Raw genomic sequence first — 72089 nt, 5'->3', positions numbered from 1 at the left:
CTTTACTCTCTTGGTATCGCTGACCTAACCCTTTCATGCATCTCCTCATACCTCTCCAGCTGGGCGTTCAGCCCTCTCTGTTGGCATCCCTCAAGGCTCTGTCCTGGGACCCCTACTCTTCTCCATATACACTTCTGGCTTAGGACAGCTCATTAAGTCCCACAGCTTTTAATACCACTCCTATTCAGATAACACACAGATCTATATTTCTGACCCAGATATTGCATCTCTTCTAGCCAGGATTACAGAGTGTCTATCAGCTATATCCTCCTTATTCTCTCCCTGTTATTAAACTCAACATGCTAAAAACAGAACAAATATTCTTTCCTATACCTAATGCATCCTGAGCAGTCACATTTCATGGCTCCACACTCTCAACAGTCCACAAAGTCCGCTGCCTTGGAGTTATCTTTGATCTGGCTCACATCCAGTTCCCTACTACAACCTGATGCCTCCATCTCAAGAACATCTCTCAAATTCTGATACTTCCTCTACCCGGTGTCAGAATCTGAGGTAGTGGATCCTCTGTACCACCATGAGCGATTGTGTAAGCCGACACCTGGGAGCAGAGTCTAAGTGGCACCTGGTTTTCACAAGAGCTCGCTGCAAAGCATGGTGGCCAAGGCATGGTACAAAGTCGTCAGGCAGAATTGTGGTCAGGGACAGGCAAAAGGTCGAGACAGGCAGCCCAGGATCAACGTCAGGAACAAAGCAGGAGGTCAAGGTATAAAATTCCTTGAAATGGCAAGCACCAATGAGCAGTGTGCTGGCCCTTTAAATCTTCGAGTGTCAGCGTGCGCTCCCTAGGTGGCAGGAACGTGCGTGGCACAATTCCAGATCTGCAGCAGGAGCAAAGAGATTTAAGGAAGTACAGGGGGGAGCTGGGGGCCACGGAGGAGTCGGGGACCGGAGTGAGGCTTCGGAACCGTGATACCTGGAGTCCATGCCCTCATCATCTCCTGCTTGGTCTACTGCAGTATTGTTCTCTGTGGTCTCCCAGCCAACTCTCTGATGCCCCTCCAATCAATCCAATTAACTCTGCTGCCCAGCTAATCTATCTGTCTCCTCACTTCTCCTCTGCCTCTCCTCTTTGCCACTTGAACAACAAATTCATTTTTAAATATTTGCTCGGGTTATTTTTTGTTATACAATAAAGATTTATCAGATATTACTCGTTGGTGTCCTATGGCAAACTCCTTGCCTCTTTAAGATCAGTTTAAAATATTAACAACCACAAAGCAATCCACACATTTTCCCCTCCATAAATCTCTGAACAAATCAGCCAATACAGCCCCACACCTAATCCTCGTTCCTCACAGGACCTTCAGCTTCACTCTATTACCATCTGCTCTTCTCACAACTGTATCCAGGACTTTTGCTGTTCATCTCCCATACTATGGAATTCCCTACCAAAATGTGTCAGACTGTCCCCCACTTTCCAAACCTTCGTAACCGGCAAACTTACCTGTTCAAGATTGCCTACCACACACTTGCTCTGCTCCCTCACCTCGTGTCTCCATCTTCCCTCCCATATAGATGTAACCTCTCATGGGTATGGTCCACCTCCCACTATGTTCCAGATCTCTGTAGTTTTTGTATTTGTATTTGCTTTTGTACTATCTTTATGTAATGCATTCAATCCCTTGGTACAGCCCTATAAAATTAATGGCGCTCTATAAATAAATAAATAATAACAATCTTTCTAAATTGAAGAAATGAAGCAGAGCAAATTATTGGAAAGCAGTTATCATATTGGTCAATGTTCTACCCTTTAAAGATTCCTTTAAAAAAGCTTGAATGTTACAAAGCTTGATTAAAGGCTCACTGACCTATAGGAAAGCTACTTTCCAACAGTTGAATCTCTTTTACTTCTTATTGGATAAAAGTAACTTTTCGTACACTTTGCTCCTTACATCCTTAATATCTTTAGCCGTGTAATAATTACCAAACTGCTCAGTTTTAACATGTAACTCATATCAGGTTTCAATAACACAACCCCCTGACTACCGGTCTGATCGGATTACATCAAGCTGTGTCTGCCTTTTAAAATCATTTCATTATATTCGATATTGCAAAGGATTTCTTTTGGGAATTCACAGACTTCAACACAGGACTAGAGCAAACAAACAAGTGGATATTCGTTTTATATACAGCTTACTTTTGCAATGTGTTTTTAAAAAAATCCTCATACACACTGGAAGATACCATTATATCGTAAGTAGAACTAAGCCTCTGTTGTATACAAGTCTTAAAAAATTAAAATAGCAGAACAAAATAGGAATTCTACAAAAAGAGTTGCCAACTATATATTTACAGGATCAGGACCAGATTTACCAATAGGCATGATGGGTCTATGCATATAGGCATAACTGGGGCAGGAGAGGCAGCTGATGAGGAAATCTACATACAAATACACTGAATATTGCCTGTTGAGATGTAAATTCATGTATGTTATGTGTTCTTTAGCTTTTGTGTTATACGATTGAGGTGCAGACAACAAGGAGGTAAAAATTGAATGACTGCAGGAATTTCTAGAAAAGTGGACCACAGTGGACCATATTCAAATCCATCCGTAATAAAATTTTTAAAGAGGTTGTTTATGATTAGATTTGTTGCTTGAGGAAGAGGCAACGGGGTTATGTTGCTTAATGGGAACACTGGGAAAGATGATTATGAACTGTTAATACATTTTTACTGCCACCCCACGAGCCACATATAAAAAAATTTCTAATCCTGGACAACCCCTTTAAGTCAAGTGATAAGAACCCTCAACAATAGAGAACTACATTGTACAATGCCATAGAAGAAAGTCGATGGCTGTGGATGCATGATCACAAGCCAATGGCCATTGGCCATTCATTGAGAGAACAGGGTATCCCATTTCTCTTCATCTCTGTTGATAATTCATTCCCTATTTCCTAGATTGGTGATTATCGGTAGATATGTGTAGGGGGCCCAACTGCTGGGATCCACATGAATTAACAAGTGGATTAAGCTTAGTTCACACCTGCATCTGGGCTATCCACTACACTCTCTGATTAAGGAGCTTGTAAAGGAAACCAGAAACTGAAGGTGAACAGAATCTGTTAACCCCGACATGCGCTGTACTATTTTCGCACACTTTGTAACGGGTGTGTGGAGAGGGCTCACAATCAGGGTGGGTGTTTGCTGCATATTGCTGGTGCCAGTGTCAACTATTTAAATGTCTTTGGCAAGGCTGCTGGAGGCATTTAAATTAAAAATTCTTAAAAACCTTCAAATCACCCCCTTCCCTTAGCGCTGATATAAAAATAAACAAACAAATAAAATTATAAATATGTTAGGTATCACCATGTCCCAAAATGCCCAATCTATCAAAATATAAAAATGGTTATTTCCGGCGGTGAACCCCGTAATGTAAAATAGCGCCGAAATGCCCGAAATGCCACTTTTTGCCATTTTGCCACACATAAAAAATTTAATAAAATGTGATCAAAAGGTTGCACAGACTCTGAAGGGGTAGCAATGAAAACTTTACCATGTTCCACATAAAATGGCCATAAACCTTACAAGTATACATAAGTTGTTGGACTCAGAAAATGGCAAGATGAACACTTTTTTTGTGCAGAAGATTGTACTGTTGTACTGACTCAAAGAATAAAGGGGATATGTCACTTAGAGCATACAGTGAAAGCCCTAAAAATGGAACCCACAAGAAAATGGGGCAAATGTTTTTTTTTTGTCAACTCAACACATTTAGATTTTTTTCACTTTCTAGTACATGCTATGCAATGTTAAATATTGACTTTAGGAAGTACAACTTGTTATGCTGAAAACAAGCCATCATATTTCTCTGTAAATTGTAAAAAATAAAAAAGGTATGTAGTTTTAAGGTGGGACCAAAAACAGACACAAAAAAAACAAAAAAGAGCTTGGGTTAATAATAGTAGAGAAAAACACAGGCTGCCATGCTATTCAGTCTTCAGTTTAGAACGGAATATGTAATGAACCTTGCTAAACAAATGAACTTCGCCTAACTTGAAATATTGGAATTCACATTTAACCTACTGGGTGGGCACAGTCTAAGGCACTAAACAAAATTCCATCAGAATTAAATGAGGTAATGACATATGTCAATGTGGCATAGCTAAGGTTGTAACTAAAGGACAGTCTTAAGATTAACATACAGTGGGTACAGAAAGTATTTAGACCTCTGCTATGTGGGTGTTTTTCAGCTGCAGGGGCAGGACCACTGAAGAAAAGATGAATGCGTCCAAGTATACAAACATACTCTTTTTCACTCTTTGTTTTCTTTGCAGCCAATTGGTAAAATTAAAAAAAGTTTCTTGACAGAAAAAAACAAAAATGTACACACTGTATCCCATCTTGACAGAAAAAAACATAAATTTAGATTGGCACAGATCTGGCCAAGGTTACAAAAGAATTTCTGCAGCATTCAAGGATCCTAAGAGCACAGTGACCTCCATAATCCTTAAATGGAAGAAGTTTGAGATGACCACAACTTTTTCTTGACCTGGCCGTCCAGCCAAACTAAGCAATCATGGGAGAAAAGCCTTGGTGAGAGAGGTAAAGAAGAACCCCAAGATCACTGTGTCTGAGCTCCAGAGATGCAATAGGGAGATGGGAGAAAGTTTCACAAAGTCACCAATCACTGTGCCGATGAAGCCTCTCCTCAGTGCAAGACATAAAAAAGCTACATACAGCAAAACACATATGAAGTAATTCCAGACTATGAAAAATAAGATTATCTAATATCTGATGAATCAAAGATTGAACATTTTCTTGTGGTAATTTTTAAGCAGTTTTTTTTTTTTGGAGAAAACCAGACACTGCTCAACACCTGCCAGATACAATCCCAACAGTGACAGATGGGGACGGCAGTATCATGCTATGGGGGTGTATTTCAGTTTTAGGGACAGGATGACAAGTTGCAATGAAAGAAAAGATGAATGAATCCAAAGATATACAGAGATATCCTGGATGAAAACCTCTTCCAGAGTGCTTTGGGCCTCAGTTTGGGCTGAAGGTTCACCTTCCAACAAGACAATGACCCTCAGCACACAGCTAAAATAACAAAGCAGTGGCTTCAGAACAACTCTGTGACCATTCCGGACTGGCCCAGCCAGTTTCCACCAACGTTCAGCATCCAACCTGAGGGAACTGGAAAGGATCTGCAAGAAAGAGGCAGAGGATCCCCAAATTCAGGTGTGAAAAACTTGTTGCATCGTTCCCAAGAAGACTCCTGGCTGTACTAGGTGAAAAGCTGCTTCTACTCAATACTGATCAAAGGAGCTGAACTTTTTTTAAAAATATGTTTAATAAATTAGCAAAAATATCTACATTTCTGTTTTTTTCTGTCAAGATGGGGGCAGAGTATAAGCAAAAAAATAACTTTTTTGATCTTACCAATTGGCTGCAATGAAACAAAGAGCAAAAGATGTAAATGGGTCTGAATATTTTCTGTACCAACGTAATGTAAATAGACTGTCTGTCTTCCGCCATCCCCAGTGATTGAACACAGTCTGTACTTGTGATGTGTATGATCAGTAAGATATGTAGTAGATATTATAAAGAGAAAATGTTAAAAACATGAAGTTATAACAAAGAGAAAGTATGATATTAGTTTCTAACTCGTATAACACATATTTTATTGCTGTGTCTCACATTTCCCAAGGCACTTTGAATAATCTTTTCATATTCTAGCTATACTTTTACTGTTTGTCCTCCCATGTACATGATCTGTTTATATTCGTTATTACATTTCTAAATCCTGGTATTACTGCATTTTTGGAGGTCTTCCATTCTTTCTTGTAGGAGCAGTGATACATATAATTGCTAAGGTTAGATTTTAGAGTAGACTTTATGAGACCTGTAAACTATTGGATTTGAATCTAAAATCTGAAGATTTAAATAACTAAAATAAGCAAAAATTTAATCAGTTTAGATAACGAAAGTATACTGAAATAAAGCTGCAATGGTCTGCATAATTGCATCATTTTCCAGCCATATGAAAATTGGTGGCAGTAAGCTCCATAATGATTTGTTGTCCCAATAATGTCTGCGCACCTGCAGAGTTTTTTTTTACAATTTAAGCCTTAAGTATTATTTCCTGATCCCTATCAATCAAAGGACTTATGAGCAGCAAACATCAACATTCCAAAATGTAGCACCCGTTACTTTTACCAGAACTGGATTATAATATAGGTGGTTGGAGGTAACCCGCGACCCAGGCCCTCTAGGGGGCCTATGGCCTCCCAAACCACTCACCAAATTTTATACTGAGAAGGACCTTTGCCCATTAAATCCTCTATTCCTGCTCTCAATACACATGTAGACAAATGCCATTGCAGGACCATTGCAGGTCCTCCAAAGGTCCTGAAACTGCAGGTTGTCGCAAGCAGAAGGAATGCATCCTCCATTAACCAAGATGCTCGATTCTAGTAACATATGTAGGAAGTGACTCCAGACTTGTAGGGACTATAATATTCACAGAGCCCAGGGCCCATGCCAGTCTTAAGCTGCCCCTGACCTTCAAACCTATTTGCAGGGCAAAATGTCTTTTACTCATTGAAAATGAATGATATAATAATAACTACTCCATATTAGAGATACACTGTAAATATAATTGTATTGCTCATAACTGCATCTTAATGGGGTTTTCTGGGAATATAATATTGATGACTTATCCTTAGTATAGGTCATGCACAGCATATTGTGGAAAACCTCTTTATTATTAGGATTAGTTATCCTATGTTATAGCTCGATCCAAGCAAGTTTCCAACGCTGAAAAGTCACCTTATGTGGCTACATCACCAAATGGTTATATAATTCCCAATCTGTATTTCAAATCTTAGTGATTCATAGCCTAAATGTTAGAGAAATAGTAGAACTCAATAAGAACCAGGTATAATACTGATGATATACAACTATATTAAGCCTGAGTGGTACTAGTCTTGTGCTAAATTCACATCACACTTGTTGATAATATTAGGCGTATACATTTACATCCCAAAATTAAAATGATACAGTACAGGCAAAACTGCATCATACCCAAATGAATCCTCATTAAGATCATTTGCCAATACATAGAATACACTGGTATTCATTAATTCAATTATATTTTAGAAAAAAAGCAATTTACCACTGCATACTAATAGGAGGACAAAATTTGTGCTCAAAAACCCTAACTCCGACCCCTGGCTTATACTCGAGTCAACTAAAAAAATAAAGTCAAAAGTCACCTTTCGGATGTCTCCCGTAGGTCCTCTTCTGACTTCGGTGCCACCTCGAGTCCTTTGGATCCTCTTCGGGTTCTTCCGCTCCTCTTCGGCTCCTTTTTGGCTTCTTTTGGGGAAGTTCCGCTCCTCTTCGGGTCCCCTCGCGATGCCAGCGACTCACAAACAAGGACGTTGGCAAGCGGCTGACTTCATTCTGTGCTGGCCGAGCACGGAGACCCGAAGAGGGGCTGAAGATGAGCGGAAGAATCCGAGAGGACCAAAGGACCTGAGACGGCACCAGAGCATCGGAGACAGAAAAGGACCCACAGGGAACGACGGAAAGGTGAGTACAGTGTTATTTTGTTTTCCTACTACAGGGGCTGGGCAGGCTGTATACTACAGGGCCTGGCAGACCATATACTGGGAGGCTGTGACCAATGGATTTCCCAACCTAGGCTTATACTCGAGTCAAACGGTTTTCCCAGTTTTTTGTGTTGAAATTGGGGGTCTCGGCTTATACTCGGATCGGCTTATACTCGACTATATACGGTAGTAATTTCTAGCCACAGACTGGACTAATGCCGTATGTGGTCTCGTAATGGTGGTTTGTGGCTCTTTAATGTCACTGGGTTTTGAAGCCATTAGCTCTGCTATCTGGAAGACCGTGTGGACATCAGTGTTTTGCACTGTACAACCACAATGCACCAAATCTTAAAGGGGCTTGACTACCTAATGATATATTACTTGTCCATAGCATAGGCAAAAAGTAACTGATTCCAACAATTTTCAACTATTAGTTCTGCCATAAATCACAGGAACGGTAACCATATCAGAATAGAACAGTAGCTCTGCCTGCTTGCTGCGGCGTCATTGAACTTTGTGGGTCTTCTGAAGAGAAGCCGCATACAGCTCTTGAAGTCTCCATGAATGAAGCAGCGGTGTACATAAAGCAGTTTGACCCAGTGTCATACTGAAGTGGCAGTAAAATCTTTTCATGGGGCCCACCACCTTCCATCTACATACATACCTAATATCCATTCACAAATTCACAAATCTCACCCATAACATTCTTTCTAGCCCTTGCCTTGGACTGTCATGGTCCTAGGAACCCTGTCAGGAACCTCCTTATGCCCTTTAGCTACGTGAGGCAGAAAAACATACCTATAAAATAGTAGGGCTCAGGCAGTAATAAGATGCTGTAATGTGATTGGGCGTCATAGTGTGATTTAGATGTCATCTCAGTCATCCAATACATCTAAATGTACACAAGGGAGTTTGCTACATAATCTTTTGATAATATTATAGGGGCTTAAATGCTATATGCTGAAGAATATCTGTATGATGTACTGTGACAGTTCTGCACAACTCACGAAGGGTCTGGGGGCCTACCAATCTCAGGGGCCCATCGGTGGATTCACCTGTTCAGCTATGGGCCGGTCAGAGCCTGGATGGATCCCCAGTGATTAAAAAACTTGTCTCCTATGCTCAATTAAATCTCTTTCTAAAGGAGATCAGCCGTTTCAGCTGTAAGGCAACTCTTACAGGGTTTACACTCTGATTTCTCTTTTTGTCATATATACTCACTTTTACTTTATTTCTATGGGCTCATACACCTGGTTGGGGTCAGACAGGTCCTACCTAGCTTGGGATGCACTGTGATGATCCTCCGATTCAATACCTCCCAACAATCAGAGATCTGGCGGGACATTTCTGGATTTTGGGCTTTGTCCCTCTGTCTCCGGCGGTGGGAGGTATGTCCCAGCACATCAACTATCTTCAAGCGGAGGATGCTGATAGAGTTGATTGCAGTGATAATGCAGAAAGTTGTCAGCTCTCTGCAATATCACTGCGCCTCTGCTGCTGCTGCTGCTGTGTGCAGGAAGTTGGGAATGGGGAGAGGTAAGTATCTGGTGTTTGTTTTTTCTTTGTATTAAGCAGCAAAAGAGAAACAAGGAAGAAACAATATTAGGGCACAGTTATATGAGAGGAAGCTATTTGGCGGCACAGTAGGGGGGGCACAAAAAAGGGGATCTGTTGGGGAGCACTATAAGAGGGAGAGCTGCTGGGATGGATACGATATGAGTAGATTTTAATATTAGCTTGTCACCAGAGGCAGATTTGCAATAAAACTAAGCAACTATAACAATGTGATGTTTAGAAATATAAACAGCAAAAATTTAACATAGAATGATGCATTGCAGGTCATTTATCATACAGCTCTTTGTTGTTGTTTCTTTTTTTTTTTGGTGCTTATTTATCATTAGGTTTTTTTTGCTGTGTTAAATGTCAATGTTATGGGGCAGATTTATCAAGCTGTCTGAAAGTCAGAATATTTCTAGTTGCCCAACCAATCACAGCTCAGCTTTCATTTTACCAGTGCTCATGAATATTTTAAAGGGGAGTTGTGATTGGTTGCCATGGGCAACTAGAAATATTCTGACTTTCAGACAGATTGATAAATCTGCCCCTATGTTTGGTATTAACAAAGAAACAAAGAACAAAGAACATTTTGTACAACCATTGGAACAGGCATAAAATTGGAGCAAACCACTTAGAAAAGTGCAAATTAAGAGAAAAGAAAGAATAACAACCCCTAAAAATACAGAATGTAAGTTTTTATTACCAAAACAGTTTTAAAAATAAAGAGGGAGGCAGAGGGGGAGAGGAGAAAGGAATGGAGCGAGGCAAGGGGGGAATGGTGGGGAAAGGGGAGGTATGTGAGCAGGATAATGAAGTTCATGTCAGCTCTACTCACTCCAATGCTGATGACCACAGGGCTGTGTGCACGGAACTGCACAGGCAAGGGTAAGTTTGAAGAGAAAACAAAAAGTATTCCAGCGCAGGATGGGGAGGAAATGAAAAGGGTGGGTAAGGGAAGGGAGGCCTGTGCAGGGGGGGGCAGGCTGGCTGTATACAGGGGAGTTGCAGGCTTTATACAGGGGGAGGGATAGGCTCGCTGTATACTGGGGGGGGGGCAGGCTGGCTGTATATAGGGGAGGGTCTGGCTGTTCAGTAGGAAGAAAAAGGTTGCAAGCCGCACCAGGTGTGGATAAAACCATCGAAAACTCTTTATTCCATAAATTCTTTTAAAATAACACGGAAGGTGTACATACAAAAAGACAGAGCATCTTGCTTGATAGAGAGTGTGAATGCTGACAAATGGCCTACGCGTTTCGGGCGTACACTACACCCTTACTCATGGCTGGTTTCTAAGCAAATGGAGTATGTGTATATATAGTCTCCTTCACCTGCCTGCTCGTCATGTTAATGATATGCACGTGATAGAGAAAGTGAAATACAAGCTACGGACCACGTAGAACAAAGCCGGATCTATCACACTCCGGGCGTCACGTTACCACGGAGACACAGGACACATACTTCCTGTCAAGCCTCCGGGATACACTTCCGGATTAGCTCCCGGCGAATGTTTCATTCAAGTGAGTGACCACTTTATTATTAAACAATAGAATCACGTATTTGTGCGATACATGGGATATGGGAATAATATACTAGTCGGTAATATTCTGTACCTTTATGTAAAGGTTTTTATGTTATGTTTTTAAGCTTGTATTTCACTTTCTCTATCACGTGCATATCATTAACATGACGAGCAGGCAGGTGAAGGAGACTATATATACACATACTCCATTTGCTTAGAAACCAGCCATGAGTAAGGGTGTAGTGTACGCCCGAAACGCGTAGGCCATTTGTCAGCATTCACACTCTCTATCAAGCAAGATGCTCTGTCTTTTTGTATGTACACCTTCCGTGTTATTTTAAAAGAATTTATGGAATAAAGAGTTTTCGATGGTTTTATCCACACCTGGTGCGGCTTGCAACCTTTTTCTTCCTACTGAACGTCTACCCTCGTGGTCCCAGAGCAGCAGCCAGCACAGTGAACTTCAGACGGTGAGCGGAAAATTTAAAAACTTTGTCTTTTGTTGTGATGTTATCGGGACTTTGAGTTTTCCTTGCTCCCGCCGGGACATTATTACCCTTATCTTAAGAGCATTTGCACTCGCAAGAGAACCTTGTGATTTTGATTAATGAGAGTGTTTTTAAGCCCTCCCTACTTCCTCTGAACTATGGCCACAGAAACATCCAGTTTAAACGAGGCCAGGCTTACAAAAGCAGCCGCAGTATTTGGAGATGGCCAATCTTCCAGTACAATACCTATGGACACTAAAATTAGAACAAAAGCACTGGAGGATTTATTAGCACAGGAATGTAGGATTTGGTGGGATCGAACCACCCTGGATAATTATTTAAACAAAAATATGATCCCGAGAGGGCTTAGGCTGAAGAAAATTCCGACGTTTATTTATTCTGAAAAATTTATTGAGGAATGGAATAATGCATTATCCAAGTGTTCAAACGAATTAATGAGACTCATCATTTCATATGAGGACAACAAATTACAAGAAATCAAGTCAGACATTGACAAGGCTAAAAAAGACATATCGGAACATATGGATGAACCCAGCATGGAAGATTTGATCAACAAATTGCAATCCAATATTGACAAAATGGAACAAGAAATTATGGAGAAGAAACGCAATAAATTTAAACGAGACATGTATGACTATACACATGAACAAGTGTATGAGTGGGGAAGATGGGATCAACAACGATCCACACCCCGCTCCATCCTCAAAAAACGTCCCTATAGGAGGCGTTTTCGGGACGGCCCAAAGGTCAATTTTAGTTCATCAGAAATGGAGACTTCGAACGCTGATACGGACATATCGGATCCGGAATCTTCACAACCGCATCACAATGCGCAGAGCTCGTATTATAAGAAACCAAAAAATAAAAAGCAGCCACCAAAAAACGAACGAGGAGGGGAGGCAGGAAACACCGAAAAAAATGCCCAAACCCAGGACAGGAACCTGAGGAGCCAACGCCAGAAATAAATTCTTCTATGGATGTTGTCAACCTCTCTGACTCCCCTCTAACCGTCGACCAAATCGAAATATTATCTCTGGGTCTCAATTTTTCCATTTCTTCCAATTTCGACCTTTTCAGGACATTAAAGGACGTCAACAAATTTATAAGAGGTCTTACAGTGAAAAGTCACTTTTTTTTGGACACACCCTCATCAAGTGACCTCCAAACCGGAATCCAGATTAACAGGGACGAGGTCCCAACATATAACAACGTCTTTAATGACATGAACTTTGCAGACCAACTTACAATGATTACACTGTCAGACGTTAATGACCACACTCAAGACAAATTAAATATCACGGCTGATTCATGTACCTTTAATGTACCTAACCCTGATTTCTATCCCATACAGGCAAGGGTGGATGCTATGGATAGGTTCCAGGAGGTTTTGGAGCGTGACCTAAAGGAACTCCATGCTAACAACTCACGTGCCCCATCCAATCTTAGCTTTAAACAACGCATGGCATTAAAATCCTTGAGAGAGGATGACAGCAAAGTCATAAAAATGGCAGATAAGGGGGGTACAGTTGTTGTTATGGGGCGTGATCTGTATAAAACCCAAGTGGAAAACCTATTAAAAGATGGGCAGGCATATCGCATCTTACCGGCAGACCCTACTAAAAAATTCTCACAAGAAATGTTTAACATCATTGATGACGGTGCAGCCTTGGGAGTGCTGACCGACAAACAAGCAGAATTTTTAAAAAACAAAAGCCCCATCACACCGATCATGCACGCGCTGCCAAAAATACACAAAGGGATCAACCCCCCCCCCATGAGACCCATAATTTCAGGGATAGGTTCCCTCAACGAACGCCTATGCCAATGGTTAGACACATTCCTGCAGCCCCTCGTCAAACGAACACCTGGTTACCTGTAGGATACAGGGGATGTACTGAGAGGGTTGCAGAGGATCGCATGGCAGCCTGACTTCTCGTGGGTTGGGTGCGACGTGGTCTCTCTGTACACCTCCATACCCCATCATGTGGCCATGCAGGCCTTGGACCTTCATGTCACCAAATATAGTGGATATGGAGATAACTTACAGTTACTCCATAAAGAGGTGACCTGGTACTTGATGACACATAACTTTTTCACATTTAATGATACTTACTATTTACAAATACAGGGGGTATCAATGGGGGCTAAGTTCTCCCCCTCCCTGGCAAACCTGGTGATGGCAATGTGGGAAGAGGAATACATCTTCTCAATCAATAACCCCTTTTGCGACGCTGTGCACTGGTACGGCAGATACATCGACGATCTACTCTTAGTGTGGGTCGGAGATGTGTCTGCCGTACCAGCGTTTGTGGATTATATTAATAACAATCAATACAACTTAAAATTTACCTTCTCCACAAACAAGGCTTACATGGAATTTCTTGACTTAAAAATAAAGGTGGATGAATCAGGAATTATATCCACATCCACATATCGTAAAACAACTGCGGGAAACACAATCCTACATGCACGCAGTGCACATCCCATGCATGTCATCAAGGCCATTCCTGTAGGAGAAATGAACAGGGCACGCAGGAATTGTAGCCATAATGTGGATTACATACGGGAGGTCTCAGAGATTAAAAATAGACTTAGGGACAGAAAATATCCCAATTGGATGTTAAGTAGGGCAGAAACTGCCATTTCTAACAGAAACCGTCAAGACATGCTCAAACGTAGGACTAATCGGGGTCTACCAACAAAGAATGCAGATATTCCATGTCTGACTCTGCAATACTCTAATCAGTTTTCAGACATTAAGAATATCTTTCTGAAACATCTACCTATTTTACAAGGGGATGAAAAATTATCACGATTATTAAGTAACGGTGTCAAAGTCATAGCCAAAAAATCACCTACAATTGGAAATAAAATATCTCCGAGTTATTTTGGCACCAGAACTAAACACAAACGGACATGGCTACACCACAAAGGCTTTTATAGATGTGGTTCGCACCCATGTAAGACCTGTTCCTTCGCTGTACCCACAAAAACCTTTTCCAGCCCTGACACTACACAATTACATGACATACAGGATTTTTTGAACTGTAATTCTGATCATGTAGTGTATATAATCAAATGTACCCTTTGCACCAAGTTTTATGTGGGGTGTACCACCAGGAAATTTAAGCATAGATTCCTGGAACACCTCAGGGACATACGTAATTGGAACAAACTCAACATTGCACAACAAAAGGACAAGAAAAGATCCCTCTCTGGAGCGGCACGTCACTTTGTCGAGTGCCACCAGGGAGGAGTAGCCTCGTTAGAAACATATGCCATAGAACAGGTACATCTTCCCCAACGAGGAGGAGACAGACACAAATTGTTACTGGATCGAGAGGCATATTGGATCTTTGCACTCAATACCAGCTTTCCAAGGGGCATGAATTTTAAAAGGGAGCTAATGTTCCATTACTGATCCTCCCTTTCTCCCTTATTCTATTTGATTTACAGGGTACTTTAAGGCATGTAGCTAATTATGCATTGTTTTTACAATATACATATTCCCCCACATATGAAAGAAAATATATATAAGGTGCCACTTAATTCTTCATATCTATTTATTTATTCTTCCATCAGCTAGTTCCTTTTCCTTCTAAGTATTTATTGTCGATATATTATGTCCTTTTCTTCCATTCCCAATACTATCCATAACATACTTGTAAACAAAGTGTATCACTAGAAGGTCCTCACCAACAAACTCTTACCTACTGAGATCCTAGTTTACTTTGTTCTGTCTTGATCCTCCGGACCACGTAGAACAAAGCCGGATCTATCACACTCCGGGCGTCACGTTACCACGGAGACACAGGACACATACTTCCTGTCAAGCCTCCGGGATACACTTCCGGATTAGCTCCCGGCGAATGTTTCATTCAAGTGAGTGACCACTTTATTATTAAACAATAGAATCACGTATTTGTGCGATACATGGGATATGGGAATAATATACTAGTCGGTAATATTCTGTACCTTTATGTAAAGGTTTTTATGTTATGTTTTTAAGCTTGTATTTCACTTTCTCTATCACGTGCATATCATTAACATGACGAGCAGGCAGGTGAAGGAGACTATATATACACATACTCCATTTGCTTAGAAACCAGCCATGAGTAAGGGTGTAGTGTACGCCCGAAACGCGTAGACCATTTGTCAGCATTCACACTCTCTATCAAGCAAGATGCTCTGTCTTTTTGTATGTACACCTTCCGTGTTATTTTAAAAGAATTTATGGAATAAAGAGTTTTCGATGGTTTTATCCACACCTGGTGCGGCTTGCAACCTTTTTCTTCCTACTGAACGTCTACCCTCGTGGTCCCAGAGCAGCAGCCAGCACAGTGAACTTCAGACGGTGAGCGGAAAATTTAAAAACTTTGTCTTTTGTTGTGAGGGTCTGGCTGGCTGTATACAGGGGGAGTGGCTGGATGTATACAGGTGTGGCTGATTGTATACAGGGGGGACTTGCTGGCTATATAATGGGGAGGGGCATGCTGGCTATATACTGGGGGGCATGCTGGCTAAAAACAGGGGAGGGCTGGCTGGCTAGCTATATACTAGGGGTGCTGTCTAGATATTTCCATGGGGGGCAGAATGGCTGTATACATTGGAGGTGCTGGTCGGCTGTATGCAGATGGGGTGGCTGGCTGTATACAGGGGGAGGGGTGGCTGGATATATACTAGGAGGCTTTCTGGCTATGTTTAGGGGGCTGTCTATATACTGGGTGAGCTGGCTGGCTATATACTGGGGGGTACCCTGGCTATATACTGGGGGGGGGCTGGCTGGCTAGCTATATACTTGGGGGGGCTGACTATATACTGGGCAGGCTTGCTATATGCTGAGTGGGCTGGCTGTATACTAGGGATACTGGATAGCTGTATACTAGGGGGACTGGCTGCAAACGGGGGGGGGGGGCTAACTTGCTGCATACTCGGGGACAGGCTATATACAGGGAGGCTGGTTGTATATTGGGGGAGCTGTCTGGCTATATACAGGGAGGCTGGCTGGCTATATACTGGGGGCTGGCAGGCTATGTATAGTAGGGGGGCTGGCTATATACAGGGGCTGTCTGGCTATATACAGGGGCTGGCTGGCTATATACTGGGGAGGGGCATGCTGGCTATATACGGGGGGGCACGCTAGCTAAAAACGGGGGAGGACTGGCTGGCTAGCTATATACTAGGGGGGCTGTCTATATTTATATTTATATATACTGTATAAACATATTGTATGGCTCTCGCAGAATTATTTTTTGAAATATGTGGCGTTTATGGCTCTCTCAGCCAAAAGGTTCCTGACCTCTATGTTAGTGCAAAGCATGTGTTGTACCTAAACTTAGGGCAACTTGGCTATTCCAAGGCATAGGCATATTACTGTTTTAATGTAACACTGATACATGTATGTCTTTGCTGGGATTCCAGAAGGTAAATTATACAGTTTTTCTGTGTTTCGCTGCAGTTCCTGTGTGCACAGATGTACTGTACTGGGATATAGTAACACAATATACGTAGTTACACACAAAATGCTTCCAATTTATCTCTGTTTCATTTATTCAGAATTCTGAAACCATTCTCTTATCTACTGATATCTACTGGTGTTGTGCTTCACACCTTCATTTTTGTTCTTTATTTTTTTTTATTTCTCATCTGGATATTTTTCAGACATGTATAATGAAGCCACTTCATTACCATACTTTCTATGAGAAATTTGCATATTTAGCACAATTTTTGTCTACACTTTGGGCTTCTTGTACAGAAAGATTCCGATGGGAACCTAGCTGTTTAACTCATGAATACATTTGGATGTACCTTTATCTTTACCTTTCTGAATGTATTTGCCTTTCACCTAAAATATGGCAATTTTATAACTTTTTATGAGATTTACGAATCTCCAGGGGACTTATTGGTTTTCTTATATTTCATATCAGGGTAATATAATACCGCTGCATCGCATTATGTGCTTGCTGGTTTAAATAGATTAATGTGAGTACAAGCTTGTCTAAAATGTCTGAAAGGGGGCAACAACAAAAAACATACACTTACCTTTCTGGATGAGTACCAATGGTGGCTTTCTGCCGTCTTGTGTTTGTGGTCCAGTTGGACCGGAAGTGCATGTGATATCTCATACCAACATATGTTTCACATTAAGATATAAAATGGAATTGTGTTATATGTTTCCTATATGCAACAATATTAAGTCATTCAGCATGTTTCGTCCCTCAGTCTTACTTTTTTCCCATAGATTGAAGGAGTTAAGCCATGAAACAGACAGCATATTGAACCCATAGGCCTATTAAGATGGCTCTCCTGGGGGAACATTGCAGACAATGTCTTTGTTTAGTGGCAGATACTAGAGAGAGAGTTACATTGAGAGGCAGCCGCGCTAATCCTCAAACACTCTGATCTTAGTCGCTCCGTCCTATATTGATCCACTGGGTTTTATGGACGATGCAGCATGTGGTGAAAATATTACAGATGATTAAAGAGTGCTGACTTGTAAACAATTCCACCCTTTCCCTTCTGCAGGCCAGAGCATAACCAAGACCTTTGATTTCTCACTTATGCACATTCTACAAGTCCAATAGAAAGTGTGTACATATTCCTAGTTAGCTGTAAGTAAGAAGTGAAGCAAAATTGATTAAAAGAGATTGAAAACCAATTTTATCGTGCCATCTTACGGTCACGTAGCATGACTTCCTCCTGAGAGACGCAACCTGTCTCAACCACTTGCATCTCTTGTTCAGCGGGAGTCATAAATGTGAAAAAGCAGCAGATGTTATTTATTAGTCAATGTTATATATATAGTATCCATATTTACCATCAAGGTTATCTTAATACATATTGGCCCTGAGGTCTCTTTAGAAATAGAATACATTTTGGAATATGGCTTTCATCTTTTCATTAGCTCACATCTGGTAACATTTCAACAGTAGAATGATCACTTTGTTACTATGAAACCTATGACCCTCATCTATGAAGTCATCAATATATATCTATGATGAGCCAACGGCAATGATGGTTGCACTGGTCACATAGTCATGGCAGAATGCCATCAATGGAAGGCAGTAGATCAGGAAAGACTAAGAAAGTTCAGACCTAAATCAGAGTTGGGGGATATTAAAAACACTATTTTACACAAGGGCATGCGAGTTAAAGACTGGACACTAGTTTTTGTGTAGCCTTTTCTATACTGTAACACACGTAACTAACATGGAAATCTCACAAGTTCTCCAAAAGCCTCACATATACATTCCTTTTCCTAAGTCAGTTTTTTAGTTGGAACCATTGGAGTGAATGTAAGAAGAAGAAAAGAAAAAAATTGGAATGAAACCAATCTTACAATAAATACATAAGGGAGAATCACTGCGTAGGGTTGAATAAGATAGGCCTCTGCAAAGAAGAGAAAACCTGGGATCGTAAGACGCAAAATCCAATGGAAAAGTGTAACCGAAAAGGCCATAAAATAATCACAAATGTTTTATTGCACAAACATGAGTACAATGCAAATCGTGTGCGCATAAAAATTTTTTTCATTTTGGACCCAATAACGTCCTTAGTCATGATGCTAATATCTGGCATCGCTGGATACACTTTTCCATTGAATTCCTTGGAGTGAGTTGGAAATAGTGAAGGCCACCACATTGTTGGGGCAACTGACATTTGCTCTGGTCAGTAGATGGCAATTGACAAAACACTTCCATCCCTATAAAAATAACACAAGAAGTAGTAAAGTATATTGTTTTTTTTTTTTTTTTTTGCTGAATTACCATGACTTCATATGGTGCTGCCAGAAAACAAGGAAATTCTTGATGATAAAGCTGTAGACAGAAAATATGCAACTTCCCTTCACTGATGTTACCAGAACTTCTCACGCTGCCACTTTCTACCAGGAAGATGAACCGTTCACGGCGTCATTCCTCAGAACCCTTTTCCCAAAGTCATCTACATTTTTCAGCATCAAATAAGAAAACCACTTACAGCTCAGGCCAAGTCTAGGAAGGTTTAGCCTACAGCTCCTTGCTGTCTTTAGAAGTGGGGCTCATACTAGTTGTTGACTTCATTATTACCATCTTTAGGGCAATAACCAGTCACAAGAAGCTACAGCCACCTCATGATATGAAATACCTCCAGGCACATCTTATGTCTGACTAATATGTAATAACATGCTTGCAGGGGCCATTTGCCAGGTTTTTAGTTCTATATAAGCTGCAATGCAGTCATGAAATCCCTGGCACGCGGCCAGATTGTGCTACATATAAAAATATTATGCAGGAGTTAATAGGGAAGCATAACATGTGGGCTAACCTCAGCTGAAGCTCCCAGTTGTCCCCATTGTGTCATAGACTATAAATTCACAATTCCCCTATTGTTAAATGGACTTAATGCCACATCTTGTGCTTGACTTAAAACCTATCTGTTGTGTTACGTGGCTCAAAGACATGTTATTGTCTCCTTACTTCAACTCCCCTTGTGACATTTGTTTGGATTTCTCCAAAGTCAGCCCTGATGTCAGTCAAGAGGTACATGACATCCTGGAAGGGCCTTTACACTAAAATATTACACTCTGAATAGAAGGTATGAAGCGGGTGAAAAACAAATGAATTTAACATTTTTTGATTTGATGATTTATTTTTCTTGTGCAATTTAATGCACTTTTTATTTTTTTCTTTGTCATAAACAGTAATGCACACTTTATTTACACACTGCCCCAACTGTAAAAGAAAACGTAATCAGTATATATATTGTGTATAATATATAGCATATTAATTATATACTAAGAGATAACCAGTTATCTACACCAGGGCCAGTTTTAGACAAAGTGGGTAAAACGAAAAGTGGGGCCCCAAAATAAAACTATTTTATGAACAGTCACAGTCAGTAATAACATAATAATAAGTAATAAGTAGTATGGTAAGACAATCTGTAATATGGGACTGTTGGAGAATTTTATAGGAGATAGACTGATGTTAGGGAGACTGATTGTAGAAGATAAATATGAAAGATGATAGATTCATAGATAGATAATAGATAGATTTATAGATGCAAAAACATAAAGTAGATTATATACAGATAGCTACAGTGGAAGATATAGAAGATTGATTGATAGATGGATAAATAGATAGATAGATAGATAGATAGATAGATGATACATAGATAAATAGATAGACAAAAACCTAGATAGATAAATGGTTAGACAGATATATAGACAGGAAATAGACAAATTGTAGGAGACAGAGATAGATGATAGATAGACAGGAGATAGATGAACAGTATCTACACCCAGGCATTCAACCAAGGGGTATTAAAGGAGAAATGCATCATCTGGCCACAAAAGTCCACATGTAGGGGGCCCCCCTGATGCAGGCCCTTTTAGAAAGCGATTGATTCATCTTTGCTTCTCAGTGTACCTTGTCCATTGTAATTTCATCCTTTGGTAGAGTGCTAGCAGTATATTCTTTGTGCATATTTATGCAGCTTAATAATTAGGGGTTTTAGCTCTTTCTTCATTTATTCGGACATCTTTTGAAATCTGTATGGTTGCAATGTTATTGGATGTGCCATTGGTCTTGTATATTCTGATCTGCTGTGTTCATGACCTCGTATTGTCTAAAAATCTATGTTTTTGTAGGAATCATATGGGTGCATTTATTGGACCAGAAATGTGTTATATGTTGTCACTTTATGCCTCACCTTAAAAGGGCCTTGTATTTGCTATAAGCAGTTGTGTTTCAGTGAAAAATGGTGGAGCTTAACCCCTTAATGACATGGCCCTTTTTAGTTTTTGCATTTTTATTTTTCACTCCCACTTTCAAAAATCTATAACTTTATTATTTTTCCATGTAAAGCGCTATGAGGGCTTGTTTTCTGTATAACAAATTGCACTTCATAGTTACAGAATTTAATATTCCATCCTGTGTACTGGGAAACAGGAAATAAATTCTAAATGCAGTGAAAATGGTATAAAATGCACCAATTCGCTGTTTTTCTGGGCTTGGATTTTACGGCTTTCCACTAGTGCCCCAAGTGACATATCAACTTTATTCTTTGGGTCGGTATGATCGCAGGGATACCACACTTATATAGGTTTTATAATGTTTTCATACATTTACAAAAATTAAAACCTCCTGTAATAAATAATTATTAATTTTTCCATGTTCGGGCACAAATTACTTTTTCATACTTTGGTGTACGGAGCTGTGGGTGTGTCATTTTTTGGTTACTTTTGAAGACAGTTAACACTTTTCATTTTTAGGACTGTAAGGCCTTTTGATCATTTTTTATAAATTTATTTATATTTTTCAAAATGATAAAAAAAAGTGGCATTTTCGGCTTTGGGAGCTATTTTCCGTTACGGGGTTAAACGCCGGGAATAATTGTTATTATGGTTTTTGGATGCAGTGATACTTAAAATGTTTATGATTTTTACTGTTTATTTTATATCAGTTCTAGTGAAAGGGGGATTTTTTTTTTCTGTTAACATCACGGGGATCGGCGACCCTTAGCCTGACATGTAATGTACAAGTACATCACGTGTAGGTTAAAGGAAATCTACTTTCTGATTCATACCATATGAAGCACTGCCACTGAGTGAATCTACTTTGAACCCTTATGCAGGATCTCTCCTTGTAATAGTTTTTTATAGCCTCCTTTTCCTGAATAGGGGGTTTTAAAATTATGAGGCTCTAGCTGCAAAGAGAATTGCAGAGTACAGTATTTGTCTATCTCCTTCACTTTCATTTGCATGATTGTTGGGGGTCTCAGCAGTTGGACCTACCCTGTCCTAGCATGCAAAAATATGTAGCAAGTAACCTCTACTGGTGACTTTCAGAAAATGTATTTTATTGTTTATATGATGAAAAGTAATACAATTTTCAATATACTTGTACTTGTATATGAGATGGTGACTGATAACTGGTTCAAGCGGCAGCATTTTTATTGATTAAATTATTTTTATTCCATTCCCTTATAAAGAAGGCCGGACCATTATACAAGCTCTTATATGTCTTTTGTCACCCCTTCACCCTCATAGACTGTAACCTCCTGTGAGCAGGGCCCTCACTCCTATTGTTCCATATGACTGTCATTGTAAAACGCTACGGAATTTGATGGAATTATATCAATAATGATTATTATTATTAATATACTTTCTACATCATTTCCTTGAGGTTTTCTAGACCTCTGCTTGCTGTCCTGCTATTGGAAGCTTCTATGTTTACTTCCAGTGGACAGAAATCTGACTATGGTCACACAGGTGCACAGCTCGTTATATCACACAGCTCTGATTACTCTCTATGATACTAATGAGCTGTGCACCTGTGTGACCAGGGGCAGATTTATAGCCACTGTAAGTAAACATAGAAGCTTTCTATAGAAAGACAGCAAGCAGAGGAACTAGAAAAATGTGATGAATTGATACACAAGGTATATTGGAGAATGGTTTAAAGTTTCATTATAAAAACAATAATATTTATTTGCTGAAATGGGAGAGCCCCTTTAACTTCACTGAACACAAAGATTAGGTATGCAAATTCAACATTTTTGGGTCTTCTCTTCCTATTTTTTTCTTTCATTTTCCAAAATATGTTAATTTAGAAGATAATTATTTATACCATAAATTAAGAGATATATAAAGATCAACTATTCAAGATATTTGAGCCTACACCTCCCCTTACCCTCTTGCCACTATTAGATACACTATTAGATAGATCTACAGTACCAGTTTTCTTGTGATAGGTAACTTTAACTTAATAAAGATCTTCCCCTAAGCTTTTGCACTTACTAATATCTTATCTTCACAAAACAAAGCCATATGGTTGGATCAAACATAAACATGTTAACATTTCTATAGTTTACAACTGTGTTAAAGGTGTTAGCAACTTTACTTTATGTTTTTGTAATGTGTGTGTAAGTTTGGAGGATATTCAGAAATTTACCAATAAATATATTTTAATATATGAGAGGGTTCATGAATATTAGATCAAGATCCTGGCAGGGTGATTGTTCATGGACAGATAGAGTTAACATGACCCTCCATCTATGGCCATTTTATGGACAGGAATGTCTGGCTGATGAGGTTAAAGACAGGAGACTTCACTTTACATATCAAGAAATCAGAGCAAAACTTGTAATAGATGTATATTGGTAAATTACCTAATATCCTGCCCCTGCAGTTACATACACATTACAAAAACATGAGGCAAAGCGGACAACCCCTTTAAAATACACAGATATCATTTGTTTGTCTAAACAGTAATTTTTGGTGACCAGGTTTGTCCATTCTTTGTACTTAGCAATAACCCACACACTTTATGACGTTTGTAGAAGAACAAGACCAATTTTTCATAAAAGGATATATGAGGGTGTATTATAAGAGACATCTGCAATAAGTACATATCATAAACTGGACACATTGAAAGGAATGAAACATTTGGATATAAAATAAACAGCATTGTTTATTGTTTTGTTTCTCAATTTAACTTGACACTTTGTAGATTTTTAGGAGGTGTTTGCGCTTTGACACATTAACTCCTCATAGATGGTTTGGAATCACGTGTTTTATTATTAGTATTAGTACAAAACACTCCAATATTTCACGCTGCACAACACAGAGACATGGGACAGAGAGGTGGAGGCTTGAACCCGGCAGCATGCACAGCCAGATGACTACTTTCAGGCCAGAGTCGGTATAACACTTGGTGCGTAACCTTTCTCTATCCTGCATATTGGGAATGGGGCTGGGTGCTCAGGTTCCATTGTGTACATTACACACAACCATTTATTCCTCTACACACATACACCAAGCATCATTATGTATGTAGCATGTTTAGGTTCTCCTATGTATCTGCTGTAGAAGAAGAGCATTCATTAAGAAAGCACACCTTGGAATGGACTGCATTGCTTCAGGGAGCTGTAATACCTTGCCCTTACTGTCACCCTGATGGTCACATGTGGAATACTTTGGCTCATGTACAATAACAAGGCAACAAGAGGGAAGGTCAAATACCGAGTCAGATATTAATGAATATTCATATTTCTCCTCCTACGTATACCACCTTGAAGTCATACAGTTATTAAGCAAATAATGTTTGGACAGTTAGCATTTTGTTATTTGTCCTGTGTTGATTTCCTTAAGAACAATGAAATATCTACCAGGGAACTTAGAAGAAGAACGTATTGGACTTTAAGATTCAAAGTGAAATAAGCTCCATCTACTGATAAATGCTACATTGTTTCACTTAAAGGGACAATCAATCATATGTTCACAATGATGATTTCTGCATATTGGTACATGGTGACACACAATTAAATACACACATGCACACAGATGGTTCACTTTATTCATATGAGATACTTGCCCCAGGTGTTGTCCCCCCCCATGCTCCCAAATCCTGCAAAGACAACAAAAGATGAGACACTGACTTATTAATGATCTCCAGGATGAAATAACCAAAAAGTATAAACGGGTTCTTCAGATCAGAAAAAATAAGTCCTGGTCTCTGGCCGGCTGTGATAGAAGCTTCCATGGTCACTCGGATGAAGCGAAATTGATTATGTAACCTTTCCTCTACTAGAGCAGTCACCATTGTCATTAGGCATCATAGTCATTTCTAGCAGAAAAGGGGTTAAGATGTGTTCTGCAGGAGGAAAAGTAATATGGAGCAACACTGTAAGTCTTGCAGGTGAAGGGTTACTTGAGGAATGCTCTGTATGCTCTGGCAAGGAAAGGCTTTGTGGAGATATGGATTCCTCAGTCAGGATAGATTATGAATCCAGAGAAGGTGCTATATTTGTTTGTGTTTCCACCATGCACTTTGCCACCATCCAACTTTACATAAACTTCATCTCCCACATCTAAATGGAGTATTACGCTGTTGCTGGCATAGTCGTAGTTCTGATCTGCATCCTGAGCAATGGCACTGGCACGAACCTGCAAGAAAAAAGAAGACAATTACAACTTGAAAGAGAAGTCATGTTTATACTCCAAAAACAAGAGGAATATGTCACATGGAACATTAGAGTTCCACTGATAGGCAGTGTGCTATAGAGCAGGAGGAGCTGAGGAGAATAACTATAATGTCCTATTTGCAGGCAGAATGTTATAGAGCAGGAGGAGCTGAGCAGAATGTACATAGCTTCCTGTCTGTAGGCTATGTGATATATAGTAGGGAGCTCTAAGCAGAGTGAATAGAGTTTCCTATATCTAGGCAGTGTGCTATAAGGCAGGAGGATCTGAGCAGATAGGGGATAAACTATTATTGTCTTTCCGCCAGTTTTTTGGTGTGCACCATATTTATGAAATGTCAACGCCACAATACCAGTCCTTTTCCGACACTCACGCTTCTGTTTTTGTTTTTGCTGAGTTTGGGTGCAGCTTGGTAACTTTTCTGGCACTTCTTTCAATGTTTTTTTAAGCCCACAAATACATAAGCTAAAAGCTGATCACCCAAGTTCTATTTCATCTTCATAAATGTGGAGTCATTTCAGAACCTTTTCAGTTGTGCACCAATTCAATAAACTCTTGCGCCAAAATCTAAAATCCAAGTCTAACTTATCACACAACTTGTGCACCAGAGATCGGACCGAGTGCCACAATTGATGAATACCACCCATATTGTCCCATCTTCCGGCAGCATGTTAGAGAACAGATGGACCTGAGGAGATTTTAAATTATGTCCAATCAGTAGGCTGCATGTTTTAGAGAAGGAGGAGCTAGGCAGAGAACATATAATGACCTTTCTGTAGGCAGTGTTTTTATAAAACCCTTTGGAAGATAAAATCCTCATTGGTTGGTATGAGCAACTGCTCCAGTTTTCCCTCACACTAGTTTTATAGGAAATCTACCATTATGAACCAAGCATACATTGAGAATGCTGTAGATACACTGATGCAGAAGCATATCTTGTTTTATGCCGGAGCGGAATGGTTTTGCTGAAAAAACAATTATAACATTCAGGAACTTGGGAAAGCTGAGTTGGATTCCGCCTGCATTCATAAACACATTACATGCAGGCGGAATCCAGACAGGACTAATCAACCTGAGCTTGATAACTCATACATGATTCATAGATGGTGCAGCGATTGATTAGTTCTGCCTGTCAGGCACAACATAGTGATTACATCATTCTCTCGAGCAGAACATACTTAATGTGAGAGGAGAAGTGTGGAGCCCCAGCACAGAAGCGACAGAGCTTCATGATCATAATTTTGGAATTGTTTTTTCAGCAAAACCAGTCAGGGATTAAACAAGATATGTTTCTGCATCAGTGTAGCTATAGCATTCTCAAGGTATGTTTGCTTCATAATGCATAAAATCAAATGGTGGATTTCCTTTAACAACTCTCCCCTAATGTATCCAAAAATAAAAATCCTTAAAATTATAGGCCCAAAGCCCAAGGCTGCAGTATTTCCATCTATTCTATTTCTTCTTGATGAAGTGTTTCCATGAACAACTTATTTGGAAGCAAATTATTATCATCCTCACCATCCACATGTTTACTACTACAATCCAGTAAGAAAAAAAATTAGCTGTTAATGGGAAATCACACAAACAGCTCCTGACAAACATCAGGCTTTAGCTATGTAGCTATGTGTATAAAATGCAGCTTAGCTTAGTTTTAAGCAGCATAGTAAAATAATTCTCTTACATCTAGATCTTAGGTGACAAAATAATCAAATTCACCACAGGGTTATATAAACCTCCCATTCACTGTGCTAAAATTCCGCTCTTAATTGCAAACAGTTTAGCTATTACAAGCCTAACAGTGACTATACAACAAACTGTCATACAGTATATCAATAGCGGGAGCTTCAGCGTATGCCATGTGTAATCTAATGAGTGTCTGATGGCGATCAGAGCCACAATTAATTAACCGCGTCTTCAATTTATATTGGACACTAATTCATATGGTAAGTGATCATTAAAGGAAACCTACCATTTAGAATGGCAGGGGTAAGCAGTAAGTACTGAGCACCAGCTCAGGGTGAGCTGGTGCCGGTACTTACTTTCGTTAGTGTTATAAACCACGGTATCGCGGTTTTAACACTTTTTAAACTTTAGAGCAGGTGAGGCTTCAGCGCTGCGCGCGACCGTGCGCGCGCAACATCTCCGCTATTTCCTATGTAGGCGCGCGCACGATCGTGCGCACGCAGCACCGAAGCCTGTTCTGGTCTAGAGTTTAAAAAGTGTTAAAACCGCGATACCGCGGTTTATAACACTAACGAAAGTAAGTACCGGCACCAGCTCACCCTGAGCTGGTGCTCAGTACTTACTGCTTACCCCTGCCATTCTAAATGGTAGGTTTCCTTTAAGGCTTTACAACATTAGAAACATCACCAGGCTTTGATTTCATCATTAGTATGAGAAGAACCAAATAACTACAGAAAAATACACTTTTTTGTGTTAAGAAATATTTCAAAGTTTCTTTCTTCGCCTACCACTTACTATTCTTTTTTAAGGTACATTGCGGCCAGAATATAAAGTAAAGTTATGTTACGCTGGAAATTGCTCTCTAGCACTGTCAGCCACTGGGAGGCTGTAACCAATGCATTTCCCACCCTCGGCTTATACTCGAGTCAATAGGTTTTCCCAGTTTTTTGTGTTGAAATTAGGGGTTTCGGCTTATACTCGGGTCGGCTTATACTCGAGTATATACGGTACATGTGCAAGCAGTGGCACCATTTTTTTCACATTTTTGCTCACTGCAAGGCCTCTTGTCCACATGCGTTTTTCATGTGTGAGTCCAATGCGATTCATCATTGGATTGGACTCCCACTAAACGCTGACACGTAGCTGGTATATTGTTTTATTCAGACATGCATTTTTTTCAGGATTCAAAAGAAGAGCATGTGCTATTTTGTCTGATGAGAAAAACACCCATTGGAGTTTATGGGTGCGTGGAAGAAAAATGAAGGCAGGGTCATCCTAGTGTGGTCAGTTTTTCCTCCGCAAGTTTCCAAGTATCTGAACGAAAACATCTGAAAGATAATTTCAACTACAAAAAACACCCATTTTTGCATAGAACACTGAATCCTGAAAGAACTCATAACTCTGATTAACTCAACAATTGGATCAAACTCGCACGATTTTCACTGACCAAAATTTTTCAACGTGGTACATAGACAATAGAAAAAAATAACTGAAATAATAGTTAACTCCAGCACTGTAAAATTATAGTAATTCTAGTATAAAGTATGAGACCAGATGTGAATGCATCAGTCTTCTATGTAATTTTAGCACAGGTGAATGTGTAAATTATGTAAATCACTGTTAATTAATGTGATGTAACCTTATCTTGAGGGATTTTTTAAAATTTTATACATACTTTCTAGGTGGCCCTGAAGGCCATTCTAAGACTGCACCTATATACTCGAGTATAAGCCAACCTGAGTATAAGCCGAGACCCCTAATTTTACCACCAAAAACTGGGAAAGCCTATTGACCCGAGTATAAGCCGAGGGTGGGAAATGCATTGGTCACAGACCCCCCCCAGTATATAGCCAGCCAGCCCCCTATAGTATACAGCCTGCCCCCTGTAGTATACAGCCTGCCCCCAGTAGTATACAGCCAGCCCAGCTTGTCCCCAGTAGTATACAGCCTGCCCCCAGTAGTATACAGCCAGCCCAGCTTGACCCCAGCAGTATACAGCCAGCCCAGCTTGCCCCCAGCAGTATACAGCCACCCCAGCCTGCCCCCAGTAGTATACAGCCACCCCAGCCTGCCCCAGTAGTATACAGCCTGCCCCCAGTAGTATACAGCCTGCCCCCAGCAGTATACAGCCAGCCCAGCTTGCCCCCAGCAGTATACAGCCACCCCAGCCTTTCCCCCAGTAGTATACAGCCACCCCAGCCTGCCCCAGTAGTATACAGCCTGCCCCCAGTAGTATACTGCCTGCCCCCAGTAGTATACAGCCTGCCCCCAGCAGTATACAGCCAGCCCAGCTTGCCCCCAGCAGTATACAGCCACCCCAGCCTGCCCCCAGTAGTATACAGCCACCCCAGCCTGCCCCAGTAGTATACAGCCTGCCCCAGTAGTATACAGCCTGCCCCCAGCAGTATACAGCCAGCCCAGCTTGCCCCCAGCAGTATACAGCCACCCCAGCCTGCCCCCAGTAGTATACAGCAACCCCAGCCTGCCCCAGTAGTATACAGCCTGCCCCCAGCAGTATACAGCCTGCCCCCAGTAGTATACAGCTTGCCCGAGTAGTGTACAGCTTGCCCCCAGTAGAATACAGCCCAGCCCAGTATTAAAAAAACCCCCAAAACTTATATACTCACCCTCCGGTGGCTGCGATGCGCAGCGCTGCTCTCCCGATGTCCGCGCGGGTCCTCTTCAGGCTCCATGCCTGTCTTCTTTCTTCTGCAGGGCGCCGCCACTGCCCTCCCCCGGCCGGCAGGCGCATAGTATGACGCGCCGCTGCTGATGTCATAGTAGGCGTCCAGCACGATGTTACAGAAGAGAGAAGAAGGGCACAGAAGCCAGAAGAGGACCCGCGCGGACATCGGGGGAGCGCTGCACAAAGGGCCCACCGGAGGGTGAGTATATAAGTTTATTATTTTTTAAGTATTTTTTACTCGTGTATTGACTTGTGTATAAGCTGAGGGGACGTTTTTCAGCACATGTTTTGTGCTGAAAAACTCGGCTTATACACAGGTATATACGGTATTTGCAAAAAAAAATATAATGCTGATATAAACGAGTAATATAATTGTCAAATATTAAAGAACACTTTTACACAATGCCAAACTATTCTGTATAATACCTTTAATCATGTGGATGGAGTATGATGGTTTGAAGTGGCGCTGCAAACCCAGACCTTAAGAAATTCAATGAACATTGCATTCTGTATTATAGATCGGAAATACACACTGGTGTTTGTTCATGAACCAAAGCTTAGAAGAATGTAGGTCATATAACAAGACAGCCATTCTAAAGACATAACTCTTCTAAGTGACCGAAGCACAAAAAAAACGTTGCATTGTGGAATTGAAAACTTACTGCCTTGACCTGAATCTGATGGAGATGTCAAATATGACCTAAAGTGTGCAATCCATGAGGCTTATATGGTCGATCCAAACTGCAGCAGAGTTGATGTGTAGGAATTGATCATTAAGTGAAAAATGATAGTGAGGATATTAAGATATCATTTATATGTTCTGTGTGCCAATTGTTTCATGTGCCCACCTTTATAGCTCACCTTCAAAAGCAGCAGTAGCTAGAAGTGTCAGCCATTGTCTTTGTGACATCCTCGGTTTTGCGGCTTTAATTGGCAAAGTCTCCATAAGAAGAACTCTTACTCCCTGATCCTAGTCAAAAACCTCTCACTCAGCTAAACCAGTTTCCTACACTGTACTGAAGAGACACAACCAGGTAGAACAGAGCTGTCTACCGTTGGGAGTCTGTTCCTTCTGGAATAGATATACTGGTTTGGTTTAATCCCTGTAAATCATGCTTGATTCTAGCATAGACTTCTATACAGGTGGTCCCCTACTTAAGGACACCCAACTTACAGACAACCCATAGTTACAGACAGACCCCTCTGACCTCTGATGAAGCTTTCTGAATGCTTTACTATAGTCCCATATTGCAATAATCAGCTGTTAGATGTCTGTAATGAAGCTTTATTGATAATACTTGGTCCCATTACAGCAAAAAATGTTTAAACTCCAAATCTCACTGGGGTCAAAAATTTTTTTTGTCTGGATCTACAATTACAAAATATACAGTTTCGACTTACATACAAATTCAACTTAAGAACAAACCTCCGGACCCTATCTTGTACGTAACCCGGGGAATGCCTGTATATGGAACGTTATACAATCCCTCACTCAACAAAAAGTCTGCCTTGTCTTTTACAATGGATTTAGAAATGATTTTAGGGTGAGTAAGCATTCTAGGAAGCATGGGGTATAAGGAGCCGAATAAGGAGAGGCTATTGAAGTGAATTGTTAAGTTTCTTCTATTGGCTTGTACTTCTGATTTATACAGAGTTTGTTAAATGTACAATAATTTGTCAAACATGAAAGAATAGCTGCACATTGCCAGGGTCCCCCAGCGGTCCAATATTAAACCAAGTCCTAGCCTTATCTCTTACACTTTCAACCTACTATTAGATATGAGCACTAAAGCATTATCAGAGTATATATAACCCAGATTCTTACTGCTAAAAAACACTACACAAGTTACAACATCAGAGTATTAACTCTAGCATATTTTTGGGGTAAATTTACACGTGGATGATTTGTCACAGAATTGGATTGAGTTATTTTTGCAGTAAGCGCATAAGTTCTGCAAGTTCCATTCAAGTGAATGACACAATTTCTACAACAAACCTGCGGTGTCTAAACAGACCAGATGGATGATCTCATGCAGCGGTACAAGGTATTTGTCAAGAAATCTCATCAACAACTAAACATTACAATGAGGACTATTGCAACCAAATGGTAGATTATACTATTAAAGTGCATGAACTCTCTACAGTTACTACTAATACTTGAACGCTGTCTACCTGTACTGATGAGCTGTATTGCTCTATACCTCTGTTACTGTAAATGTACTGTAACGCTATCTACCTGTATTACTATACATGTATTACATGTATTGCTCTGCTATATACTTCTATTTTATTCATGGAACTGCTCTCTTTCTGTACTACACTTGCAATTTACTGCTCTAAACGTTTGCTGCACTACTATGTTACTCTGTGAAGTAGATGTATAAATTATTTTATTACTTGGTGTGTACAGTACAGGACCTTGACCCCTGTGTAAAATACAAAGCATGATTTTTTTTTGAATTAATTTGCGTTAGTCATCTGCTTATTTCTTTAATATTGTTATAATTTATAAATCTGGAGGCTTTTTACTAAAATACTCCATTCTGTACTGGTCACAATTTTACAAACTGTGAAAGTGGTTAGACCACAAAAAAATGTATTTCATGTTATTAGCTAAATAGCGGTGGTAATGTACTGAGTATCTGTGTACTGAAATCTGTAGTTTTAACCTTGGTGTCTGGAAATTCCAGATGTCCCACACCTGACAAGTAAACAATCATTATGAGAAATTAAGAAGTTTTGTAGCTCATTTGTACACAAGATATAAATGAGTATTTAATTTGAACTAACTACTTTTATACAATGGTTCATTCCAAATGAATTCAGTTGTATTGTAAGTACTCATTCAATACTTATTCCTTAGACTATGGGTTTACTGCTTAATTTTCTTAAAGGAAACCTACCACCACAGATCTACCTATTAAGGTAGATCTGTTGGCAGGCTCCTCTAATGTTCCACACACCGGGTTCTGCGCATACACAAAGAGCAGGTCGCAAGCTGCGCGGTCTTGGCTCAGAAGATGCAGCTACTGCTCATATGCAGAACCCAGCTTCGCAGACGAGTGCGTGCAGCTACCAGGAGCTGCGCACTGAAGGTGCTTTGGTAGGCGGAACGCAAGAGGCTACTGGGGCTTGGAGTAGCTGCGCTGTGTAGCCTCAGCTTCGGCTACACCATGCCCCAGTAGCCTCTTTGCATATTAGGGAAATTAAAATGTATAAAAGTTCTGGGCCACGAACAAATTAGCCCTAAAAAAGGCTATACTACTCTACATTAGAGGAACCTGCCACCGGGTCTACCTTAATAGTTAGATCCTTGGTGGAAGGTTTCCTTTAAAACTTGAAAGCTTGGTGTATAATGTGTTATATTTTGATTTAGTTTATTGAACAAATGTTACACTATTACTTGGACAGTCAATCAGCAAGAAAGATATTCGGGCACATTTACTAAGGGTTGTGCACCAGTTTTCCGTAGGACTTTGCACGTTCTTTCTAGTAGAAAAAACCTACTGCCAGGGAATCTACCGATGTATATGCTGAGCTTATACATGGACATATACTGACAGACAAGAGCTCCTTACTGTCTCTGTCTGCACATTATTTGTTATATACAGTGGGAAACACAAGATGGAAAAATGCAGCAAGCGCATACAGGATGGAACGCATAACGTATACGCACAACGGATTACATAGTATTGCACCGCTCCCACAACCTGCACTGACATAAAGATATTACTAATAACATGTTCAGCAGGGCATCCCCTCACTAATAACATCTTCAGCAGTGGCCTCCCTTCACTAATAACATGTCCAGCTGCGGCCTCCCTTTACTAATAAAATGCCCCAGCAGCAGTCTCCCTTCACTAATTACATCTCCAGTAGCAGCCTCCCCACCATTAATAAAATATCCCCAGCAGTGTTCTCCTACTGAAATGCCCCCAGCAGTGCCCCCCCCCATAAATGGCCCCCATCAGACACCCCCTAGAAAATTCCCCCAGTAATCCTTTTCCACCCTAAAATGTCCCCTGGAGTGCTTCCCCCCCACTAATTAAATGTCCACAACGAGGGTCCACCAAAAAACCCCCAAAGAATACACTCAGCTCTGGCGCTCCTCTTCATCCCGCAGCTCTGACTTCATCTCTCATCAGATTCCCAGCAGTGTGGGCAGAGGCACATCTGTGCTCTCTTCCGGCACGCACAGAGAGCAAAGACGTGCCTCTGCCCGCACTGCTGGGAATCTCATGAGAGATGAAGTTGGAGCCGCGGGATGAAGAGGAGCGCTGGAGGTGAGTATCCATTTTTAACTGCCGCACCACGGCCCGGCACTGGGTGTTCCACGGCCCAATTTTGGGCTGCAGCCCGGCGGTTGGAGACCAGTGCCCTAGGGGACCTGAAATAATAGTATAAAAGTTTTAAAAAAAGTTAAAAAAAATATTGCCCAGCAAGTTAGGCATCAGCGCTTCCCAAAATGTTTAATCTATCAAAATATAAAACCAATTATTCCTGGTGATGAATCCCGTAACAGAAAATAGCAACTAAATTTCTGCATCACCACTTTTTCACCATTTTGCCTTCAATAAAAATTTGTATAAAAGTGATCAAAAGGTCGTACAGATTTCAAAATGGTATCAATGAAAATGTCATCTCACCCCACAAAGAATGACACATTGCATAGCTCCGTACACTAAAGTATAAAAAAGTTACGGGTGACAGCATATGGCAGCACCAGGCTTTTTTAAATGCAAGGTTTTTGAATTTTTGCAAATGTATTAAGACATAACTAAACTGTAGAAATTTGGTATCTCTGTGATCATACTGATCCAAAGAATAAAGAAGAAGTCTCATTTTGACTGCACATTTTGACTGCAAATTGTAAAAATAAAGCCCATCAGAATATGGCACAACTGTGCTTTTTTTGCCAATTCCACCACATTTGGAATATTTTTTCCAGTCTTGAAAAGGAATCATATAGCTTTATAAACAAAAAAATCTAAAGTTAAACATTGAGGAAGGAGCGGAGTGAAAAACATGGATGCACAAGAAATGAAAAAACTTTGTCTTTTCTCTTGCTGTATTTGTATTTGCCATCCTATGACTACTTTTACTGTAAAGAACCCTTTCCTACAGTGCTGCAGATGCAATTATTATCTCCTAGCTCATTGTACTTTCCCTGGAATAAATGTGACGAGTCTTACATTGACCTGGTACATATTTATTCATGTCAATAAGATTTTCAGCACAAGATTCATTTTGCGCACGACAGCCCATACAACTCATTCATTAAGCTGCTCACATTTCAACCCTTTACAGACATTTTTTTTGTTTTTACTTTTCAACCTCCAAACTCCACTTTATAGTTAGTCAGAAGAGGCAGCTTTGAGTGTACAATGCAGTGATATCCCATATTATGACACATTTCTCCTTTATGTGTAACGCAAGGGGATAGCTCATTATTTCTGCCTAATGTTTTGTTTTAGAAATTAAGACATTTTTCCATATCGGAACAAGTTTTCATTTGTGTCGAATTGGAAAATAGTGGATAATTGTTATCTGTTGGCGTGACTTTTATTTTCTACAGAAAGTCCATATTTAATAACCTGAAGATTTTATCAGTGTTTCCTTTGTTACAAGACTTCCTAAGCAGACCTGCTGGTTTTAATATGCAGACACTGATACTCCACAAGTCTACCTTTCAGAGATTGTCCTCAGGGATGAGACCAGAAATAAACCTTTAACCTAGTCTACATGCAGACTCGGTGTGTGTAAAGGAGGAGCTGTCCCACGGCTGACCCTCCTCTCCTTTCCCTGGACAGCGAGGGTGTGTTGCCCTGGAAACTGGAGCAATGGGATGGTTCCGGTGTCTGCCCTGGCAGATGGTCAGGTGAGAGAGCGCTCAGCCCGCGCTCTCTAAATGACAGCCGCACCTCCACTTAATCTCCCAGTCTTGGCTTTCTGTCTCTATTTCCTGGGCAATTCTTTTGTTCTCTCCATTTATTATAAAACAAAGCTCCTTCTGCATAGGAAACTGTTTTAGAGCATTCAGTAATTAATAATGAAGATTAAGCTAATAAGTGGGGTGACAGTGCCAAACCTGAATAAGAAATGCAACTAGAAGTTTTATAGACAGCTGTATTTTGAATTTGTCAGTTTCTTCAGGTTTAAGGTAAGGCAAAGCTATATACAATTTACCATATTTTTTGGACTATAGGGCGCACTGGAATATAAGGCGCACCATCAATAAATGCCTGCTAAAACATGTAGGTTCATATATAAGGCGCACCGGACTATAAGGCGCACCTGATTATAAGGATGAGTGACCAGCATGTGGCAGACCTGTGCACAGTTCAAGGCAGCTGTTGTCTGGACTATAAGGCGCACCTTTGATTTCTGAGAAAATCAAAGGATTTTTTGTGCGCCTAACAGTCCGAAAAATACGAATGCACAATGCTCCCGTCTACTTCTACATGGGCCACAAAAGTCTTTCTGATCCCCCTCTCGATAATTCTGACATACCAGCAGGGCACTCAGTGGTACCCAGGGATTTGATGAACAGGCATATGATGTTTTTGAGTTTTTTTCTTAGCTTTTCTGTTGGGTTGCCAATACTTTGCAAGGAAAGCTCTTGTTTTGCGACTCTAGTCAAAAGCCTCTCATTCAGCTTAAACAGTTCCCTATACTGCACTGAAGAGATGGAAACACAACTCTATGTACAGTTGGGAACCTGGTTCTTCTGGAAAAGAAATACTGGTTTGGCTTTTATCCTGAATCGTGTCATTAGGCTTCCCGAAAGTCATGCCTGATATTAAGGGAGCTGCTTTACAAGGTAACTAAAGGGCAATGTTTTCCTTATCCCATCCTGGAAAACATATTTGCATATTTCCTAGGTCCAAGTAGTTGGACTACCACAATCGGGATGTAATGAGACATTCTAATGCTATGTGTCTTAAATCTTAAGTCTTAAATTCACCTCCGCTGGTGGTCCAACTCCTGTATCAACTATGAGGCTCTTGCCTCTTAGGTCCAAACTGGCAACATTTGAACTCATATTTAACAAGACCTGGTATGAACTAGCTGAGTTTTTTGCTATATTCTACGCTGGATTTTCAGCAGAGATTAAAGTAAATCTGGTGGGCATTTCTGCCCCTGCCCACTCACTGCCCTGACATGGCCAAAGTGGTGTGTGGGTTGAAGAAGCCAGAAAACTGTTGGGGAGGGGGAGTTTTGATTGTAATAAAGGATATTTTCAATCAAAAATGGGTTACCAATGCTTACAGTGCAAACATCATTTCAAAAAACTTTTGATATGTTGTAGGGCAGGTAATTTTAAGCCCTTTTGCAATTGGATTAGTTACCCGAATCCTGCTCCTTCCTCTTGTATTCTGCAGACTTCCCCTAGATGGCAGTGACTGCTCAGATAGCTGTTACTATGGACATTCCGTCTTCAGAAAGAAGCTGAGACTACGGAACAGGAGACACGCCCCCATCTTTCTCCCTGCTCACAGCTGATTACCTCATGTCTCCCTGCTCACAGCTGCTTACCTCATGTGTCACTGCCCCAGCACTCAGCCATATGCAGGGAGAAGCCCTCACTAATGTAGTGACTATACAACTACATTCTTATCTCTCCTCAGCCCCTACACTTGTGTATAACAAATAATCCACACTGACAGAAACTGCAGCCCCCCCTCCCCCCATCACCTCACACAAGGAAGTGCCAGGAGACTCTCTCAAAGTCTTTATGCTGTCCTGTCATGTACTGTGCTGGAGTATTACTTAGGTAGGTAGATAGATTGACAGATAGACATGGATATATAGATAGATAGATATGATATAGATAGGATATACATAGATAGATAGGAGATAGAAAGATATGAGATAGAAAGATAGATAGATAGGAGATAGATAGGAGGGATAGATAAATAGGAGATAGATAGATATGAGATAGATAGATAGGAAAATATGAGAGATAGATAGATAAATGGATACTAGATAGATAGATAGATAGATAGATAGATAGATAGATAGATAGATAGATATAAGATAGCTCTGGTCTCATTGGTCAGCACCTCGTGCTTGTGATAAGGTGACAGGAGGCAGGCTCCGCCCCTCAATCTTGCTGATTGTAGTTTTTTGAGAGCTGCAAACCCTGGTTGCTATGGGCCAAAAAAGGTACTAAATGAGGACCGAGAGGGAAAATACTTTGAGGAATGATTCCCAGGGACACCTGGAGCAGAATTATGTATTTTAATTTTAATTTTTTTTCTCAGAATGACGGTTGCACTTTAAAGGGAACTCATCACCACAATCTCCCCCCACAAACCCCAAACAGTACTATCTTAGTTCACTTTAGAAGCAGGGTCAGATTATAGAGTGGGCTTTAGGGGCAAGTGCCTCAGGGCCCCCACCACTTTACTCATAACTAGCAATGTATGACAGTCAACTCACAGCTGTAAGCTGACTGTCTCCAGGAGCGATGCGCAGTGGCAGTGCCACCACGACTCACATGTGCTGCCTCCAAGCTGTGACATTGAACACTACTTCTGTCAAAGAGAGCGTTCTTGCCCAGAAGTACTTAATCGCATTCTACATGCAGCATGCTTTTCAGGAGCTATGTTGCAGGCAGAGTGACACCTGATCACCCTCCCCTTGGTATCTAACACTTGTTGGCTGAACTGGTTGCTAGCCAAGATCTAGCCAATGAGTGTTAGGTTTACTTAATCATAGATCAATCGGCCCTTATCTGTGAGAGGAGGAGAGAGAACTACAGCAATCTATTCTGGATCTATGATTTATCATGCTTTTTCATGGTACATTTCCTTTAAATTGAAGGCAAGTGAAACCTGAAATTAGGATTTTCTATAGTTTTACGGCATGGATTGCCATTGTGGTCCTTTCACATTTGCAAGTGTACCATGTCTTAAATGCAATGAGAACAACACAAGTTGTTGCTTCATTTGGTCATTTTTCATATTTTTTTGACACGGTCAAGGTCAAATTCAATCTCTTATTACAGTAATGTCTATATTGTGTCCATGCGTTGTGATTTATGGCAGTGTACCTTTATGCCTTTTGACTGTGTATGAGACAATAAATGGCACCAAGAATGGTATGTAGCAAAAAGTCAATACCCTGGACTATGTTCATACTCCAGGATGTCTCACGGATAAAACCTGAGATTCTGCTCCTGAATTACCAAATTATTTAAAGCGGTTGTTCAGTTTGAGCAAATAAAGGTTTTTTATTAGTTTAATTAAAATGTAGACAATTTCCCAATATTCTTTCTATATACATTCCTCTTGATCTCTGACTTCTGCTTTTGATGCTTTCCTAGAAAATGTGTGTTTAGAGGACTCGTGGTGGTTATATACCAAATACCAGGACAAATGGAGCAAATTCAGATCAAATAGATTTAGATCCAAATTGTGGAGCCAATTTATCAAAAGTGAACCAAACTGCACTAAGTGCTGAGTGTGCAAGATTATGTGCAGGGTACGGCAGATTATTGAATACTGGTGCATGGGCTGTGCCTGGCTGTTTCAGTTTTCTATCGGACATATAAAAAGAATTGCGGCACTCACCAGCTTATTTGTGGAAAGGTTTCTTTACAGAGAAGTTGCAATTCTGTTTTTATGTTATACAGTATATGTGCTTCGGTTCTCTGCTGAGCACCCCATGCCATGTGGATTTGGATTCAAGCCTGCTGGTTTAGCTTCTTATGTCCTGGTTTTTACAATAAAAGGCTTTAAAAATTATGCAAATAAGCCTGTGGAGCCTGGAGCTCTGCAGGCTCATTTGCATAATATTTAAAGCCTTAACCCCTTAACGCTGAAGCCACTTTTCACCTTCCTGACACGGCCCATTTTTTCAAATCTGCCCCGTGTCACTATAAATGGTTATAACTTTGGAACGCTTTAACATATCCAGTTGATTTTGAAATTGTTTTTTCGTGACACATTGTACTTCATGTTGGTTGAGAAATTTAATCAATATGTTTAGTATTTATTTATGAAATAAATGGAAATTTGGCAAAAATTTTGAAAAAAACTATGTTTTCCAAATTCTAAATTTTCTACTTTTTGGAAAGTTGGTCATATCACTAAAATAACTTGATAACTAACATTTTCCATATGTCTGCTTTAACTTGGCATCATTTTTCAAACATCTTTTGCTTTTTTTAGGATGTTAGGAGGCTTATAACTTTAGGTGCAATTTTTCAGATTTACACGAAAATCATCAAAACCTACTTTTGGAGGGTCAATTTAGTTAGAAGTGACTTTATAAGGCCCACATGACAGGAAACCCCCACAAATGACACCATTTTAGAAACTACACCCCTCAAAATATTTAAAACAACCTTTGGAAATTTTGTTAACCCTATGAGCGTTTCATGAGGGTGAAAGATAAATGAAAGTGAAATTACAGAAATGTAATTTTATCTTACTATAGATTCATTGAACACTAAAATGAGCACCTTCACAATGGGTTAAAAAGGAAAATGCATTTTACAATGTTGAGGGCAATTCCTCCTGAATATGCCAATACCCATTTTGTCACTGTACCCTGCTGTACGGACACAGGGGGGCACTTGGAATGGAAAGAGCGTTGTTTAGTTTTTGTAGGGCAAATATGGCTGAAAAAGTTTTCATGTGACAGGATGCATTTGGAGAGCCATAAAGGGACCAAAACAGAGGAAAGCCCCAACAAGAGACACCATTTTGGAAAGTACACCCCTTGGAGAGTTTAGTAACGTGTAATTTGTGTATTTGCCCCAACAGGTGTTTGATTCAATTAGGCCCCAAAAAGGAAAAAGGTGAAAATTTTCTCAAAAAAGTCACTTTTACCCCAAATTTTTGTAAGCCACAAGGGATAAAATATGAAACAACCCCCATAAATGTGTAGAACTATTTCTGCTAAGCACATAACTGCACCACTTTTGCATATAAAGTATTGTATGGGTACGCAGTGAAGCTCAGAAGGGAAAGAGGGGCTTTGGCCTTTTAGAAGCCAGATTTGACAATCATCCTTTACATGTGTCAGGATGCATTTGGAGAGCCCTAGTGGTACCAAAACAGAGGGGACCCCCAACAAGTGTCACCATTTTGGAAAGTGCACCCTTTGGAGAATTTAGCAAGGTGTAATATGTGTATTTTTCCCTACAGGTGTTTGCTTCAAATAGGTCCCTAAAAGGAAAAAGATGAACATTTTCCCAAAAAAGTCACTTTTACGGCTAATTTTTGTATCCCATAAGGCATTAAAGATGAAACAACCCCAAAAAATGTGTACTAGCATTTCTCCCGAGTATAAAATTGCCCCACACATGCAAATAAAATGTTGTATGGGTATGCAGTGAAGCTCAGAAGTGAAAGAGGGGCGTTGGACTTTTAGAAGCCAAATTTGACATACATCCTTTACATGTGTCAGGATGCATTTAGAGAGTCGTAGTGGTACCAAAACAGAGGGGAACCCCAACAAGTTTCACCATTTTGAAAAAAAAAACCCTTAGAGAATTTAGCAAGGTGTAATATGTGTATTTGTCAGTAAAGGTGTTTGATTTAATTAGGACTTAAATAGGAAAAAGGTAAAAAGTTTCCTATAAAGTTGATTTTACCCCTAATTTTTTATAGCCACAAGGGATAAAAAAAATGTAATAACCCCCCAAAATGTGTAAACCTATTTCTCTCAAGTGTAGAAGTACCCCACATGTGTATATAAAATGTTGTATGGGCGCACAGTAAAAGGAAAGGGGGAGGTTTGCCTTTTAGAAGCCAAATTTGAAAGAAATGTTTGACATGCATTTGGAGAACCCTAGTGGTATAAAACAGATAAGAATCCGAAAAGTGACCCTATTTTTTGTAAGCCACAAGGGATAATATATTAAATAACCCCAAAAAAGGTGTAAAACTATTTCTCCCGAGTGTAGAAGTACCCCACATGTGCATATAATATGCTTTATGGGCGCACAGTAGAGGAAAAGAGGGATGTTTGTCTTTTAGAGGCCAAATTTGACAGAAATCCTTCATATGTGTCAGGATACATTTGGAGAGCCGTAGTGGTACCAAAGCAGAGGAAAACCCGAAAAGCGACCCTAATTGTTGAATGTACACCCCTTGGGGAATTTAGCAAGGTGTAATATGTGGTGTAGTGTAATACACGTGGTGAAATGAGCATTTTGAACATATAGGTGGTTTCCAAATATCATGTGCAATGGAGTCCGAGATGGAAATTGCAATTATTTCTGGAAAGTTCAGTGCCCATTATGTGGCGCCCGTTATGAAATAATTGAGGGGCATAGGGAGCAACGGGACATAACAGTTGTTACAATTATTCATTTTACCGAAATTAATTCACAATAGGTTGGGCGTGAATTGTGAATGTGTTGTGTATAAGGAGGTAGAATATACCAAGGGACCAACTAAACTTTTGTCACTCTAGAGTTGTCGCAGGTCTCTTAGTAGTATGTAGTGTCCATCCTAACTCCTATTTTGGAACAGACTCTTTATTGAGTCCTACTTTTAGAAGCAGCAGAATTCACCGGGAAAATGCTGTCCTGGTAAAACACAGGAACATCTAAACCAGAGGTACTGGGGCCGCGTCCTTCTTGTCCCAATATTAGTTTCCTAATATCTTCCTCTTGAAAACGGAGAAATGATACGGCAGGACCTGCACATTGGAACAGCTCTTAAGAGTTGTACAGCATAATCTGTACAATGTGCACGGCCAGCGCTTTTGTACCAAATCTTGGTTTTTCGTAGGGAAATTATCGCCAAGTGTTGCTCTTATTCACCCTAGCGATGCCCATTGTGACGAATATTGCTGCTTTTGGCTGGACCAAATCGACCAGCCAATAGCGGCAAACATGGACAGAGGGGGGCAACAAAACCCCTCTGGACCGCAAGGCAAAATTGGTGGCTGTCAGGAACAGACGCCACCCTGCCCCGATCACCGTGTCTACAGACATGGTGACCGGTATTACTGACGTCATAACTAAATTCGCTGCTATTGGCTGGTCTGAATTGATGAGCCAGTAGCAGCGATCATGTGGGGGGGGACGTAACCCTTCTGGTCCATGGGGCAGGATGGATGGCCGTCAGGAACAGGCACCATCTTGCCCCGATCACTGTGTCTGAACCGTGTTGGCAAGTCACTACCCGCCGCACCGTTCTATAACAATGCGCGTTGGGAATAGGCTATACAATCTTAATTTATTTTTTAAGCAATTTAGACACATAAGGGCTTATTTTTTGCAAGATGAGTAAAAAAAACCCTTCATTTTATTGGGTTTTTAGCTTATTGAAGCAATTTTATTAACTTTTTACGTGTGGAGGAAAATAAAATCATCAATTCTTGTTTTGGATTTTTAGCATTTTTTTGGGGGGGTGCTCACTGTAGCATAACAATAATATATTATTACACTACGATTACGGTGATACCTCATTTATATAGTTTATTTTATATTTGTCCAATTTTATTGAAGGAAAACTAGAATAGAAAAAATTGCATTTGTTTTAGTATTTCCATTTTTATAGCGGCATAACTATAGTATTTTTTGGTTGACGGAGCTGGTTGTGAGCTTATTTTGCGTGGCAAGTTGTTCTTTTCATTGGTGCTTGTAACTTTTTCGGATCACTTTTTAGAACATTTTTTGTAAAGCAATTTGATAAAAAGTTTACATTTTTGGCAAGTTTTTGGGGTTTTTTTTACCACGTTCACCGAGGGGGTCCAATTATGTCCAGGATTTATTGTACAGATTGTTACGGACGCAGCGATACCAAATAAGTGTTTTTTTTTTGTGATTTAGTGTTTTTTATACTTTATTACTTGTGTACAGGGAAATGTGGTTTTTGGGGGGGACTTTCACTTTCTTTTGTTATTTATTTTTATTTTTAAAAAAACCTTTATTTATTTTTTTTACTTTTTTTACAGTTAATGACATCTAAGCTTGAACAAGTGATCTTCTGATCACTTGTTCAAGCTCTTTTACAGGTTACACAGTGCAATACAGATGTATTGCACTGTGTAATGTAAGACACTGGGCATGCGCAGCAGGCAGGGACTCGGCTTCCGGATGAAGATCGCACAGCCCCGGGCACCGGCAGTCCCGGGGCTGCCATCGGAGCAGCGGACCCCCCGGTAAGTGCCGCGGGGGGGGGGTCTGATTCACTTTTACTGAACTTTAAATGCCTCTAACACGCCGCGGTCAGCGTGACCGCGGCGTGTTAGGGGTTAACACCCGCGATCGGAGAAATCTCCGATCGCGGGTGTTAGAGGCAGGTGTCGGCTATAATATATAGCTGACACCCGCAGCTTCTGGCCCCGGCTCCGTTCAGGATTTATAACACCGACTTGATAAAATTGTGTTGCAAGGAACACTTAAAAAAAGAAGGTGCACACTTCCAGAGCACACTGCACATTCATAAGGCTAACTGCACTTAGTGCAGATGGTCTCACTATTGAAAAGTCTGGGCCACAATGTTCAACACAATTCTGTCAAGCCGCTGTATTAAATGTGAACCAAAGGACGTGGAGTCCATATATCAAGTCTATTTACAAAAAAGGCATACAAGCCTCACTGAAACTCATTTGTCAACTAAAACTTCACTTTTATTAAACACTTTTAAGAGCAATATGTAATTTCCAAAAGAAAGGTTTTTTGGTATGGACCGTTTCTATGCTTAGTTAAAATTATGCAGGCCGTTGTGGAGACTTCTTTGTGTGGTTCAGAGTGCTCACTCTGCAATTGGGCAGCAATGTCCTGAGGTCTTAGTACCCGGATAATGTCTCCTGACAGTAGATATCAATCTTATATTGCTAATTCCAGCGCTATGAGATTGTAACAATAATGCTCGTTTTGTAAACAGTTAGTATCAAAGTTTTGACTTCCAGCAGCAGCAGGTGTCAATCTTGTATTGCTAGTTTAAGCACTGTGAGGTTGTAACAATATTGTAACTGTTGTTAAATAGATATAGTATCAATATCACCTAGTTGTTAATCCATCTCATGTGCTCCACTGGTACTTTAGTAACTCATATAATGGCTCCATTTGACAGTTAACGTCACTGTCAACGAGCCCAGCATTTAGATTGGATGTATCCACAGTGTTATTACCGGGACCTCTATTAAGCCTCAGTTCTGTACTGTTGTGCCATATAAATTATACTATTCTTTCCCTTACCAACACACACTCATAATTGATTCCACACACCACTTTGCCTGCTATCTAAAAACTTGTTCCACACTAACGCCCCCCCGACATGTTTCGCCACATACGTGGCGTCCTCAGGGGTGACGGGGCTAGAGTCTGCTAGTACATACTCAGCTCCAAACTATAACACCTCCGTTTGTGTCGTCATACTGGCCCTCCCATAGTCGCTAGACCAATGGTGCCACTTGTTACAATTAGGCCAATGGGGTAACGATATCCCGTATCTACCCCATTGGTAAACAACTTACCCTATCTGGGGCGTTCCTCGTCAGACCGAAGCCCGAGGATGAAGAACGGCAATCCCCGGGGTACTGCGCACGCGTGGGAAACAAAGCTCTCGCTCCCCCTAGATCCCGCGCATGCGTGAAGACTTAGTGTCTTGCTGACTCAGTGTCTTAGTGTCTTGCTATCTCAGAACTGATAACGGCTCTGCGCTTGCGCAGGGACTTAGAATTTTCTGGCTACTATCTTGGCGCTGGTGACGGCTTTGTGTGTGCGCAGAGACTTAGAGTTTCGTTCGTCTCCGTTTGGACACTAATGTCAATACGTAGGGTTCTTTTCTTTTATATGGGACTTATTGGCACTATTAAGTGTCCCACCATAGGTATCTAACTTTTTTGTGGACACTGTTAGCGATGTTTGAGGGCATTGAGACAGAGTGTTGCGTGATCTTATGATATTAAAAGTCAGAACTTTGATACTAACTGTTTACAAAACAAGCATTATTGTTACAATCTCATAGCGCTGGAATTAGCAATATAAGATTGATATCTACTGTCAGGAGACATTATCCGGGTACTAAGACCTCTGGACATTGCTGCCCAATTGCTGTATTAAATGTGGCACAAAATCAGACTAAGTGCTAACACATCAATTTAGGTACACATTTTTGTCTTGACGGACATAGTGCAGCTGGGACACAAAACTGGTTCAGACACTTTAGGGCACATTTACTTACCAGTCTGCTGAGGTTCGCCAAAAGTGCCGCGATTCACTAAGATTGTGCACCTGATCTCCTGCATGTGTCGCTTCCACGCTCCTGTCTGACAGAGTTTACCATCTTCCTGGTGCATGTAAGTGCTTGGGCTTGCGACACAATTTGAAAGTTAAATCCCGCACTCAGTCTCAATCAGTTGGATCGTCCGACCACATGCCCCAATTTGTGTCCCATGGAAGCTGCGCCAAAAAACAATCATGTCCGCAGACACCTGTTAAATACCTGTCCAAGGTGCACAGTCTGACAAAAGTAAGCAGCACGACTGTAAATGAGCCACTAAGTTACAGCCAGTTACTTACATTGCACATGGCCTAAGCCAGTGATGGTGAACCTTTTAGAAACTGAGTGCCCAAACTAGAACCAAACCTACTTATTTAAATGCAAAGTGCCAACGTAGCAATTGAAGTGGTAGCATGTTGCTACCTGTTTTGTCAAGGCTTTTAATTGTATCAGCATCCTGAGGACACCAAAACAGTTGCAAGAAAGAGGAGAAATTCAGATTATCATTGTAGCTTCCTTACAGGGTCCCCTGAACTGGAAGAATTGCGGGGCCCAGAGCAGGAGCAACAATAATAACACAGCCTTTTCTGCACCGGATGTGTAGCTTTAAAATAGCCCTGAGCACAGCGTGTCCTGGGTGGCCTAGGACTGTAGGAGGAGGTTTTGAGTCCTGTCTGGAAACTCTGTGCTAAAGTGATGTGATGGCCTGGGTGCCCACAGAGAGTGCTCCGAGTGCCACCTCTGACACCCGTGCCATAGGTTCGCCACCACTGGCCTAAGGGCTTGAACAAGTGATCAGATGAACGTTTATTCAACTCAAGTGTGAAAAAAAAATGTAAAAAAGTTTAGAAAAAAGTAAAAATCGTTTTTTTACAATAAATAAATAAATACAAAGTCACTCAACAAAACAATTGCATATTAAAAAAAACAAATAAAGAATACAAAAAACCCTACACATTTGGTATCACCATGGCTGTGACAATCTATGCAAATATCTAAAGCAATTTTGAGCCCAAATGGTGAACAGCATGAAAAGAAACCACAAAAACCTTCCTGTGATATATAATTTTTCATTAAATACCCTCATTAAAAATGTTCTAAAAAACGATCAAAAAAAGTTTGTGCCTTAAAATTATACCACTGAAAAGAACAACTCTTTTTGCAAAAAATAATACCTCAATCAGCTCATTCAACAAAAAAATACAGAAGTTATGCTTGATAATTGAGCAAAGATAAAATGCTAAAAATCCAAAACAAAATGTGATGAGTTTCTTTGTGTCCGCCTCTAAATAGTTAATAAAATATTATGAATAAGCTATGGACACCCAAAGTGAATTATCTATACAGTGTTTCTCATCTTACAAAAAATAATCCCTGATATGTTCAAATTACCAAAAATAATAAAACTTTTATAGCCTGTACAATGTGACAGTACAAATCTTCTCTGAATGCCACTGCTTTCGTTCAATGCCCAGCCATGTACCCATACAGCAGTTTACCACCACATATGGGGTACACTCTGGAGAAAAATCAAACTTTTCAAAGCATTTCATCATGTGTTTTCATCATTATGTTTAATGTTTGGTCTAAATTAATGTATTTTACAAAAAAATGACAGTTTCTAAATCCATTTTGTTTTAACCCCTCACAAACACATAAAGGGTTAACAGACTTTGTAAAAGATGCTTTACATACGTGGGGGGGGGGGTCTAATTTCTATAGTGAGGTAATTATAAAGGCTTTTACAATTATTTATGCCTCTCATAGTCACTTGAAAGCCATGTTATCCCTCAAATGTGACACTTGCCGATTTTCATGAAAATGAGAAAAATCGCACCTAGAAAAAATTAGAGGACACATAAAAACCATACCAACACAAAGCAGACAGTCTGGAAATGTTAGCTATCAATTGATTTGGGTGGTCTGACTATCTGTCTAGATAGCAGAACATTGAAAACAAGCTTCGTGATAAGGAGTTAATTTAAATTTTAAGGAGTCAAATTTATTTATGAGATAACCAAGATGAAATGGAAGAGCTTGAAAGTCAAAAGTTCAAATAATTTTTTGCTTAAACTGGACAGGCTTGTGCATGGCATAAATAGAAATAATAAGTTCTTCTTACTATGGTAGTCCTACTACTTGGATTTAAAGCATAACTGTGAGGTTCCTGACAAAAAATAGCTGTAGTGCAGCTTCTTCTTATCCTGAGATATAGCCTCATATATCTATCATTCCTTCTTTTAAAATCATATTCAGCTATTCCTAAGGTAGGCGGCACTTCCTGGTTGTGACATCAGCTAAGGGCAGTGAGGAGCACTGTGGGCATTCATATGAATCAGGACAGCATGTTTGTAATTGGACATCCTGAAGCATGTAATGAGTTAGATGCTTGTGACATCACTCAAGGTCTAATTTTCTTGCACTCCTCTACTATTGCCAACTCCCAACAAGCCTCCTCTCTTCTCCAGCCGTTCTGTATGGTTTCCAATGGTTACCAGAATGCATGACAAATGGAGAGTAGCCTGGAGGGGACATGATTAAACCTCTTCTAGCTGTGAAACACCCCCATATAGCTAATTAGAAAAAATTAGAGAACTAGTCCTGTCACCACTACCTGTTGGAGCAGCTCACAAGGATCCATCACAGCCTTTATCTAGTCAATTCATACATTAATCATTATAAAATCATCTGTTCTTTATTATGTAAATGAGACTGGTCACATGGTCAGAGGCAGTGATGTCCACCCTGTTACCCCTCCCCTCTCCTCCCCCTGCTCATGTCTGTGTGTAATGTATAGTAAAGCATTGCTAGTGTCTGTGCTTTACCTGCTGACAGACTCTGTCCTCCTAATAAACATTTGTGAGACACAGACATCAGCTACACATGTACCTGACATGTTCTGCTATAACATGGCTGCCTGGAGCTGTTGTATCTCTCCTATGCCCACACACAGGTTTCAGGGGCCCCCAGCCCCAGGAAGCACATGGAGGAGCCATTACACCATTATACCTCAAATCATTTTACAGAATGTCAGTAAAGCACTGGGGGGTGTGGCTGTGCCTCCCACTCATGAATAAGCTGGACAGCTTGAATATGCTAATGACTTATTGAACATTTCACAGGCCATTTGCATACAGCTTTAGGACCTCATTGCTTAAGTTTACAGGCATGTAGAGGGACAATGAAAGGGGCAATGCTTACTAAGGCAGTTTATGAAAATATATTTAGTTTAGGGGGGCTAAATTACCTGACGGGTTCACTTTAAGCAAAAGTTTTTATACTTACCTGTTGTACTTTAAGCATTATTTAGAATCTTCCTCTATCTTCTTCGGTTGGACAGTGTTGCTCTTAAGAACCTGAAAAAGTCCTGTAAACTTAAATAGAACTACGTTGCAGATGTACCCTTCCTATTTTGATTGAACTGCCTATGATGGACGCATTTTAGTTACTCTTACTCATCATATTTCATGGTAAGAAATATACACTTGGCTACCGCTAACTTCACAATTATATTGAGTTGTATTCTGTGTATAATTGTTGAGTTGAGTTGCTTTTTGTACATATTTGAAGAAATCTTTATTTTCCTTATCCGTAATTACTATGTAGCAATTTATAAAGTATTCAGATTACAATTCTCATTTAAGAACAAATTCATGTTTTACATAAAGGGACCACTGTATTTAGGGAAACCTGAGGTCTTTTCCTCCTCGCTAGAGATCACAGTAGGTTAACACTACCTGTTCTTAGGGATCACTTCTCAGAAGCCATCTTATTATAATACTAGCAGGATTACAATGAATACAATGAAATTCATCTATATTACCAACCTAAAGGCCAATAAGAACCACTAATTAAAACAGATGCTGGGCTTCCGCCTCCTGACCTTCTTCCAATAAAAGTAATTTCTAACTAAAATCTCTCATATTTACTTTGCAGCAAAGCTTGAAGCAGTTCTGAAGACAAAGGCTGGGATTAAAGGAATCCACCCAGCACTAGAGAGAGCTATGTAATATTACTTTTATATGTGTTGTTAGTGGCAGCAGGACTGTGAAAAATTGGATTTTAAGTATAGAATTGCAGCACTGGGGGAGTATTCTGTGAGTTCTCTGGATAACTCTGCTACATAGACCCTACACTTTAATGTAATATTTAACCAGAAGCCTTCTGTAGTTCTTACAGAGAGGAGGGGCTGTGCTGTATTCAGTAAAGAGATCAAACATAGGAGTGTACCAAAGGGTTCCAAGTCAGCTACAATTCTGTAATATGAATTTATTTTTTGACAGTCCTGCTACTACAAACAAACATACAAATGTGTTCAGTACTCTCCAGTGCGAATCCTAACACTTTCTGCAGCTTTTTATGGTTGAAATTATTAACACTTCTATTTGATAAGCAGCTATGGAATATGATGATGTTATATAAATAAAGATTATTATTCTATTCTACCATTTTTTAGTAATATCTTCTTACAATATTTAGCATTGTGCACAATTATGTATTAACTTCATACCTATGTAAAGTAAAAATACAACAAAACTTGTCGGTAAATATTGAAAACCTGAGACACAGAGTTAACCTTGCAGTGTATCACCCCTTTGTATCTATTAAATCTGTACTCACTGTAGTTTATTGTTCTTTAAATGGTTGCTGTGTTATTTTAAGGCAGGTGCCCTCTTTATTTCTCCTTTGTCTTCCTCTGTGCTCATGTAGTGCAATGATTTTCAGGATTTATTACTCCTCACCCTGTCACATCCTTCTGGTGTTGATATAAACACTAGAATGGAGAATGCCAACACCTTACCCATCTGTATCTCGCCTAGTAATAATTGTATGCACTGTTCATGCAGAGGGACAGATCCAACCATCGCCAAAATGGAAATCGAAACAATGCAGCAAAGAACTGTAAAAAAAGGTGGAATTTCTACTGTATGCAGACAGCCACATCACAGTGACCCAGAAGATTTCAGGATTGCGGGTACAGAAAGTATTTAGACCCCTTTAACTTTTTCACTGTTTGTTTCATTGCAGCCAATTGGTAAGATCAAAAAAAGTCCTTTTTCTCCTCATTAATGTACACTCTGCCTCTATCTTGACAGAAAAAAACCTGAAATGTAGATATTTTTGCTGATTTATTAAACAAAAAAACTGAAATATCACATGGTCATAAGTATTCAGCCCCTTTGCTCAGTACTGAGTAGAAGTTTTCTTTTCTATTTCATTTTTTGTGCTGAAAAACTCGGCTTATACACGAGTATATACGGTACGTGACTATCACAAGTCTGTGCATTAGCAAAAATGTCACAAATAGAAAAAGCAGGGAACACACAAGACTGGGAATTGAGGGATCAATATAAGGAAAGCGCTCAGCCAGTATTGAAGAAATAGGTCCTGAAATTCCTAAAAACGCTGATAGGTATCCCATGGAGTCCATGTAGTAATTGTCTTACCCGGGTCTGTAGAATCGTCAGCCACCATCCCCTCCATTCTATGGATGAAACTAAGTTCTTGAAGCCACTAAGTTCTTGAAGCCACTTGACTACCATACTGGGTTTGGGGCTCTTCCAGTGTCTTGGGATCACAGTACATGCTGCAGTTTGGAAGTGCCAGAGTAGACCCTTTTTGATGGAGGAGATGTAGCTGGACAGTATTGATAAGAGAGCTATGTGGGGAGATAAGGCAATCCTCTTACCGGTAACCTGATGGTAGACATCAAAAATTTACTTCAAAAAGGCTGGAAGTACCCACTTCCATACCACACCACCAACATACATCAGGCACCTATGGCAAGATTCTATGGAGTTGAGAAGGGCATCTTTACTATCTAGATTTTCTTTTTTAAATTCCTGGGTGTAACAGGGCAGTGGCATCTTATGGGAAAATAAGAAGGATTTTTCCAATTTTGCTTCTGTAAATTAAGCATTTTAGCAGGCCCCAACAAGGCTTGGCTCACCTGGTTGTAGCATCTTCAAGCAGTATGCCATACAGAATGGAGAGCACAAGGGCCGGGAAAGAAGACATCTGGAAGAGGGCTTTCAGGGCCATAAGGGAAGACCCGAAAGCAGTGCAGTCCAGGTCAACAGTTGTCTATGGTCTGGATGACATGCCCGCGGGACCTCCACAGGAGACAACAATCTGGTCTAGGCAAATGTCCTCCCAACAGAGAATTCTCTGCCTCCCTACCTCAGGTTTATGAAACAGTGGAGTCATAAGGCCTCTCAAACTGATCATGACTTTCTTGGCATCAAGGTTGTCCCAGGTGGAGAAAAAGTAGGGAGAAAACAAGGAGTGAATAAAATCCAGGGGAGGTAATGGATTGTGGGATGTGTGAGATCAAATTCAAAATCAAAAAAGATTTTCACTTACACGAATCTATGTAAATATTTCTTTTAACCATCTGTAGTGGTAAAAAGCTCAATATAAACCTTGATAAATTCTCCGGGTGGTGTAGTTTCCAAAATAGGATCATGTATAGGGAAGGGGGGGGGGGGTTCTAAAAGCTCAATGTCTCCTTCTGTTCTGCGCGATGCTGTGAGACCCTAAAGTAGTTTACATTGACATGTGGGGTTTTGCCCTACTCGTAAGAAACTGCACAACAAAATCTGAGATGTGTTTTCTCATTTTATCCTGTATGAATGTGTACATTTTAGGACAAAATAATCATTTTATTGTCAAAAATATAACATTTTAAATAGAACGTCCAACGTTTTAATTCTTGTGAGATGCTTAAAGTGTTAAGCTTAACAAAGGCTGTTTTGAACTAGCAACCAATTTGGGGCTGTTAGACTAACTGTATGATAAGTATCACATTTAGAGATATCAAATTTCCATTTTTTTTATAAGTAAGTGCAAAAAATGTCAACTAAAATATAGCATTATTGTGAAGTACAACATGTCAGAAAATAAACTCCGTAAGATTTCAAAGTTATAATTGCATATCATGAGACTATCGGGCTGTATCCTAAAGGTGAAAATGAGCTGAGCTGGGAAATCTGAAGGTCAAATCAACACCCTAATTTATGTTAATGAACATCAACCGTGGATTTTAAACTGCAGCTGGACCCTTAAAAGGGTTGGCCACTCTTTTACATAAATTACCCATGTGTCTTTACTGCCTTAATTATAATGAATATTCATCAAGTGGTTCAGTATTTCGGCTACTTACTGCAGTCTGCTATTTTTACATGTTTAAGCTTTGCCGAAAAGGAGTAGCTGTAGCAGAATATTTTGACTCATCCTGCTCCCTCCCCTCTTCAAGACAGTCAGTAAGGATAGACTGTCGGAGAGAGACATAGTGGGTGACACCTTGAGGACAGGCTAAGTTATGTGTGTGTGCAGAGGGCAGCAACTGAGAACCTGGAAATGCTGCAGCTTGCAAAGGAGACACAGGTAGATATATATTCAGAGATATGTCTAATGGAACAGATTTATTGAAAAGTGTCCAACCCCATTTAAGTGCTTAAACCTTAACTTAAACGTCTAATTCTGAAATTTGTATCTATACCTGAACCTTTACCTGCTTGAAACAAAATCTAAGCCCTTATTCTAAATACCTGTTCTAGAACCTGATCACTTCTCCTGTATTGTAAACAGCTCTGCTGAGTCTCTGATGCTTGAACTTTTAGTTGCCTGGTTGCTCTGCTGGCAGCCTGCTATGTGTTTTGTGCCAGGTCCTGCAGTGCATGGCTGGATGTTTTTCTGCTATTTTTACAGACCAGCCCTCCTGTGTTTCTGCTACTAACCAGAACTATATGGTCTGTCACTGTAGAATACTCTGGCACCTATCCAGCTGAAAATTACTGTGCATTTAGGGTAAACCCACATGGGAAGAAAGCCATGTGACCCAAAAAATGGCTATGTTGTGAATAATAATCCTGCCAAGCGTCATACAGTTTTTTGCTTTTGTAATTAAACCTACTGTGAAACTTTTTGTGATTTTGGACCCCAAACATTTAGTGCAGCAGGGCCCATCCCAGCGGAGTTGTTAAAACAAAGATTTAAGTTCTGGCCTATGGAATGTGCTGAATTTTTAAGAGGGTGGTGCCAGCTTGCCTGATGATTATAAATGGGCACAAAGTGCTGCTTAAAGGGGTATTTCCATGAAGACAAGTTTCTTAAATATACTCGGGACAACAAAATAATACATTCTCTAATTCACTGTTATTAACAAAAATACAGCATTTCAGAGATATAAGTCCAACCTGTCTCTATCAGTCTTGGTGTACACAATTTCAGTTGCCCCTGGCTTCCAACCCTGGATCTTCTAACTTTAGGATTGGCAGCCATCTTGCTTTTCTGTCTGATGCTGCACTGATCTGCTCTCTGCCAGGATGAGCTCAAAGACACTGCTTCCTGCTGCATTGCATCGAGAGGAGAGCTACAAGCTACAGGCAGATATCTGAGGAGGGGGAGGAAGGCACAGCAGATCTAACAGTGTGTTGTGGAATAGTAGAGATGCAGGAGAGCTGTAGAATGTCATTGTGCGTAATATCCATCTCATGGATCTCATCTTCTCATCTCTGAACTGTCTCATCTCTCTTTCTATGTGTCAGATACTAGTATAATGTTTAGAAGGTAAATAGAGTGTAAATAAACGGTGTACCCTGATAATCTAACCACACTGTCAGCTCACAGAACTAGATGGATCATAATATGCCTGCTTAGAGAGTTCCCGCCCACACTCTGGAATCATACACTAATGATCACTGAACTAAAACAGCAATAAAACTGAGTAAAATTGTAAAGTAAAGGGTTAAAAATTATCTTTATTGTGTAAACATCACTAGTGGATTTAAATTTGAGAAGTTTCTTTTGTGGGCAACCCCCTTTAATAAATCAGTTGCCCTTATTCACGTTTTACAAATATAAATCTACAGAATTAAAATAAATAAAATTAAAAATGTTCCCAAAAAGTAGTATAAGAAACCAGACAATGTGGTGTTATATCCCTCCCCCCCAATGTTGTTCTTTGTGTGGATGATCTGTCACATCCTCTGGCTTGGAAAGAAATTTTGTTTTTTGAAAGTCAGCAAAAGACAGATCCTTAGAAGCAGAGGGGTTATTTTCAGGCAGTTGCACTTAGCTTTGGCTAAAATGGATTGTGTCTTAGCAGTTTCCTAGCCCTCATTTCACCTTATTCATGTACAGGCAGTCCCCGGTTTACATACAAGATCGGTTCTGTAGGTTTGTTCTTAAGTTGAGTTCGTATGTAAGTTGGAACCGTATACATTATTATTGTAACCCCAGTCAAAAATTTTTTTGGTCTCTGAGACAATTGGATTTTAAAAATGTTGGATTGTCATAAGAATCAGGAATAACAATAAATCTTAATTACAGACACCTGTGATAACTGCTATATATGTTTATTGTAGCCTAAGACTAAAGTACAGTAAGAATATAAAGAAGTTCAGCGGCACTCACCATTCAGTGCGAAGAGTACTTTATTGAGGTGTGTACAGGTACAGAGCGGGGCCAGGCGGCGACGGGCCGTTTCGCGCTAGTCTAGCGCATTCTCAAGCTCATTGGCTTGAGAATGCGCTAGACTAGCGCGAAACGGCCCGTCGCCGCCTGGCCCCGCTCTGTACCTGTACACACCTCAATAAAGTACTCTTCGCACTGAATGGTGAGTGCCGCTGAACTTCTTTATATTTCTACTTGGATTATCTTCGCTCCTGCTGAGCACCACCGTATTCATAGTTGTGCAAGAAGGCGTGACCACCCTGCCTATAGTTGGCCGTGCTGCTGTCGAGACCCAGGCTTTATTGGGGTCGTGTGGTGCCGGACTACTGTCTTCTTTGCTGTCTAAAGTACAGTAAATTACCAAAATCCAGAGGTCCGTTTGTAACTAGGGGTCGTCTGTAAGTCAGGTGTTCTTAAGTAGGGGACCGCCTGTATTTAATTAGTTCCAAATATGGCAGGCAGTCTCTGGATTAACAACTCATCCCAAGAATCTAGTTTGCATAACATTAGATATTTTTTATTTCAAAAACAGGCATCTGGGCCCCGATAGAACTTGTCCCAAGCACCACAACCTCCTATGGCAGTTCCATAGTAACACTTCTCATACAGTTATGACCACCCCCTCATAGACGATGATGGTGAAATGGTCTTACCTCTAGGCAAAGATGCTGTTTCCTCATCATTACTTGCCTAGGTGTAAAAAAATCATCAGAAAGATCTATGTACTGTCCACCACTCTACATATTTGTAAATGGGTTTATTTTGGGGGTATGTACATATGTACTTTACCATTATATATACTTAATGGTAAGCTGAATACATGAGCAAATGCAGGTGGATCAAGAGTAGGCATGAAAAGTAAAACCAGCTAAAGTGACCCGGTATAAAAGAGCTGTGTCCGTGTCCCTGCATACTGATCAGCACTAAGCTCATATGTAGCAACGCTCTTCATTTGCTCTAGTTACGTGTCTGTATTTTATGTACAGAAATACTATTGCCCTATTTCAGATTGATCTCTCTAGTTATGACATGTAACCAGTAACATATACTCTCTGGAAAATACATTTACATCAAATATAGGAAACTGGAGCAATACCCATGTTCTCAGAGCAGAGACAGACCAGTTATATGGAGCAGTCTTATTAGTGATAGTAACTCTTCAAAAGTAGAAATAGTGATCTATAAAGATTTCCTAATCTTTTGCCATATACTTTAGTTATGCTCATTTATAGCAAGGAAAGTCATTTCCTCTTGAAATAAGATTGATTTCTATAATCAGACTTACCTATTCTCAGAGATAGACAGAGATTGGAGCAGATGTACTAATATTGTCTAAAACTGACAAAATTTGTTATAGTGGCTGCTAATAGACAATAGATGTGGTGCAAATTTATACTACTATTACATTGCTTGGCAAAGTAGAGAGGAGAAAAAGAGACTGACACTCACTGATCTTTCAATATGAAAACAGGACCTTGGTGCTGGGGGGGGGGGGGGGGGGGAGGATGTGCAGCTAGCCCACAAGAAGAGGCTTAAGCCGTTTCGCACTAGCTGCTCTTCTTCCGGGCTCTCTACTATTACATTGCTTACTGTACTTTGTCCCAATATTTTTGCCATAATATTGGTGAACTTTGGTGTTTCATAAGTCACCTTAGTTTCTGGCAAGGCTCATGTCTATAGCATTATGTCCCATAACTTAATGGACAAGTTTGAAAAAGTGTCAAAAAAACATAAAACGTTGTGCACCATATGTACAACGTTGTACATATAGTCGTAGAAATGTGTTGAATAACAAATTATTACTTCCTTCTCCATGATCCCATTATGCTGCGGTCTGTAGATCGCCGTCTCCTGGCACTTCCTGGCGCAGCAGGAAGTGCTCTCAGATGTTCATTTAGCCTATCATTTGCAAGAGCATTGACTCTTCCTGAATGTGTTGGGAGGACACTGGAAATCTGAAATACAGAAACCTTAGCAATCTGTTTGCATGTTGAACAAGCTGCCAAAAAAGCAAAAGCAAAAAAGGGCAGTGATAATGAAAGACTCACCTTGGTTGATTTTTTATGTGATATGTGTGATTTTAAGGATATATAGTTTAATAAAAGCCTGTTTTTAGAAGCCAAAGCTACATTACTTAACTACTGAAGTGTTCTATATGACTTATTCAGGAAGTATGGTAGAATTGAAGCCTGAAAGTAAAGGAAGATAAGTAGAATACATTGGAATAAAGCCCTGCTTGAAAATGTTTACAATCCTGAATGGCCATGAGACATGTCAACACTTCCCGGTACTCATGATATATTGTGTATGGTATCCATATAATGTGGATCATCCTTACATTGTGAAGCTGCTATAGGAAAATGCTTGTCACTATACAGTATAGACTGTTTCCCAGGAACTGCACAATTTAAATTATGAATTGTATTTACAATTTAGTTATTATCTATTTTGTAGATTAAATGTGGAATGTAAATGTAATGGGGTGTAAAAGGTAAAAATAAATTATAAAAAAGGCTCCCTGAAGGTAATTTGAAATAAAGTTTTATAAAGTACTGAAATTATTCAGAATTCTGACAAGAGCATTTTTTAAAATCAGCATAGAAATGGCTATTGGAACCAGTCACCAGACTTTCCTGGTGACAGGATTGCTTTAAGGGAAATAGGCATAGTAAAGTAAGTGAAAGAGTATAGTAGCAAAAAACTTGAAACAATATACCGGTAGTTCAGTCTGCACAGGTATATAAGGGCTCAGCAGGTAAAAAAACTCACTGTTACCTTAAAAACCATTTCCTAATTTTTATTAGAGTATATGTAATGGATTACTGGAGCTGAGGAATTTTAAAGGGGTTATCCGGGTTTAAAAAATTTTTTATGGCCGGGCTGGGGAGGGCTAGTTAAACATAATAAATATGTACTTACCTCCTCCGGTGCCGCCGATGTCCCGCGCCGCAGTCCCTTCGATCCGTGCCCCTGTTTGTTTACAGGGGCACGGAAGCCGCGCACAGGGAGCTTCCGGTCCGCGATGTGGACGGCTCCTCCCATCCGTCCCTATCTCTCAGCGTTGTAAGCGCTGGGAGATGGTGCACATGGGAGCTTCCGGCCGGCCGGAAGCTCCCTGTGCGCCCATGTACTGAAAACGGCGCACGGAGAAGACGGGCCGCGGCGCGGGACATCGGCAGCACCGGAGGAGGTAAGTACATGTTTATTGTGTTTAAATAGCCCTCCCCAGCCCGGCCATAAGAATTTTTTTAAACCCGGATAACCCCTTTAAGGATCCCAATTACTGGTGAATTGTATGGAGGAACCTTTTTGTGGTACGCCTCTCATAACTAAAATAATTTAAAGTAGAGGTGGTATGGTTGTGTATATTTAAGCCATAGTCAAGTCACACATTTTGTCTCAACATTACAATTTATAACATGGCCCCTTCTCTTAGATAAGTCCCTTTACACAATTTATGCTCATATTACTTTAAGAAAAACAAACCTATTTATAGGACAGGAGGAGATTATAACTGTGTTTTCTGCATACTTAAAGGAAATCTACCATCAAAATCCATCATGATAACACACTTACTCATAGATCCAGACACTGTGACTATTGTAACCTTCTTATATTTGTTATCCATGGCCTCCTTCTTTCTAAAATCAACTATTAAAATTATGCTATCGATCCTGAAGAGCTCCTGGGCGGAGTTACCAGAGCCCCTACAAGATTTACAGGTTGTTACAGTATACAAGGAGGACTTCCCCCTCCCACTGTGTTCTGAAACTTTCCCTGCTATGGTGAGCTTACATCAGGCAGAGGGAGGGGGAAGTGCTGAGGGAACAGGGAGAGTGTGAGACAATCTAACAGTTTGTATACTGCAGAAAAGAGGCACTCTGTTAACACCCCCAAGGATTATTAGCGTAATTTAAACAATTGATTTTAAAAGGAAGGAGGTCATAGATGACAAATACAAGTCAGTGGTAATGGACAGTGGATCTATGAGTAAGTGTTCCTGGATTATCATGCTTGATATTCTATAGTACAGTGGTACTCCTTCTTTCCACTGTATTGGTGTCCTCAGGACTCCAATACGTTTGAAACCTGTGAGTTACTTTAAATTGGCATTTGGCACTTTGTGAAAAATATGTGACTTTTGCTTGTAGCTTCGGCACACAGTCCCCAAAAGGTTCACCATCACTGCTATAGTAGATTGTATTATATTACCGTATATACTTGTGTATAAGTCAAGTTCTAAAACCTCACCTCGGCTTATACACGAGTCAATAAAAAAAATTATATACTTACCCTCCAGTGGCCCTGATTTTCGTCTCGGCTCCCTGATGTCCGCACGGCTCCGCTTCTTTCTTCCTCGTGGCCACCGGGGGAGCCGCGCAGACATCGGGGAGCCGTGCCGAACATCGGGGCCGCCGGAGGGTGAGTATGTAAGTTTATTTTTTTATTATAAGGGCTGGCTGTATACTATTGGGGGCAGGCTGGGCTGGCTGTATACTATTGGGGGCAGGATAGGCTGGCTGTATACTATTGGGGGCAGGCTGGGTTGGCTGTATACTATTGGGGGCAGGCTGGGCTGGCTGTATACTACATGGGGCAGGCTGGGCTGGCTGTATACTACAGGGGAAAGGCTGGGCTGGCTGTATACTACAGGGGGCAGGCTGGGCTGGCTGTATACTACTGGGGGCAGGCTGGGCTGGCTGTATACTACAGGGGGCAGGCTGGGCTGGCTCTATACCACAGGAGGCAGACTGGGCTGCCTGTGTACCACAGGGGGAAGGCTTGGCTGGCTGTATACTATGGGGGGCAGGCTGGGCTGGCTGTATACTACTCGGGGCAGACTGGGCTGGCTGTATACTAGACGGGGTTGGCTGGCTGTATACTACATGAGGCAGGCTGGGCTGGCAGTATACTACATGGGGCAGACTGGCTGTATACTACATGGGGCAGGCTGGCTGTATACTACTGGGGGCTGTCTGTCTATATACTACTGGGGGCTGGCTATATACTACTGGGGGCTGGCTGGCTATATACTGGGAGGCTGTGACAAATGCATTTCCCACCCTCGGCTTATACTCCAGTCAATAGGTTTTCCCAGTTTTTGGTTGTAAAATTAGGGGTCTCAGCTTATACTCGGGTCAGCTTATACTTGAGTATTTACGATATATACTGTATATACATACCACAAGTATGACTACTGCCAGGAAGAGGGGGAGCCAGTCTCCATATATTGGCTGTTACTGCTGCAAATGCATATTGTTTCTCACAGCATCCAATATTAAACTGTCTGGTCACTAGCAGGAGCACTAATAAGGGAAGAAGTACTGTAGTGTATATATAACTCATAATGTGTAGGCCTGGTCTTCGCATCTCCATGTTGGTGCCAGCATTGGCATCTAGAAGACCACGTTTCTACTGTTGGATACTACTATACCCTGTTTTGTTTTATCAGGTCGTATTCTACTTATCATGTCTGGGTAATACGAGGCTGGTGGTGTTTCTGGACATTCCAGAGTACAAATGTAGCAACATTCTGGGTGCCCTAACACAATTTTTCTGTCCTATGGATGTTTCATAGTTTCATAGTTTCATAGTTTATACGGTTGAAAAAAGACACTTGTCCATCAAGTTCAACCAAGGAAGGGTAGGGATTGGATGAGGAAGGGATTTAGGGAAAACAATTCTATATAGCATAACAATCAATGTTATTTAGCTGTAAAAAGGCATCTAGACCCTTCTTGAAGCTATCCGCTGTCCCTGCTGTCACCAGCGCCTGAGGCAGGCTATTCCACAGATTGACCGTTCTCATAGTAAAAAAGCCCTGTCGCCTCCGGTGATTAAACCTTGGTTTCTCCAAACGGAGGCAGTGCCCCCTCGTCTTTTGATTTGATTTAATCTGGAACAACTTACCACCATATTTTTTGTATGGACCATTCATATATTTATATAAATTAATCATGTCCCCTCGTAGTCGTCTCTTTTCCAGACTAAATAAATTTAGTTGTTTTAATCTTTCCTCATAACTAAGACCCTCCATACCCCTTATCAGTTTTGTGGCTCTACGTTGAACCCTCTCCAGCTCCAGGGCATCCTTTTTATGGACCGGTGCCCAGAACTGCACAGCATATTCCAGGTGTGGCCGAACCAGTGCCTTGTATAGTGGTAATATTACATCCCTATCACGAGAGTCCATTCCACTTTTGATACATGACATGATCCTACTAGCTTTAGAGGCAGCTGATTGACATTGCATGCTGTTATTCAATTTATGATCTACTAGTACCCCCAGGTCCTTCTCAACAAGGGACTCTCCCAGATTTACTCCCCCAAGGACATATTTTGCCTTTGGATTATTGGCCCCCAGGTGCATAACATTACATTTATCCACATTAAACCTCATTTGCCAAGTGGATGACCAAACATTCAGTTTGTCCAAGTCACCCTGCAGCCTATGAACATCCTCCATAGACTGTATTACACTACACAGTTTGGTGTCATCTGCAAAAATAGACACAGTGCTATTAATTCCTACCTCTATATCATTAATAAATATATTAAATAGTAGTGGGCCAAGCACAGAACCCTGAGGTACACCACTCATAACTGGTGACCATTCCGAGTAGGAATCATTGACCACAACTCTCTGGATACGATCCTTCAGCCAGTTTTCAATCCAATTGCAAATGAGTTCTGCCAAACCAATAGCCCTAATTTTACCCATCAGGCGTCTATGAGGGACAGTGTCAAATGCCTTTGCAAAGTCCAAGAACACAATATCCACAGCTGCTCCTCCATCCAGGCACCTGCTCACCTCTTCATAGAAGCAGATAAGGTTAGTTTGACAACTTCTATTCTTAGTAAACCCATGCTGGTTATCACTTATTATTCTATTTGATGTCACATACTCCAGTATATAGTCTTTTACTAACCCTTCTAGTATTTTCCCCACAATGGAAGTTAAGCTTACAGGCCTGTAATTGCCTGGCGAAGTTCTAGAGCCCTTTTTATATATTGGCACCACATTTGCCTTGCGCCAGTCACTTGGCACCACACCAGACATTACGGAATCCCTGAAGATTTTAGACAGTGGTACAGCAGTAACAGAACTGAGTTCTTTAAGAACTCTGGGGTGTAACCCATCTGGTCCAGGAGCTTTGTACACATTGATTTTATTGAGCTTAGATTGGATAATGCCTACATTCAGCCAGTCTACTATATTACAGGGTGAGTGACCCGCACTGGCACCACCCAAGTCAGAAGTTCTCTCTTCTATTGTATAAACGGAGCTAAAAAACCTATTAAGTATCTCCGCCTTCTCTTGGTCTCCAGTCACCGATGCCCCATTTTCAGAATAAAGGGGTCCAACCTGTTGTGACCCATTTTTTATTGCACTGATATACTTAAAAAATTTCTTGGGATTTGTTTTGCTATCTTTAGCCACCTGTCTTTCATTTTGTATTTTGGCTGATTTGATTTCCTTTTTACAGATTTTGGTAAGTTTTTTGTAAGTATTGAAAGCCTCAGGTGACCCGTCAGATTTATATTTTTTAAATGCCCTCTTTTTCTCATTAATTGCCCTTTTAACTGTAGCTGTAAGCCACGCAGGGTGTAATCTAGCCCGTCTATACTTGTTGCCTATTGGAATAAATTTAGAAGTATAAAAACCCAGGATAGATTTGAATTTCTCCCATTTAACATTAGTATCACCATGTGACAGTATCTGATCCCAGTCTATGTCCTGTATTGCAGCCCTGAATTTTTGGAAATTAGCCCTCTTAAAATTCAAAGTTTTCGATTTTCCCACCTGTTTCTGATTTTTAAAGTTTAAGAGGAAAATAATTATATTATGATCGCTGTTCCCAAGGGGTTCCCTGATACTGACATTTTGGACAATCTCCGCATTGTTAGAAATCACAAGGTCCAACAATGCGTCACCTCTTGTGGGATCTTCTACAAGCTGCACCATAAAATTATCCTGAAGAATGTTCATTAAATGTCTCCCCTTTACAGATGTCATTACATGATCTGCATTAGGCTACATGCACGGCAGCGCTGCTCACCCCCGTCCCTCTCCATAGGAACATATGGCGCACGCCCCGTAATACGGGAAAAGGTAGGACATGTCCTATCTTTTCCCGGGGTACGGTTCGATACGGTCCCGCACATGTGCGGCACCGTTCCGCTCCAATAGGGCGCCCTGCGCCTATTGCCTTCTGTGGGGGACGTATATTGGCCGTATATACGTTGGCCGTGTATACGTTCCCCATGCGGTAGTGTGAATGCAGCCTTAGATAAAGTGGATTGTACTAAGTAGCACATATAACCTATAGACCAGTGGTGGCGAACCTATGGCCCGGCACACCAGACAGGAATCTTCCTGCAGTTCCAAGCAACTTAAAAGATGCTGCTTTCAGTCATATTTTCATACTTACTTCGCTACTTGGGACTGTAGGAAGAGGGAGAATGAATAGACAGGGCCGAATTATCTTTGGAGGACCTCCTGCTGGCCCCTACAGGTCTACAGACACTGGAAAGACACTGGGACACTGGAAAGCTAAAATGATGCAAATTTTCCATCTTTCTACTGTGTTGCTGTCCTCAGGAGGCCAATATGATTGTTGAAGAACAGGGAGCAGTGAGTTACTGCATTAATTTTTGTTTGGCACCTCGCGATAAATAAGGGGGGTTTTGGGCGTCTTTTTGGGAACTCGGCCGCTAAAAGGTTCGCCATCACTGCTATAGACTGTTATACTGACCAAGACAAATCTAACCACTATATAAGTGTCCACGGTGCATATCACAGTTTTCTAATAATCTGCCATGTTTAGGTTCAATGATACATTTTGGCTCTACGCCAGTAAGCTGCAGAGTTAGCCGCTCTGATACCGGGTGATCACCATGTCAGTGTGCCTAGCGTGTCATGTCCCTTGTCTGAGGAACATATTTTTTTCAATGCTAATTCCAAGCTCCCTCATAGTAACATTTCTTTTTCATTTTCAAAAATGTCACCGATCTTATGATTCTAATGACATTAGAAGAAGAAGAATACAAATCACATAGGACAGTATACGGTCTCCTCTACATGGCAGCAAAGACTGAAAAGCCGCAAGTCCATCAAGATCAACCTTCTGTTTATGTTAATATCCTCATTCAGCTAAGCTGCCATCATGACTGATGCTGATTGTCCCATAAACAAAGCTATTAATATTGGTGATCCAAATGATGGGACATGAAAGATCATGTACTAATAATCACTGACAATTATGTCCAGTCTTAATGTGCAGTCAGAGTCGTGTTGTTCACCACAAGATACAGTGGGGGACATTAATTACCGCCGTTTCAAACGGAAAACTGGCAGAATTTTTTTTTCCTCTTGCTGCGCCTATTGCGCCTTATTTATAAAGTGACGGCGCCACAATTTTTGTGGTTTTCTGACACTTTTGACTTGTTCTTTTTTTGCACCGCTTGTGAATCCGTCAATTTTCTGGTGCTTCTATTTTTCCCACTTGTTTTGTGACGCAGTTTTTGGCTCACAGTCTAGGGAGTTCTATTTCACCTTCTTGAATGTGGAATCAGTTCTTAACCTTTTGGTTTGTGCGCCATATCATTAATCCCTTACATTTCACTGAAAAATATAGCATGTTTCCAAATTGATAAAAGACCTTAATGACTATGGTTATAAATACGACATGTAGACTCTTTCAATTATATCTTATAAATTATATAACCATAAGAGTGACTGCAGCTGATCAGATAACAATTGTTTTGATACACAGATGCTAAAATTATCAATACTGAGTATATCAATGTCTTAATTCTTTATGCATTTTTGTGTTCATCCTAATGAGCTTCTCAAGCTAGCAATATTCCAATTTCTTAGTGTACAAGAGGTGTATGAAGACCCTTTGGTCTTTACCAAGCCATTTCTGTATGTCCATTTGTGGTTCAATGCAATATCTATCTTTCTGCATTTGCATCTTATTACATCTTTCAGTTTTAAAACAATCCCCTTGATAATGAATGTACTCTGTATCTACACAAACTATGGTTACTGTGCAGTCTCCTGTTCTCCTTCTATACTATAGCTCAGCCACTGACAGGTGATCCTAGCCTTATTTAGGTGCATCATTTGTGTATCTATTGAATTTTCATCTCTTAAAAGATGAGTATTTTTACAATTAAAGAGAACATGTACCCATGCAGAAGGGCTGGGTTTTCTTTATCTCACCACTACCTGTTACAGAAACAAAGCCTTATGATATAGGGCCAATTGTGTATTGTGCTAATTCTGTCTTTGGAGAGAACTGGAATAGAAATAAGAATATGAAATCTCAATACAAAAGTGTTTTCATTACTTCTTAAATATTAAATATTACATTGTACTGTTCCATGAAGCTCTGCAGGTTATTGCATATTTGGACAGTCGGTTCTTGTCTTCATTACAACCATTTTATCAGTTCATGAACAATCCCAGTCTCTATATGAACCAGTGGTGTGTATTTATATACAGATACATAGTTTATTTCAGTTCCTCAACAAATTCAGGAGCAAAATGTCATATTATAGCAGAATGACATTGTCACAAATTCTTTATACTAGATAAGATTATAAATCCATATTGTTTTCAGGGTAATTAATCTGACTGGCAATGTCTATTAGTTATATAGTATTATCCTCTTAAATTATAGTTCTAATAAGGAATCAGATTTCATATTTTGGCTTTTTCCTGTGGACTTACACAAATTCCTGTACAGCAGCACACCCTTGACTGGTACAGCATGGATTGTCTCAATTAGTGGAGCTGCTTTGTTGAAGGCATTCTGACTGGAGATGAAAATGCAGACAGGAAAATCAAGTGGATTGTCCTTCTTTTGTCATGGGTAACCCCTATGCTCCTTGATAAATGATCCCCACGCTTCAGCTTCCCAGTCCTCCACCTGCTGAGCTGACCTCTCAGGCTGCAGTACCATTAACCCTCTCACCGCTGGCTCATTTTCAGCCAGGATCTTTCATCATGTCTAGGTTTTAGCTTATCAATTTGAGTTCACCTGCTGTGATACTGAGTAGTGGAGAAACTGCCCTTTGAAGTGGGCATTTAAATGTTACACAACCTGTTCTATTACTAAGTCAAGTAGGATTTATCTATACATCTAGCTATGTTTCTATATATTACCTATAAATCCACATAATATATACTATATATATATATATATATATATATATATATATATATATATATATATATATATATATAAACAAATACCTATTGAACTTACATTTGCAACTATGTATATAACTATTAAATGTAAAGAAGAATGCCACACCTGTAGGTGGCATTAGGTAGCAAAACAAAACCTGAAAAACAAAACCTCTTTAAAAAAGTTAGTCACCATAGAAGAGTGATGGATCCTCTGGTTCTGAAGACTATATGAGGGAGGAATAATAATATAGATGAGTGTCTGAGCTCCCTATAAAATATTCACCAGCTCCAACCACAAGACAAACATCACTCTGTAATCCTTGTTGATGCTCCAGCACTACACAACATGTCATTCATTGTCCACACATCCAACCTTGTTGTCACTTCGATAAAGGCTCCTCTCCTGTCTGGGGATGTTAATAGAGACATGAAGGTGATGCTGGCACAATGCAAGGGCAGAGGGCACTTTTACCAGGGGCTAGACCGAAAAGCCTGTGAAGTGAGCAGCAGCACAGACAACGTCAATGTAGACACGAAGCTAAAACAAATACCAGGAATAAAGTATGCAACTTAATGAGCACCAGGGGACAGGCAGCAGCTGGTGCCCCCTCCCTAATGCCACACAGCTCATCCCTGGCATCACACATGTCACGAGGAGGAGACTTTCATAATAAATAGGGGCAGGAATATCAATATTCTGGCATCTAATTGCTATGCAAATGATAGAAAAAATAAACATTCACCTAGATAAAAGTGAGGCAGACAAAGAAGAATAACATTACATTATATCTCATACATACTCTATAGTCCCTGAAGGTATAGGTATTATATATATATATATATATATAAATATATATATAAAGTGTATATATGTATATATATATATATATATATATATATATATATATATATATATACATATATGTAGAAAACTTTTAAACACTATTATGAGAATGTCGCATGTCACACTTTATGTCCTTTGTTGCAAGTTAAAGCAAACAGAAGTTAACTGAAATTAGACATAAATTGATGGTCTTGGTTACTTGGGGACCTCACCATAGATCAGGTTATATCATTTATTCGTTAGATTGTTAACAGAAGGACATCTCAATATTACTTTTAGGTCACTGCATCCCATCTACTAATTTGAGTGTATAGTAATGTACTAATGAGTGGGAAGCAGGGAGTAACATTTCCCCCATGACATATTGTTATCCTATTAGTTACAATGTAGTCAGTTATGTCCTAATGAAACGAATTTAAACGACTTACTGCTTACAACAGGGTCCCAGGGGGCAATAATAACAAATCCCCCAGGACCTGTGTGCAGGGGGTGGATATCCTCTTTATAGTGTGGGTTTCACTATTTACAAGCAATTTATGTAAATACTTCATTCACAAATGTCTTTGTTGTGATTTAATTGGGAATACAGAAATCTGCTGTGGAGACAATGGACGGAATACAGAAATAGCAGAAATATAGGATTCACCTCTATATGTGTGATATAAACCTCAAGACAGAACTCATAGTCTGCGTATAGAAATGGGTGTGAATATACAAAGTTATATGATTTATGTTGTAAAAAGCAATATACCATATTTACAGGATAGATTTGTTTATTCTGCATGAAACCGACAATGTTTCAGTTTTTTTGAGAAATAAGGAAGGCATAAAGATAGATAGTTAGATAGATAGATAGATAGATAGATAGATAGATAGATAGATAGATAGATAGAAATAATAGATGTCAGAAATTTTAGGTAAATTTACAGATATATATTAGATAGTTGGACATAAAGACAGATAATTAGATATTATATATAAATATAACCTAGGTATGTAATTATTTGTTATATATATATTAGATAGTTGGGTACACATATAAAGACTTGCAATCTTCTTATAATCCACCTGTTGACAATACATTCTACCGTGATTATATACAACTCATTTCTGAATATGGACCTTCACAGACAATGAAACACCGAATATATAAGCTACGAATTTCCCTCTGATACTTTGTAGTGCTTGTTAGAAATGATCATGACTATACCATGTAAGTTATATATCTACAGGCATTATGTGATCGGGTACCTCCTGTATAGAACATTATCTTGTATATATATATACACCTATATATTTCACCTCTTACCTGTGAGTTTTTCATCAGGTCTGCCCACATGCTGGTGCCATCCCCCCCTCTCATCAGCACGTGGTAGGCAAAAAAGTAGATGCCAGGCAGGGGGCAGGTGAACTTGCCGGTGGAGGGCTCATAGTAGTTCCCTACATTGGTGACAACGTCGTCAAACCTCAGAACTTCGTAGCCTTCATGTGGCTTCCTCAGGCCGGCATAGAAGGCGATCTTTGGGCTGTAATAGGACGAGACATATCCCCCTGGGCCGGGTCCTGGAGGACCAGGTGGTCCCGGTCGCCCTGGGTCCCCTGGAGGTCCTTTAGGACCAGGTGGTCCAATAGGTCCGGGTAATCCTCGGAGTCCGGATTTGCCCTTCTTCCCTTGCTCCATCTTGCTGCCCTGCAGGTGGGGTGGAGGGGAGATGAGCCCATATTCCTGGCTGGACTCGGCAGAGGACGCCCCATGTGTCTGAGGGGTGTACGGGTCACATACCATCCTGCAGCTGCCCAGCATCTCATAGTGGCTGCTGGTCTTGGAGCTGCTGACCAGTAATGGGATGGCTATGAGAAGAATCAGGACCATGGCCACCCCTATGGCCGCACCAATCACCCTCTTCCGGCGGCTCAGCCTGGACGCTGCCAGGGCTAGGAAGTCTTCTTCACTTTTTGAAGTAATGGTGAAAACTTCTTAAGGACAAACCCAGAAAAGAAATCCCAAGCTCCAGTGCCAGCTGCGCTATGGCGCTCCCGGTGGGTATGAGAGTCACACCTGTTGCCCACCTTACAGGTGCCCCTGACTGGCTCCTGTGCCAATAATCATAGACTTCGGTGGGCTCCTAGGCTGATAAACTTTTCCCTGTCCTGGAGAGTCTTCCTTTTCTGTAGCCTAGATGGCAGATGTATTTCTCCAGGGCATGTATCTTCGTGCCAGTTCATATGGGCATGATGTGTGCATCACCTCCTGGCTCCTGTGAAACTCTGCTTAGATGCAAGTGATAAGGAAGGTCTGTGAAGGCAAAGATGTGTGAACTGTCTTTAAGAAAATAAGAGCGACCTCTGGTGCCATGAGAAGGAGGAGGAGAAGCTGAGAGCTGAGCTGCCTGCAGGCTCAGTGTCTGATCCCATCCCATCCTCTGCAAACCAGCTCTCTCCTCATTTACATGAGAAAAAATCAGATTGGCATAGACAGGGTACCTTTCAGGGCATGGAGGAGGTGGGGCTGGATCGTCTACATGATGTACAAGGGATTCCACTATATAGCAACATCCTGCAGATATCATCAGAGGCTTCAGATTGCCCAATCCCAGACTGTATTTAATCCCTGGTGGGGTTCTATATTTCAACACCTGGTTATTGGGAAACAGAAGTCTGCAAGCAGCAAATCTGCAGCATTGTTTAAGAATGTGTTTTATATGCTGAGCTGGTATCATCCCAGAGCAATTAAGTACTTTCCCTGTGTCTCCCTGTCTCTCTTTCCCTGTAGAGATTGATTAAGAGCTGACAAATCCAGCAGGAATCACCTAGGGGTGCAGCAAAAGATCATAAACCCCATCTCATTGCAGCCCAATCAGCAATTAATCAATTAAAAAGCCTTCTCAGGACAGATGTGACTTCCAGGGCTGCATACAAAAGGTCAGAGGCCCTTCTTTCATTGCCCAATAGATACAGATTTTTATAGATGAATACATATAGATACACACAGACATTTTATGTACAGATACGCATTTTAATATGGAAATGGATGCATAAATTGTAGATGAAAAAATCAGCAATGCTCAAGATTTGTTTTATTTACAGATATAATATTCAGTTTGTATATAATATACAGTATATTGTCAGTTGGCTTCCAGCATTGGAAGTTGCCATGTTATGAAGAAACTTTGGAAGAAACTTCACTTTGCACATTTTACAACTCACTCAGATTGAATACACACAGGGTGAGTTTGAAGTCCACTCAACACCAGATGAAATCCACATCTGCAGTGTAAAATTTGTTGCTCAAAATCTATTAATGGGATTTTTTTCAAATCTCATAGCATTTGTTGACACTGTAAATTGCCATGCAATTTAACTATGCAGCAATTATTGGGTAGACCTTACCCCATGTGTCCCTAGCCTGAGGACAGATTATCATATCAGTGAAAATCAGCTGTGTGAATGGGATGACCCTTTAATGGGTCAGAGCACACAGCTGATATTTTATCACACTGTATAACCTATCCATTAAAAAGTAGAGCATATTCAAGTCAGGGCCATTATTTTCACGGATCACTCAAAAACTATAGTTCATGCACAATCTTTTTTCTGTTGTGGAATTCTAGTTGATTTGCTCCAGAATTTCTTTTGCAGAAAATATGCAGCGTTTTAGTCTCAAGTAGACATAAACACTCCATTGAGAAATCTCTTCTGGAAAATGGCAGTGACACCTGCCAAATGGTCAAAGATCACAGGTTATGGCTTTGTTCTTGACAGCTTGTAATAGTGAATGAAGCCACAATATACCACTTGTTGTGACTGTGGCAAAATGTTGTGGCTGTGACAAGTTGTTGTGACTGTGACATGATGATCACAAAAAATCCATCAACTTTGGAATTTTTGTAATCTTCATGTCACAGTCACAGTCACTTTTGAGACACTAGGTGACAGCATTCACTTTTATTATCTGTAATGAATCTAATGATACTCTGCTATCTTTGACCCAGTGACCCCAAAGTTGTTATGTAGTCCTGTCCATAACAACTGCCACAAAGGCTACACTTTAAAGGAAATCTACCACTTTTAATTTACGAATATACACTAAATATATGTCCTCCCATATCCTGGCACTTATCTTTACGTGCTTTATTGCTTGACACGCCGGGTACCTGTAAAAAAAAGACTTTTAAAATATGTTACTTAGCCTTGGTCGCTCTGTGTACGTCACACAGGCTGCCCGGCGCTCTCGCCTCATAATTGTGTGCACCGTCTGTGTAATGTCACTGTGCTCCAGCAGTAGGGGGCATCGCTGCTGGAGGCGTGCATAATTATTAGTATTATCACGTACACAGAGCACCACAGGCTAAATAGCATATTTTTAAAGCGTTTTTTTTACAGGTACCTGGTGTGTCACAACTACTGAAAATATGTGCCAGGATTGCTGGGAAGAAGCCGACAGATATGTATATTTAGTGTTAGTGATTCCAGCACCGAGTGAAATCTACATCTGATCCTGTATACATTTCAGTCATAACTTGCCCCAGAAAAAAGTGACCAACGTGTCCTGTGCCCCGCCCAGCCCACTTTTCAGAAAAGTGGTGTTAATGGGGTAAAAGTGTCATTTTCCTTGTTCTACAAGGCATGATAAATGCCTCCCAATATCTTAAATGGAGGTGCCTATTTTGGGAACATATGATAAACACATGTGTATAGGGGTAGTTTATATGTAGGGGAATGGCATATGTAGGGACATTTACTAAACACCCTCCAAGGTGACTATCTTGTTGGAAAGTGGTAGTGAGATATAGCCATATATTAAATGGGTATTCCCAAATGGGCATTTAAATTTAATTCAATTCATTTTCCATATATGAACATTTCTTCAATTGGATGTTATTAAAAAAATGTTCC

At 40.4% G+C, this 72089-nt stretch overlaps 1 protein-coding gene across 1 annotated transcript; it reads right to left on the bottom strand.

Moving 5' to 3' along the window:
* Positions 1-24450: 24450 nt before the first annotated feature.
* Positions 24451-69689, bottom strand: C1QL4 (complement C1q like 4). The gene is made up of 2 exons (XM_072135114.1): positions 68503-69689; positions 24451-25092 (listed from the first exon to the last, which is right to left on the bottom strand). The coding sequence occupies exons 1-2, from the start codon at positions 69064-69066 to the stop codon at positions 24913-24915; spliced, it is 744 nt and encodes a 247-aa protein (XP_071991215.1). The 5' UTR covers positions 69067-69689; the 3' UTR covers positions 24451-24912.
* Between the last annotated feature and the right edge of the window lie 2400 nt (positions 69690-72089).

This window comes from Engystomops pustulosus, chromosome 2 (assembly GCF_040894005.1).
Source record: "Engystomops pustulosus chromosome 2, aEngPut4.maternal, whole genome shotgun sequence".
NCBI classification, from domain to species: Eukaryota; Metazoa; Chordata; class Amphibia; order Anura; family Leptodactylidae; genus Engystomops; species Engystomops pustulosus.
The sequence above is the reverse complement of the archived record's forward strand: the minus strand, read 5'-3'. Positions and strand labels throughout refer to the sequence as shown.

What these genes read in the sequence shown, in the direction of transcription:
- C1QL4 (XM_072135114.1), bottom strand. Translation starts at nt 69,066, where the DNA reads ATGGTCCTGATTCTTCTCATAGCCATCCCATTACTGGTCAGCAGCTCC. An exon ending in ACCTGATGAAAAACTCACAG is followed by an intron (nt 25,093 to 68,502) that starts GTAAGAGGTGAA and finishes TTTTTCTTGCAG; the next exon opens with GTTCGTGCCAGTGCCATTGC.